This window comes from Hoplias malabaricus, chromosome 3, assembly GCF_029633855.1.
Source record: "Hoplias malabaricus isolate fHopMal1 chromosome 3, fHopMal1.hap1, whole genome shotgun sequence".
Lineage (NCBI taxonomy): Eukaryota > Metazoa > Chordata > Actinopteri > Characiformes > Erythrinidae > Hoplias > Hoplias malabaricus.
In genome coordinates, this window is record NC_089802.1 from 53,036,566 (window position 1) to 53,095,451 (window position 58,886).

A 58,886-nucleotide genomic window follows, 5' to 3' on the forward strand; every position below is an offset into this window, starting at 1 on the left:
AGAAATGTGCACCGGTGTCCACTTACCTCAGATGTAGTCAATTGGCCACAACAGGTCGGATGTTCCAATTTTTCCTTCCTGGAGCTTTGAGGCTAATGTGGGTAATGAACAAAGAAGGCAACAGGTACCCACAATCTCATCAGTAAACACACCCAAAAGCATCTCTGAACCCACGTCTTTGTTATGGATAGACAGGTTTGTCTATGTAGTTTATGCTACAGTGTAACATACTGTTGAACACAGCAGGCAGCCATACCAACTCCATTTTGAACTTACCTGCTGTTAACCCCAGCATTCAGCCTGACTGTGAAGTTTTATTTATTTGTATATTTTCCAGTGAGTCATATTGTGTCCTAAACCTCATCCACAGCTCTGAACACTTGAGCAGAAAATCTTAAGCAGGTTGAGTGGCTTTTCTACCAAACCATTCCTAAAACAAACGAAAAATAATAAATCTGCTTCAACATAGAATAGAGGATGGCACCAGATTTAATATAAAGAGTTTGATAAATCACATAATAAATCATCTCTCCAGTCTTTCTCTTTGCATTAGCATAGGATCATTTTGTCACAGCAATAAAATTCAAAATCGCAAATGTTTTCAGCCAAATATTACGTCTAAAATCTGAGGCTCGAACAGGTCTCTTAATGTCTGTCAGTAACGCTCATTAGAAAATAAATCAATAACAGGGAAGTGATATTGAAATTTTGTAGGTAAAAGATGTCAGAGAATAACAAGTGTAAATTTAGATAACTGACATTCGTTTGTTGTACTTCAGCCACACAGAATTAATAAAAATGAATCCTTGATTCTTTTTAAACCCAAAGCCCCAAAATATCCTAAAAATCCACCCCATATTGATTCAGAAACATTTCAATAATAAATATCTGGTGATTTGTAGAGAAACAAAATAGAGCATAACCTCAAGGTTGAAAATAAAAACCAGAAAACATCTCACAAATCTGGATATTCTGTCATATATTTACAACACAGAATTGAAGGAAAAGGAGCAATCAAAAATAATAACAAGGAACTACTGACATAACTGCAAAGCAGTCTGTTACTCTGACATGTTGACAGCACGCACCAAGTATTTCAAAGGGATATTATAAACATATTTGGGTCATTTGTGAGCGTGTTTAATAAATTACATCATTCTCTCATCATACAAGGTCATCGGTCCCTGAAGCAAGGTTAGTGGTCACTCAAATGACTCGTGGCAAAGTGTTCTCCAAAGCAAGATGGAATACAATCAGTGTAGTTCTCTACATACAAAGAATATCATGCTATTGGAAAAAGAAGGAAAACCCGCTGTGCAGTCATTATGCTTGGAGTACATGAGCTTATATTACAAATCAACTGCAGTAAATATATTACTGATATATGCATATGGCCAATAATAAAAACGCAATGCGATATGGGTCATGAATATCTTGGAGCAAAACCTGAGACAAGTTTTTTTCTTTTTTTTGTTTTTGTTGAGTACACACAGCGCCTCAAACCTCTTTTCCTTTATTGTACAATCCAGCTCAAAGGAATGAGTATAGAAAGAGGTTAGGTGGAGTTTTTGGTCAAACAAACATTGTCAATGGACCATACAACAGTTTACATAAGGCCTACATTAATGATATTAGACTCAAACATGATGTTAGAAATGTTTGAGCCATAATCTCTCACTTTAAAAAAAATACACATGCTAAATGCTATACAACTACTGACAGAAATTAACCAATTGAAACAAAAGTCTATGTACGATGCCTATAATGTTGCCCTCTAATGCATTTGTTGGCATTATGGAAGTCATTTGCAGGCCCTGATTTAAACATTCCACAATACTGGTAGTTAATGATGCTTTTATATGATTTGAACTGTGATGGGTGCACAAGCATTACTTACATATACTGAAGCACTGTGTAAAGTGATCTATATTAACCCAAGGCAGATGTCATAACATGACTATATACAAACAGTCCATTCAGACACATTAATATGTTCATATCGGTAAAAGTCTAAAGTGTCAACACAACTGCTGATGGAAAAATAGCCAATGATGAAACCTGTGAAACCACAACCGTAAATACAGATATTGCATTTTTACCATCTGGTTTTTATACAAATGTAATTCTTCATTTGTTCTGACGACTCTGTAATGGAGGCTTATTTGCAAGAATCATTTATAGATGAGACATTTAATCTGACTTGTTTGTAGCAAATTCACTGGAGCAGACTCCTCTCATTATTATAACAGGTTGGTAAAAGTTTAAAAAGGGTCTGATTGCATCATGCTGAAGTCCCACGGCTTCAAAGTGTCAACAGTTATGTACAAAGAGTCTTTATAAAATTCATTGTGTTTGTGTGCATCTGTGTGGGTGTGTGAGGAGATATGGATCTAAAGGTGTGTGATGAGAAAGCCCATTTGAGTGTACATCATCTTCCAATAGTCCCCTTCACAGAAAATCAAGGGTTTGCAAGTACAAAAAAAGCACACACTCACCACAATGGCGCACAAACACGTCCATTTTAAAAAGAGAAAAATAAGTCTTATTTTACCTCTAAAATGGAAAAGATAATTGCAAAGGGGAAAGCCACTCAGATTGGTGGCTTAATTCACATAGTAAAGCCAATAGATCAAATTGAAGAGGGAAAAAGCAGCAGGGAATATTATCCGTGACCATCGATCGATGGCATTGACGTCTGTAAGGTCAGGGATTTTGATTTTAAGCTGGGAGGAGCGCCGGCGCAGTCTGGCTTTCTTGGGCTGCGCATTCCTGTCCAGGCTGTGGCGAGCAGCTTCATGCCGAGGGGCACTCTGCTTCCGGTACTGGATACCTGAGTTATCAAACACCATGGAAGTGGAGTTGCGGGCATCACTAACACTGGTGGTCACCTCATTCCCGGCTACCTCGTTATGGATTTCCAGAGTTGTCAGGAGGATGTTCCCTTGGGAATCCACCTGCAACCAGAGAAAAGTCAGTATGGCTAGGAATTTTTTTTCCCAGTTTTGATTTTACAAGATTTGCCAATTCATCACACAATGCATAATTAAGTAAATACATTCTCTAGCATACAGTGCGAATGAGCATAATATGTGATATGATTAGCAAAAAGCCATTTTTGAATATGTGTGGATTATGAATTGAGATTTTCAGTCACAGTTGTATGGATGAGTTAGAATGGAGACAGTCAAGTGAAATAAAAAAAGATACAGTGGTCCCTCAACAGAAGCAAGGGTTTCATGTCCTATAAACTTGATATACTTTGACTAATGCTACAATTTAAGTTAGGGTTATAATTTTTCTATTAATCAGCTTTCCTTTATTCTGTGTCCTTTTCTGCTGTTAATTTGCCTTATCCTCTGTATTTGCTCTCTGCTTTCTCTTTTATGTTGTTCATATGCATTTCATTTCATGCTATTCTTTTTATTTATAAATATATATATTTATATTTTCTTTGGCCTCCCTCACCCCTCCCCTTTCCATATCAATATTTTTTTATATTCTTATAGTGTAAAGCACTTTGGGCACTGGCAGTTGATTTTAAATGTGCTCTAGAAATAAATATTACTTACTTACCTACTTACTTTATACTAAAGGGCATACAAATGTGATATTGATTTGACAGTTAAAAAATCCTCTAACTCGCAAAAATCTCATGTTATTGTTTGCAGTCAGAGCAGATTCACGTATTTGTGACAAATGCTGCAATAAAGCAACCACTATGCAGTTTTTATGTGAATACTGCGTGTCAGTTTTATGTTTCTTCAATATTTTACATCATAAGTACATGGCCACACTGGGATACAATTTCTTAATTTTATGTGCTCACTATAATCATATTTGATATAAATAAACTTTAACAAAACGTGTGTAAATTAAACACATTTAACTAGATTGATCTAACTGATTACATGGACAGTGTTATATGACAAGGCCATTTATTTATCAGCTGACAAAAGATCCCTTAACAAAATGCCTGCTTAAAGTACCATGTACCCAAGATTTCTTCGTATCATAATATGATTAGTGGTCAAAAATATAATGACTAAAGTAATCAGAATTTCTCTAAACAAAATCATCATGTTGTGGTTATTTCCCAAAGGAATCCATAGTGTGCCTCCAAGAAATCCATTGTTTATTTACTTTTACCCCTGAGTCTCTATAGTCATAAATAATTCAGGAAAACATTCTAGCAGAAACATAATTACAGCTACAGCGTCCCAGTAATGATGTGGGCCAGTGTTGGTGCAATATAAACAAAAAAGCACTGAAAAAATATTAAAGAGCACTACTGTGATGGTGCTTAAACATGTGGGTCTAGGTGACCACTCGATAGTGAACTGCATCTCAAGCTACACGTGCACAAATGAAGAAAAATATGACATGAGAAAGCAAAAAGAAGAGAGTGCACCAGAACTGTTACACAGATGCACAAAATGCATGGCTGAGAAGAAATCTCTGAACTTGTATGTGCTTTACAAAGAAAACTTTGCATGGCAAGTGGGCAAAGTTTCAGAGGGAGATTACAGATATTGATATAACAGCCAGCAATTGACACTCACCCCTTGTGAGTGACGGTGGCCTTGTACCTGATTGGACTGTTTAACAGACGAAGGCTTGCAATTTCCCCCCTCTTGAACAGACTGGCCAGAAAAAACACAGAGAAGAGTTCCTCTTCATGGGAGTTTCAGCTTCAACCTTTATATCAGGAGCTCAAAAACTAAACCTGGCATTCTGCTTTTCTCTTACTGGAATATTCTGATTGACACATGCTCAGACCTGGAGCTTACTGTGAAACTAACAAAGCAATGTTCATTGTACAGTCTTCACAAGTAAACAGCTCACCATTATTGAATGTCTAAAACTTATGTTGCTATATTTAACTTCAGATTAAAAACATGAACCAGCGTTATCTTTTAAACTACTTCATAAGCTTTTATAGCGAGAGAAAGTCTAGAGACTGTCATTTAAATGTTGTCTTTCTAAAATGAGAAGATGGGCTTTAAAATGTAACCTACAGTCTTTTATTTAATGTCTTTTTTATTGTGGACTGGGAAGACAAATATCAATGTCTGATAAAAAGTTGCAGCAACTGTTAAACGTATAATTGCGCAAACATCAAGTACTTTTGTAAACAGGGAAGTCAGATGATCCTAAGCTACTACTGAGAAATTTTGTTCAAAGATTACTAAGCACTAAATGCTTTGCTGTTTCTGTATAGTAATTTGTAAAAGTCTATCCCAGAAGTAATATGATCTACGGGAAATCAGTTTTGCCTTGAGTTTATTCTGTTCTTTCAGCAAATATAACCTTTCTGAAATTAGAGCCTTGCCAGAACTGTGCAGTAAACATATAACTGAAAATAAACACACAGTAAAAGAGAGACTAGAAACAGGTATTTGCTTCCAAAGGTGTCACAATGACAGTAACTAATCATAATGACCCTTACCTTGTTGCCGTCATATTTTGTTCGGTCATTGTTCGCTTTCTCTGCCTTTTCAGCCAACTTCTTCTGCATCTGTGGGCCTCGGCCAAAGAAGATATAGTTAACGAAGGCGTACTCAAGCAGGGCCAAAAAGACGAAGACAAAGCAGCCCATCAGGTACATGTCTATGGCTTTGACATATGGGATCTTGGGCAGCGTTTCTCTCAAATGGGTGTTGATAGTGGTCATGGTCAGCACAGTTGTGATACCTATGGAAGAATGGATAAATATTAAATATTTCATATCTACAGCAAAAATTTTTTTTCCAACTTTATTCTCATCTACTTAAATGTTTAATTGCTGCTGCCGTACGTAAACAACATGATCTAATAATAGGTGAATGTGTTTTCATACTTTGTGTCAAAAAGCACCATCTGAGCAATCACATGTATGACGTATTGCTATGTCCCTGATGGGGCACATCACCAAAGACTTGAAACAGATTTTATAAAGCACCTTTATGGTTAATCTCTTGTTCAAACTTTTAGCCCTCTAAACAGTGAGTGAGTGAGAGTAATGAGTAATAAGCCAGGTCCATGAAGTACTTTGCATCTGATAGGTCCTTAATTATCTCAATTCTGTGCTGAATATGTGCAAACACTGGCTCAGAAACAACCACAATGCATGCAGCAAAAAAAACTAGACAGTGTTTCTTTTACGTAATGACAGAAACTGGAAACTTCCACATGCTAATGCATTTTACTCTGCTCAACATGGTCATGCATTCATTGCAACTACTCTGGTAGCAAGAGGAAAAAAGCCTTTGAATTTCAAAGGTATAATAAATCATCACCAATGTATTAGTACAATGTTAATATCCAGAACTTCACCATCATCAGTGTTATTTTGCCCAATGCAAATTAGCTGTAGAAAAGGGGTTCCCAGAATATTTAATATAGACTATTGAACCTACTCTACGTTGCACAAAATGACATTTTATTAAGTGAAAACTTCTGAAATTGTATCAATACATCTGATATTTCTCATGAGATTGCTGCAAGAACATTAAAAGTTAGTTCATTCATTATTTATTGTTGCAGAGCAAACGTAACACATTCTTTAGCTATCTGCAATATTTAGTAAGCTTTAGTTAAAAACAAAACAGCCGTTGTTCTGGTGCAACCAAAATAGCTGATCAAATACCTATAGTGCAGTTTAGAAATAAGATGTATATGAAGCTGTATACATAGAAAAAAAAAACATTGTGACACTGAGATTATTCAGAGGCTCAGCCAAAAGAAGTGTGATGAAATCCTTCTCTTTTGACAGCTCTGCTCTGCCGCCCACCATGAATCTGGACTCTGTGGATGGGTGCTACAGATTGAGCTCTGTCAGAGTGCAAATGCCAAAAATGAGCTCTGCTTACTAAACCTAATTACACAATCATACTGTCAGATCTCACAGTGAATCATCCACTTGTGATGGCAGAGTATGCATTGTAAAAACGGTCTCGTTTTCATTATATATTCATGATTTAAGCTTGCTTTCTACATGTTTGCTCAAAGGTAACAAGTACCATCTTTTGCAACTGGCTACTACACTTCAGAAGTGCCCCTTAAAAGATGGAAAAGAAGGCCCTTCAGGATATGAAGCTTTAAAAAATGAAAGGTCCATCTGTGGCAACATCAGAGACAGAGGACTGGAACTAGAGATATGCATACATCAACAATGCATATAAAAAGCATAAATGATCAACATGCTTGGCAGCAATCTAAGAGGAAAATTTAGCACTCAGTTGTGATTTTTTTTGCTTCTTTTTCTTGATATTTTGCTTGTTATCCTCCACATTATGTATACATAATGATATTAATTTTCCATGGACATGAGTTTTTTGCTGAATTCTACTGATTTGTACACTGGAAGCAGATTTGCTTTCACATCAATTTCACATTCTCTGTATTATGTTATTCTTTTACAGGAAATAGGTGCATTTTGTTGGCCTCAGACAAGACTGATAACCAACAATTGAGGTTGTTTAGATGTGAATTTCACTTGATGGATTTACATTGTTCCTGTTGTCAGAGTCAAATCTGACCCAAAACATTCAAGATATTTTACTAATAAATATTTAAGCATGAGAAATGAAAACATATAAAAATCCTTATACCCTCTATGTGGGGTTTAGTTTAGTTACAGCAGAGTGCTGGAGCTGTTTGTCTTGATCTGGGTTTGGCTGCTTTATTGTATGTTATATCCAACAGCGGCAGCCTCTTAATGAAGCAAATGGGATCCCACAGCATGGTGTGATGAGCTTGTCTTAGGCACATTAACTTCAACACACATTGGCACTTTGGTTTTGTCAGTGGTGTGTCCCAAATCTGTGTCCCTAAACCCTGCTGGAATGTACTTCAGAGAAAGCCACGCTGAGCAAAGGCCTGTTTGGTGAGTTTAGACTAGAAGAAACTTTACAAAATGAGAGCCTCATATTTCTTTGGCATGGGGTTACTGTAGAAAGTTCAAAGTGAAATGTACTATTTTACGTCTTTAGAATACTGCAACAAAATATGATCTAGATTCATAGAAGCCTTATATCCATTGTATTAAAATGTATGTACATACTTACGTACATACATTAGCCACTTATATTTGCATTTAATTGGCATTCTGCCATGGGCACACAGTGGCACAGCTCCAGGGACCTGTCTGCGAGAAGTTTGGTGTGTTCTCCCTGTGTCCGCATGGGTTTCCTCCAGGTGCTCTGGTTTCCTCCCATGGTCCAAAAACACACATTAGTAGGTGGACTGGCAACTCAAAAGTGTCCATAGGTGTAAGTGGATATGTGTTTGTGTGTATCACCCTTTGAAGGACTGCCTTGCGCCCAATGATTCCGGGTAGGCTCCGGACCCACCACGACCCTGAATAAGTAGTTACAGACAATGAATGAATGAATGAGTGGCATTCTGGACAGGCTTTTAGTCTGCAATTCTGATATTTTCACTCCTTGTCCAAATGTCATATAAACATTCTATAAAATTCAAAACACAATATCTCCTTTCAAATCCTGCTTTTGTTATCTGTTGTAATAACAGTGATTCAGAAGGTTATCATTATTATAGTGATAAGTAAAAAGGAACTAGGTGTAAGGATAAGGTTGAGGTGAAAGCCTGAAAGATCAGCTGCCACTATGAGCTTTTATTTATTTATTTATTTTTTTTCAAATTACATAACATGCTTTTAACTCACACTAACAACACATCCCCCACATTTACATCAACTATTCTATATTATATTATCAAAAAATACTTGTGTTTTGTGTTATTAATATCACTTAACACAATGACGCATTGTCCTCCACGGCACTGTGTTCAATATTTCACGCCTGGTTTCTGGCCAGTATGCTACTTATTTAGTATCTCCACCCTTCAGTAAATCACGACCTGACATTAGGCAGCTTGTGTGTGAGGAGCAGGGTAATGAGGGAGGTTGGGGCTCTCAGTGCTCTCTCAGTCACGGGGCTAGCAGAAATCACTTAAATCTCCCTTTATGAGACAGAGCTCTAAGCTAGTGCTGACATTCAGAGAGCAGTGCAGTCTTCGAAATTCCTGCTTCTGAGAGAGGGAAACCATGCACGTTTCAAATTGACCATGACAATAAAACTGAGGACTTGACTCTTAATAAACATGAAAACACAACACATCTTGTCTTGTCAAGGTGGTGATACCACAATCTTTGTTCAAGATTTACAAAATCCACAGACACGAGACATTTTAGGTAAAACTATCATCACCATCATCTTTTCTGTTTAATATATTTCAGGGTTGCAGTGGCAACATTGCAAAAAAAGAAACCCATGCATGTCTGTTTTCCTGCTCCCCCGGGGGATCCCCAGGCCTTCCCAGGCCAGCCAGAAGATATAATCCCTTCAGTGGGTCCTGGGTCTACCCTCTTCCAAGTTGGCCATGCATGCTATACCTCCAGTAAGATGTGTCCAGGAGGTATCTTTATCAGATGCCATAACAACCTCAATTGGCTTCTTTCAACATGAAGAAGCAGCGGGATTTAGCTCCTCTTGAATCACTGAGTTCTTCATCTGATTATGCAGAATAAACCTTTCAGCCAATTGTATTTGTCATCTTGATCTTTTCATCATTACCCAAAACTTATGTCCATAGGTGAGAGTGGGGACCTAGGTAAACTAACAACAAACTCTCCTGAATCATAATTCAGGATAATTCATAATTCATAATTGTTTCTCCTGAATCATAATTCCAACTATAGGAAGTATTAAAAAAAGGTGGGGGAGGGAATCACCACCCAAGTTTGCCTATCCAAAGGCACAATGTTTATGTGATATCGTCTTCCTGTTAAATCTTTCCAGAATCCTTACCACAGCACAGCTTTCTTACTACATCAGTAACTTTGGCTAAAGAAATGGAATCTGACACTCCAGATACATATAACTGCATAGGAATTTTGCCTTATAGGTTCATGATTTCCGTAAAGTGCTCACTCCACTGTTTGGCTATACCCTCAGTCGAGTTCAGAATTTCACCATGCTTGCTGATCACAGCTTGTACCGTGTTGCCCAATTCCACTCTGAATTGTCGGAGTGTTTTCCAGAACCTCTTTGAAGCTGCCTAAGAGACATTCTCCATTGCCTCTCCAAACTCCTCCCATGCTCCAGATTCTCCTGCTGGTACCCAGCCACTGAATCAGGAGATCCCTGAGCCATCCAGCCTCTGACAACCTCTTTCTTCTGTTTGATGGCTTCCCTCATCACCGGGGTGTTGGGTTTCTGCTTTAACAGGAACCAACAAGCTTTTGAACAAAGCTATGTGCAGCTTTTGACCACAGCTATATGCATCTGCTTCTGGAATGGAGGTCTTGAACAAGGTCCGTTCAGACTCCATGTGACCTACCTTCTCCAGAACATCTGAAGAAATGTCTTTATGAGGTAAGAGTTGAAATCAAACTGTCCTCTGTCAGCTTTTCCCAGCAAACCCTCACTATACTATATGGGTCTATAAGGTCTGGCAGATTTCCCCTGATCCAACTCAGTATCAGATGGTGTTCAATTGACAGCTCAGCCCCTCTCTTTACTCAAGAGTCCACAACATGGAGCCTCAGTCAGTCAGAAGACATGACAACAAAGTCAATCATTGAACATTCGTCCATGGCGCTCTAGTAAAAAATACACTATTGAACAACCATGTATTTAAATAACATCCACTACTTGGGATCAGGCCAAGCAAGCTATTCCTTACAATCACTCCTCCCCAGGTTTCCTGGGCTTTGCCAACATGAGCATTGAAATCTCCCAGCAAAACAATAAGTTCAGTGACTGGAATCCTGTGCAGAACTCCACCACTGGAGTTCGTGTGGACACACAATCCTCCCATGTTGCCATTTTGGACTGAGCCCATCCAGGTTGTATGTGCTGCCATCAAGCACTCGCCATTAGACAATACCCCTAGACCTTCGTCCAGGGATATATCCTGGTAACCCTCTCCTGGTCAGGGTACGCAATATTAACTTTCTTGTGCTGATAAATGTGCTTCTTGGATCATGTTTGTCTGGATTTTCACTACACATTGGGAGGGATTGACAAAGCCTTGGAGCTCAAAGCTCCAGATGACATAGCCCTAAAATTTATTAGATCACACAAGCCCTTCTATGATAAGGCCCCCGATCCAGGAAAGGTTTTCAATTCCAATTTTAAATAGATTTGTTTTTCTAAAAGAATATAATAATTATTAAGACAGCTCTTTCACAACTGTATTTTTTTACAATCATATTCTAGTTTTCAGGTACAAACAACACTTCCAAAAAAGCTGGGTTGCCTTGCAAATAGTACATAAAACAAAATGCAATGATCTGCAAATCATTTAAATCATATTAAATTGTAAATGCTGAACCTGAGAAAGATAGTTTTCTAAAACAAGGCTATAGTTACTATTGTGTTGCATCACCTTTTCTTTTAACAACATTCTGCAAATATTTGGGAACCGAGGAGACCAACTGCTGTAGTTCTGAAAGTGAAATGTTTTCCCATTCATACTTGGTACAGGATTTCAGCTGAACTCAGAATCTCCGTAACTCAGAATCTCCGTTATACTTTTTAATGCACCAATTGTTTTTAATGGGTGACAGGTCTGGACTAGTTTAGCACCTGGATTCTTTTAATAAGGAACAATGTTGTTGTAATCCATGCAGAATGTGGACTGGCCTTGTCTTATTTTTCCCACCTACAAAGAATGGAGAGGTCTGTAATTTTTATCATAGGTACACTTCAACTGTGAGGGACAGAATAAAAAGCTAAAATCCAGAAAATCACACTTTATGATTTTTAAATAATTAATTTGCATTTTATTGCATAAAATAAGCATTAATTCACCTACCAACCAACAAGAATTCTGGCTCTCACAGACCTGTTAGTTTTGTCTTTAAGAAGCCCTCCTATTCTGCACTAATTACTTAAGTCTGGGGCTCCATGCAAGATCTCACTTCGTGGGGTAAGGGTGATTCTGAGAAAGGTCAGAAATCAGCACAGAACTACACGGGAGGACCTCATCAATGACCTGAAGAGAGCTGGGACCACAATCTCAAAGATAACTGTTAGTAGCACACTGGATTAAAATTCTACAGGGCACGCAAGATTCCCCTGCTCACGCCAGCAAATGTCCAGGCCCGTTTGAAGTTCGCCAGTGACCACCTGGATGATCCAGAGGAGGCATGGAAAAAGGTCATGTGGTCAGATGAGTCCAAAATAGAGCTTTTTGGTATCAACTCCACTCGCTATGTTTGGAGGAAGAAGAAGGATGAGTACAACCCCAAGAACACTTTGGGGGTGCTTTTCTGCAAAGGGGACAGGATGACTGCACAGTATTGAAGGGGGGAGGATGGATGGGGTCATGTATTGTTAGGTTTTACAACCATCAACCTCCTTCCCTCAGTAAAAGCATTAAAGATGGGTCGTGGCTGGGTCTTCCAGTACGGCACTGACCAGAAACACACAACCAGGGCAACTAAGGCGTGTTTCCATAAGAAGCATTTCAACTCCTTGACAGGCCTAGCCAGACTCCAGACCTAAACCCAACAGAAAATCTTTCGAGGGAGCTGAAACTCAATGATGCCCAGCGACAGCCCCGAAGCCTGAAAGATCTGGAGAAGATCTGTATGAAGGAGTGGGCTGAAATCCCTGCTGCAGTTTGTGAAAACTTGGTCAAGAACTACAGGAAACATCTGACAAAGGTTTTTTGTACCAAACATTAAGTTCTGTTTTTCTATTGTATAAAATATTTATTTCATGCAATAAAATACAAATTAAATATATAAAAATAATAGAATGTTTTTTAGATTCTGTCTCTCATACTTGAAGTGTACCTACAATAAAAATTACAGAACTCTCCATTCTTTGAAGGTGGGAAAACTTGCAAAATCGGCAGTTATCAAATACTTATTTCCCCCCACTTTATATATATATATATATGGTTTATTTTTTTTTTGCATTTGTGAGTTTAACTTGCATTTGTGGATGCAGCAATAAACCGTGTTCACAGATAATGATTTCTGTAAGTGTTTCTGAGGCCATGCAGTGATTTCAACTGCAGAATCATCTCTGTTTTTAATGCAGGCCTTAGGCCCTGAAGATCATAACCAGCCATTATTGGTTTTGGGCCTTGACCTATGCATATTGAGATTTCTCTGGATTTTCAGAATATTTTAATATTATTATGTACTTTATATGATGAAAGCCCCACCTTATCTTTAATATTTTACACTGAGAAAATTGATTCTTATTTTCAAATTGTTTCACTGTTTGCCTGTGCAGTCTTTCACAGAGTAGTGAACCCCTCCCCATCTTTACTTCTGAAAGACTCAGCATGGTCTATTTAAACTCATGACCTGTTGCCAATTAACTTAATTAATCTTTTTCTGGCATTACACAACTTTTACTGTCTTATGGTTTCTGCCCGATTTTTCTGGACCTGTGGCTGACATCAAATTAAAAATGGACATATTTTACAGAAAATAAGATAAAAAAAAAACAAAAAAAACCACACACACACATCTCAAACAGGTGAATTCAGACAGCCTGGGTTTCTTATTAACCTAAGGAACTAGTCCTGTCATAGGGTGGGGCTACAAGTTGCAAGTGAGTGGAGGGCAAACTGTAAACAGAGCAAGGGACTAATGACATATTCATAAATCTGTGCCTATTGAGTGAAGGGAAAGGTGAAGAGTAAAATCTAAGCCACTTTTAGGGCCACAGCAGATATTTTTTACATAATTTGGGGGAACAGATTTGAGTTTTTAGGGATTAAACTGATAACAAGCGAGGAAGTACAACAGAAGCAATGGTTCAAAAGCACATTCGTTGGTAAGTGTTTTAAAGCCTAAAGAGTAATTAGTGTGGGCCACAGTAGCTTACAGGGAAACTTGTCTCCGGCACATTCACTCTCCCCTGGGAGGGCTGATATCTCTTTGTTGGGAAAAGGCTCTGTCTACTGACTGCAAAGTGGGCCTGGCCTAGTTTTTACCCTGACCAACCACATTAACATTTTAAGATACATTCAGTGCAATTCCTGGAATTACAATCCAGACATGCTGTAAATGAGAGTGTGACCACCCCACATGGTACTGCTCTTGAACTCTAAGAGAATGAACATGTTTGTTAGAACATTCTGTCTCTGCTGTCCAAGCATATGGCTTTAATCATTTATTGAAAGACTCATTTGTCAGAGGGACCAGTGTTCTATGCTCATCAAATTAATTCTATAATAAAGAAACACTGAGTCCAGACTTAGGCTTTGGCCAACATATGCCATTCCATAGAATTTGAGTTAAGGCAAATAGCCGCTGAACATAAACTGAGGACACCATATGTTACACATATGTAATGACTTGTTTGGTGTCAGCAAGTTCACTTACAGAACTGGGTTTAGAATTATGTTTAACACAAGAGATCTGTCCTCAAACTGGAGGTCAATGACAGTTGTGCAATTCTGTTATATAAAATGTCTCAAATGAACATTATATGCAACTAATGCTGAAAGTACGTCTTCTGACATGTCAATGCTTGTTAAATGCTGTTTAACAGACCAGCAATATTTCAAAAGATTGTAATTATTTTAAAGAGCAATGCTGAATCTTTAAATTAAAAGTAGTACAAAAGATGTGTATTTAATGTTTTTCTGAAGCCACTGTATGTCTTATACTACACAGAGATCAAAAGGCAACTTTGTAGCATTGGTGCTAAAAAGTTACATCTTATATTCACATGTCTCCCTAATACTACATATATATTTATTTTATTCCTTTTATCCATATTCCCTGAACTGTTTGATATCTTGGTGAACACTGAACCAAGAGGGTGAAACCTGCTACGTAATCTACCCTAGTGTAATTAAAACTCGTTATGCCTGTTCTGCCAGACACTGTGGTGCATTTAACTCACATTTAAGCTCAACATTCCCCACCCCTCCTCATTCGGAAGAATTCCGCCATGTGCATCAAAGTAAACACACAAATAATGTTTGTTTATAAAGTATATATATATATATATATATATATATATATATATATATATATATATATATATATATATGTGTGTGTGTATGTGTGTAATATGCTTTTCAGACAAATGATTTATGCAGATCTGAAACCTCTATCATGAAAATAACACGAGTGGTATTTGTCACTGCACTCTCACACTTCTTTTTCAGGTTGGAGCCCCCAGAGTAAGAGGGGACTTGTGTGGGTGGATGGAGCATGTGCTGGCTTACATAACCCCAAAAGCAATGTTTCAGTGTGGAGGTGCAGCACAAGCACAAAGCGCACTACATCGATTTGTACCTGAACAGGCCACAGCATGGGAGGATCAAACTCCCCAGCCATCAGAGTGGAGAGCAGAGGAGTTACCTAACCAGACCAAAATACACCTTCACACGCACTGCGTACACACTGACTGCAGCATGAACTCGCTATTGCATTACATTCAGCAGGAGGTAGCAGAACACAAACACCAAGAAAACACTCTAAATACACATCACCAGATCCTTAGATAATGGCTGATTTATCTTCCTACTTCCGAAAAGGAAGCGTTTAGAGTTTTCCTCTAGAGCTGTGTTTTACATGTAGTTAAATCAATGCATTTTTTAAATACATCCTTCATGTCAAATATATTAAATCATTTTAGACATTTAGGTTCCTGAATTTTGTTTGTTTTAAGATCTAGATCAATCTAATTTAGCTAACACATACTGGATAAGTATTTACTTAGTGTGTAACAATTACGTAACTTTGACAGTCAGTACTGTGGTGATATGAGGATTCATGGAGAATAGATATTCTATTATTTATGCCATCTAATGTAAATACTGTTTGAACACCTAAGTATTAACTCACTACAGCTTTAAGTTTCTTCCTTTGAATTTTGTTCAAAATATTAGGATAGCAAAATGAATATTCAGCACAGTGAATCAAATTGAGGTCTGAGTGTATCATTACACCCCTATTAACCTTATTATTTACACCAATTAGCATTATGCCAACTGTAGGTAATTTGTCTAGAAAGGTCTGGTTGCAGTTTGGGCTCCACAGTGCATGTGTGATGCAAATTCATCCGCAAGCATTAAAATGCACCCTCAAACCATGGAAGCAGATGCTCTGCAAGGACAAATCACCACTGGAGAGGAGCAAGAGATTTTGTCCTTGTTAATACTATGAGTGACATGCTTATGTTTTTAGATAATAGCTAATTTCTTTGGCCACTGACAGTTTGTGACTTGAGAATGCATTTCAGGGGCTTGGTGGTGCATTTATGTTACACATGCCCTGTGGAGCCCCTAGTTCAACCAAAAAACACTTGATGTGTAGATGTGCATGCCACAGTTACATCAAACGGGTTGGCTGACTGAAAACATGTTGAGAATTAATTTTAGCTGCTTCAAGACCACAGAAGTCAGTACAAACTATTTCAGTCCAGTATGAGTCAGTATATGAGTCTAGTCATTTGATTCTGCTGTTTACAAACAGTAATACTGCATAGCACAACAATGATTTTAAGCTTACAGATTTAAATGTTTCATGCATCAAGACTTCACTGAACTCAAAAATTGTTTATATTTACAAAACACATCTGAGTTGGTCAGTGAATATATGACAATCTTTTCAATGTATTTTGTCTGTGAAGTAAAGGTTTAAAGGAATGTTTAAAAAAATCACAGATTCTTGTGTTTACTGCATTTTCAATATGTCCCAAATATTATTAGAAACATTCTGTTCGATCGAAACATATTCGATCATTAGCCAATACCTGAATAAATTCATCTTTTAAAAGCTTAGCATATACCAAGACCTCAAGAGCATCCTACAATGTCAGTTCAGCTATCAAATAGAAAACTCAAATTGGAAATGATAGCAGCGTAACTCTATCTGCATTATCCAATCCTCTTACACTTCCTTTCGGAAATGACTGGACTTCTAAAGTATGTGTGAGTGAGTGTGTGTGTGTGTGTGTGTGTGTATGTAATGCAGCCGGAGCTACTGACAGCATCAGTGCCAGATCCGGATGAGGATGCAGAGAATGGATTGCCTCTGCCCCACTCCCAGCTCAGACAGAGTCATTTAAAGCCCAGATTCATCGCTGCTGCAATGGGCTGCAGGACTGAAAGGGAGGTTAAATGTAATTGTTTTCTAGCTGCATTGATCTCTGTGTTTTTAGTGGGTTACCTTGCAGCACAGAAGAAAGAGAAAGTAAAAGTGAATGAGAGAGAAAGCACTGGAGCTCATAATGATGCACAGCAGCAGGTGAAGTGAGTAGTGTGTATGTGTGTGGGGACCCTGGAGACTTCTCTATCCCAGTGCAAAGTGCTCCCATTTCTCTGCTTAATGTGGTTAATGAGGATAGTCTCACAAAAGTAGACCGCCTCACCTTCCAGCGCACAACATATTCATCTCTCTCTCTCTCTCTCTCTCTCTCTCTCTCTCTCTCACACACACACACACACACACCTACCTGAGGGCACACTTGAACATTGCTATTTTTTGATCGTTAACACTCTTTCTCACACATATACATTTCCTGTACATATATCATTATAAAATATACCACAGGGCAGTAGATAAAGTGAAGCAAATAGTAAAAGTAGTTATAGAGGTTAAAGTGGGATATACCTTCTGGTGTAGTTGAAAGATTGGTTTTATAGATGTGTATTTATAGATAGTGTATTTTAATATTTGAAGCAAATAATGATTTATCAACAGATTCTATCTGAAAGCTTATGTTTAAATTTGAGTAATAATTTTGAATTGTAAGTATGAGGGTGAAATAAGTGCATCCACTAAAAAGATCAACTGAAAATAAAGTCAGACCATTTTCGAGGGGAAACTATTGCAAGTGGCAGAAAACTATCCAAAGAGATCACTCCAGACTGTGAAAAACAATAGCGAACAACATATTGTGAAATGTGATATGTTTGTGATATAATGGGCTAGCTCTGGTCATAATCATGAACATAGTATAAATTTCAGTCACTTTTTTAAACAAGGACTGGTTTTATACATAGTGTAAATTTAGCATGCGTTCAGGCCATTTATGGCATGCTCTACGTATTAATGCCTGGCCTTACTTAGCGTTATTTATTCCACAGTCCATACGAGGAATATATTTTCATATTACTGTGCATTAATACAGAATTCAATACTAAAAGTGTCTTTTCCAATCAGATTTACTCGGCTGAATCCTGTATTTTAGGCTTGCCTGAAATGACTAATGACTAAGAAATCTGGCATAATTTGAATGCTTAAACATTATGAAAGCTACAATGTGCACAGTTTTTATACTTTACGTACTGAGTGTAACACCTGAGTCCAAGCCAAGAGAAAACAGCATTTAGTGTTGTTTTACATGTTATAGTATAAAGATTTGTACAATCTAAGCTTGCACTCCCACCCTGTGCTCCAGACTAGAGTGCGAGCGTGTGAGTGAGTGAGGAGGTGGTGTAGGAGGTGGAGGCAGCAGCAAGGGTGAAATGAAACACAGAGCTGCCTGCTCTCTCAGAGTCCTCACATTCACTCCAGCTGGAGCAGTCCAGCAGCCTTTAGGGCAGAGTGAGTCACAGTCCAGCCCACAGGACCTACACTGCTTCAGGTCCACACACACACTCACCCACAGAAATACACAAATCAAGTTTACAGATTTACCCCATCTGAGAAAGCACTGGTATAGTTGTGCTTTCTAAATATACCCCATTATGAGTGTGTGTCAAGAAGTAAAAGTAAAAGGAAGACAAAATAAATTAAACAGGAGAGTTACGGTGTAAGGAAAAATTGCAAGTGAACTAGTCATTCACTGGAATGGAAAGGTCAATACCTGGAAATATGTGAAAATAAACAGAAACACTTTAAATAATACAAACATACTAAACTAGTATTGTATGTAACTACTATAGTATGCTATACTGTGCTATATGCTATGTACTATATGCTATATACGGTAAATTAAATCATTTTAACTTGGAATGACGTCTGTGTATACATTCCTTTCTACTTTAGTTGGTTTGCTGTTTTATGAAAACCCATCAATTGAGTTATCATGTTTTCTAATGTCCCTTGTACAAATCTTGAAATATTTCAATACAGCAAATGTTCACATTTTAACTGCTGCACTACAAACTTATCCATGCAGGAGAGCTAAGGGGCAAAATAGGGGTTTTATCATCAATGTTTTTCATTTTTTCATTACCATGAATACATTTTTAATCAAACTTTCTGGCAAATTTTCTCTTTCAATCAGAAGATAAAAGTGTTAATTTCCCATTTTAATGTCTATAAATGTGTATATTACATAACTAAATGGATTTGCCCACAGAGACCAATATATTAATTTATGTGTGTTGCAGAGAAATATGCACAGACTCTGACAACATTACAGTATATGTATGCATGGACGTGTATGGCAGAAAAAATATAATAAAACTAGTATTAGTTATGTATTCAAGATTAAACCATCACTACATATATGATCCAACGATTAATTAATAAACTGAGATATAAGTATATGCATATAGTTGGCAATGCTGAATAAGGCAGAGTGAATAATGTTGTGTTTTGAAAATGGAATACAGACACCCCCTTATAGAGTTTGTACATATTACTTTTCAACAGCATGGGATGTGTATTGTGAAAAGAGGATGATACCTAACGCTACTCTGGCTGCAGATGCATCATAGTTGATCCAGAAGGAGACCCAGGACAGGATGGTGATCAGGATGGAGGGCATGTACGTCTGCAGAATAAAATAGCCGATGTTTCTCTTCAGCTTGAAGCTTAGAGACAGCCGTGGATAGGCACCTGTGAGAGAAGAGAGAGAGGGGGGGTGGACAGGAGGGGAGACAGGCTATTTATTTCAAGGATTGAGGAGCCATACTTTATGTTTTGTTTCAGTTTCTATGGCAATGGCTGTGCAGATCGCCTTTGTCGCTACGGCAACAGGCTATCGCAGTAGAATAAATTGTTTGTGATTTGTTGTACCTCGGCCTTGAGCACTACTGCACTACTATTGTGGAGAAAAACAAACATTAACTTCTTGGAGAACATGTTTAATGCTAATCTCACATTATGTCATATCACACAGGTACCCATCATCAGTGTCATAGGAAAACTTTTAAACTAACATTTCGGAAGAAAAAAATGCACATTCCTAACTTCTTTGAGACATTGAAACGTTTACTTATTCAATTCATTATGAAACGCTTATGATATAATAGGCAGAGTTTTTAAAGGCTACAGGATTCATAAGGTAAAAATGTAGTCCCAAACATGAGGACTTCTTATGATTCTATGCATCCTGTGTAGCGTAGCCTATGTAGTACAAAAAGTACAAGGGGTATACATTTTATAAGCTGCTAATTCTCTCTTGGCAAGCACAGCTGTCTTAAATATGGCCAGGGGTTCATTTCCTTCCAGAGCAACTAAGTATTCAATGGGGCTTCGCACTCAGCTGGGTCTGCACTGGTGAAGGTCTTGTCCATCTCCATATTTCTTGTGATTTTAGTGGTAGATTGCTCTCCAGCCCATCATTCATTCCAGTATTTTCTGTGCGCTTTTTTTTTTCTTCCATTTTTATGTACAATTTTTCAGTAACAGATGTCATTTAAAATGTAGTGAAGTACAATACTTCAAGCAAAATATACATATGTAAAAGTTACAGATTTTAAAAAGCTATTTGAAAAATACACAAAAATTACAGTAAACGTACACAAAAAGTACACAAAAATTACAGTAACGTGAGTAAATGTAATTCATTACTTTCCACCTCTGGTTTTACTCAGTTTCTTCTTCAAACACTGCTCCTATATCATATAGCCCACATACAGACATACACATGTTCCACTTGGAATTTGGGCATATGGTATTTCAGGGTAATATTTGAATGAATATATAGGATTTTCATTATTTTCTCCATCAGGAGGCCAAGGTCAGCTTCCTGGCCTTACTATACTTATCCTCCTCAACAGTGTAAACAGAGTTCAAAGAACAAACCAGAGATTCTTACAAATTCCTTGCTATATGTGCAGAGTTTGGTGTAGCCCCGTTCTATGTGCCATTAATTCAGGAGTGGGAATAATCATTACTGCGCTGCTTCTGTGAGTGTTTCAGCTTTAGATGGGAATAATTTATGCAGTGGGTCCGATGCCTCATGAATATATGATGCCTTGTGACAAGTGCTTCTCTTCTCTTGCTCTCTTTTTTCTCTCTTCTTTTTTTTAACAGCTTAAAGAAACAGAGAAATAATTGCTCCTCCATTATCACTGGCTAAGGGAGTGTGTCTATGACAAGAGGTAAGATGTATGATGCAAAGCCAGTAATTAGTTCTGCCTTTGAAAACACATGTTTCATGAGTCCTCCTGGCTGTAAAGAGAGAAAGAGAAAAGGGGGGAGAGAGAGAGAGAGAGAGAGAGAGAGAGAGAGAGAGTGAGAGTGAGAGAGAGAGAGAGAGAGAGAGAGAGAGAAAGAGAGAGAGAGAGCATGCCCACAAACACCCTGCGACCATAGCACCTTTCTGTGACGTATGCCACTCTATACTCAGAGGGAATCACACACACCACTGAGGTAAACAGAGGCCAGGGAACTTGTGAGGTGAGGACACCAAAGAGGTGACAATTCAGGGAAGCCAACTGAGGATTTCAGAGCCAGCTGAGGACACTTGCAAGCAGATTTGTCAAGGTTTCTTTTGACAATTCAAGGCTCTAGAATAACGCATTCCTGTCGTTCTAATACAATTCATGGGACACCTGGGGACTGATTGCCTGGTTTCAACATGCAGCACTAATGTAAACGAATGAGAAAGACAGATACATTTTACTAATACACAGCTCCTCTCTCTGCACTGTAGAGAGTCTTAAGCCCGCTGCCTCGAGGGGCTTAAGAATTTTCTAATGGCTTTCTCTGCTCTTCTGACCAAATCTTGCTCATGATGGCCATTTATGATCCAATCAGCAACCAGCTATCCTTAACAACTATAGTTACACACTGAGCCCAGCACATGAGTACCCAAACCACCCACTGGTTCATTAGTTCTTCACAGGGGTCATCAGGTAGGCATCTCCTCTCATTGGTGTTTCACTGAATACTGTCTGAATACGGTCTGTTTCTAAATACTGACTGAATTATTAGTTTTATTTTCTTTGATGTGCACAATATAGGGAATATGGTGATACATTGGGGCGCAGCTCGAGCTCCACCTCTGACTGACACAGACGGACAGAGATCTGTCAGGGATCCATAGTTTTATTTCCTTCATTTAGACACATAAACGAGGACTACAAATGTTGACAGAAACAATAAAACAATTTAAATATCACAGTTTTTGTTTGAGTAATATGTTTGAGTAATGAGTAGGTCCCCAGTATGGCGGGGACCCATGAATACAAAAATGCCATGAGCAAAAAGAAAGACTAGCATACCGGATCGAGCCAGTTTGTCTTTTACTCATTTACAGTCACCGGGGATTTGTAAACAAAACAGACTGGTTTCCAGTGCACAAACAGACTGAAGAGCTTCTAAATGGTGAGGAAACATCTACTGAATTTTCTAAAAAAATTTGTTGTTTTGATTACAATCATGAACTATGCCTTTTAACTGTAGTTACTGCTGCACAAAGACGGGTCACACCAGATACTGAAAGCGAAGGTTTACTAATGTTAAGCACTACTTTGAATATCAGATAATGTTTAATTTTTTTAGCAGAAATATAAATTTTTTTTTTAAAGGGTTCAACAAACATTCAAGCACCACTGTAGAGATGTTGTGCACAGTATCTGTATTATGTAATGACTCACCTGTTGAGAAGACAACGTTTCGGGAGACTAGTTTGTAGTCTACTATGGAGAACTGAGGAAGTTCGATTCGTGATACACCAGTCACTGCGTTGTTTCCTCCTTTCCAATAGAACTCAATATCATCTGTTGTGTAGCCATCTGTCCAGCATACACATACACAAACAACAAGCATCCGTCACCTCTACAGCACAGTGCTTTACAATGCATTGACATAGCAACAGACCTTATAGTTACGGCTTTTTAAATATATAAATTCTAAACTATTCATTAGATCTCACAGATTTTATTTGAATTGTTAACTTTAAGAGGGCCTCTTTATAGGTGTCGAATTACAAGCCAAGCTGGTGTCACATAATTCCAGAAGCTGCTGGCTTCTGAACTCACAGGATGACCAAACCTTTTTGGTGAGGTGGACCATCCTCAAAAGTAATGGTGACGTAATGGTAGTGTGCGCAACCATGGTTATTGGTCATCTCAGCACTGTTGGAATTTTTACACACTTTAATATAACTAAACATAGCCATCAACAAAAACAACCAAAAAGACACTCGCTGGTCACTAAAACAAGCATTTAAAGGTGAATTATCTCAAACTGCATATCAGTAGGAGGAAAAGAGAAATTAGGTATAGTTTACCATAAATTTGATATTTAAAAAAATTTTAAATTTAGATTTTAAATGTGCGTATGTGTCAGTCGGTATAGAGGGTACAGAGTGTATTTTGTTTCCTAAATAAATATACTTACGATGTACCACCGAGGCTACTACATAATTGACAGCGTCTGTCCCTTGATAGGTACATTTCTATTCCTGAGAGTGCAATGCAGGAAAGGTTCAGAGTGACAACTTAATGAAGAAATTATTTTACATTACTGCTGAACGGAAATGTTCCTGTAAGTGACACATCCAAAAGTGGCCATGAAGCTTGCTTTGAATAAGCCTAATAATGGAAGCAAGAATGACTGAGACACATCATTCTTCATGTCTCAGCCCCCTACAGCTACAACTCTACCAGAATTAACTGCTTTTAACTGAGGAGTGCAGGAAAGTTACATGTGTATGTGTGTCTGAGAGAGAGAGAGAGAGAGAGAGAGAGAGAGAGAGAGAGAAGGGAGGGTGTCACTCACAGCTCTCTATTTCCAGAGTGCAGTTTTGTTCATCCAGAGGGTACCTCCTCAGATCCATCATGCAAGCAGCTGTTGTGGTGATTCTATACAAATGGACACAAAGGCATCAAAATGGAACACAAACAGCAGCAAAATCCAGAACACACACACACACACGCACGCAGACACACATACAGAAAACAGAAATCAACACAAAAATATGAAGTTTGTTCAGTAAAATTCGGCACCCTCATTATATCCTTCTGTCAATATACCAGTGAACCCAAACATTACAACCACTCAGAAATGAAGCGATTAACCCATGTTATTTTGTAACATCAGTGCATGTATAGGTCTGGAAAGTATTATATAGTAAGAGAACTGTCAGTCCTCTTAGCCAGTATAGTGGGAGGAATTCACAGGCACAGAACTGGCATGAAGACCTGAGCGACTTAGACAAGAATCAAAAACTTATAGCCAGACGTATTGGCCCAGAACATCAAGGCTTGCTGGCTTTGGGTCAGTAGGAATGAGTAACTACTGACAGTGGTCAGCCAAGAACTGCCATCAGGGTGTTGTCACTGAAGGCTCATTGGTGGATGAGGGCAGTGAAGACGGAGCCCAGTGGTCTGAAATGACAGAAGGGCTATTGTGACACAAGTCACAGAATTTTTTAATGATGGTCATCGGAAGAATGTGTCATATAAGAATGTGTCAGCTTACAAATAAGCTAGTAGTGTTCTCAGTGCTGCTGTTCTGAACAGTGAACTGGAGCCCAGACCTTGACACCATTGAATGTGTTTGGAATTGTGCTTCAGGCTTTATTAATTATTATATGACTGAATGACATTACAAAAACACCATTATGAAGAGAGAGAGAGAGAGAGAGAGAGAGAGAGAGAGAGAGAGAGAGAGAGAGAATGTTTCTAGTTGGAGGAATCAAGTCTTCATTCTGAGCAACAGAACATGAGTGAACTGTGGGAGCATTATCTTTATGTAACACACACTGCTATGGTTGACAGCTAGCACACATACTCTGTGACCCCTTTCAACAAGTTGAGAGCAATTAGTTTACTTCATACACAAAAGCATTATAGGAAGGATGCAAAATCAACAGGTTACATTCAATACAACATAAAAATCAGTTTTGTATAAGAAGTAAAATATAATACGCAAAAACCAAATGACTAAATGACAGCAGGAGACTCACAAACAGCTCTTCTTTATCTATCATTACTGTGCAGTACTGAGGCTGTAGTCATTGTGATAGACATTAGCATCATCAACAGGCCAAAACAAAAGGCACTTTAACACTTCTATTTGGTTCAGAATTAGGGCTCCACAATATATTCTTAGTAACTTTTGCAGAAGTCTTCAATATATAAGCAGGACTATATCAAATCAATATTTCATGTATTGTTTTACTGAATACTGTTAATGTTCTGACAACAAATGTGAGAAAACCCACACACATTTCTACAGGTGTTTTGATAAATCCACATATTTAAATGATCAAGTAAATAAAAATAAATTTGGTAAACAATGCAAATTGCTCATGGTCTCAAGTCTATATTAGCCCTGTCTAACCGAATGTAGTATAAAATTAATAATGTGACACACACACACACACACACACACACACACACACACATACAATACCAGTCAAATGTTTGGACATTCCCACTCGGGAAGTTTTCCTTTGTTTTGAGTTAGGGTTACTGTAAATGTACAGTACCAAAAAAAAAGCTTGGACATCTTCTCATTTAATGTTTTCTCTTTGTTTTTTTTTATTTTCTATATTGTAAACGAATACGGAAGACATTAAAACTATGAAGGAACATATTTGGAATTATGTAGTAAACAAAAAAGTGTCAAACAAACACAGAATATATTTTATACTTTAGATTCTTCAAAGTAGTCACCTTTTGCTTTGATTACAGCTTTGCACACTGTCTGCATTCTCTCAATCAGCTTCATGAGGTCATCACCTGGAATGGCCTCGTCAATTTGTAAAACTGCTTATCATCTTAATGTGTTTGAGACCACAATGTGTGTTATACAGAGGTAGGGGCTGGTACTCAGTTCTATACAGTGAATAGCCCTTTTCCATCAATGACTAATGAGGAGATGTGTCCAAACTTCTGACTGGCACACACACACACACACACACACACACACACACACACACACACAATCTTGAACTACTGGTCTCAAATATGTGAGGACTCATAGGGGACTGAACCAGTGTGGTCCTAATAACAACCAACAATTTGAATGCTGCTCCTACTGAGTACCCTAATACCACAAATTGATTTAACACTATTAATGCATTATGCATTTTCCAAGTATGTCAGTAACATGAGCAACATGAATCTCCTCAGACTACTATGGATAATGCTCAGAACTATGGATAAATCATCAAAAAAACTAACAATAAAACAGAAAGCTCAATAAATACAATGTTCACATTGTTAGTATTTAGTCCTTCTCTCTTTTTTTTTTAGCTATACCTATGCTGCTGTAACACTGAAGATTTCTCTCTGTGGTCTCTTACACCAGTGGAAACAATGTTCACCTTAATGTCATGTTCAACTGGGATTCAAAATTTGATTATATTTTCAGGTTCAAGTTGAATTACTGAATGTTCTAAATATAAATGGATAGAAACTACATTGTCCTATGCTACTTAAGTTACCAAATGTATTTATTTATTCATTTATTTTAACTAAAAATAATGTCCTTAGGGTCCAGTTAGGGCGCCCAAGACAAATATGATTAATCACAGTAAATAATTTTAGGTAAAATGTTAGTCATTATACAGCCCTAGGTTTAAGGCATTGCAAAGCAGTCCAATCACAATATGGGACTCCATCTATATTGTGTAGGCATGCTGTAAATTATAACAAGTGTAAGAAAAAGGAAAAAATAAATAAATACAGGAAATCAATGCACATATTATACTTCGATACTAGGTTATGTTATGTATACCCAGCTGTCTAATTACAGCTTTTCTCCATTGCTCGCAAAAAAAAAATGAAACTATGCACACAATTCTGAAAACTTGAAGTTTGAATTTGTCCTATCAGTGTTTATTTGATGCTGTGTAAGAAATAAGCATTTAATAGCTGTGTAGAGTTTAAGTGAAAGGAATCAGTTTTGAGGAGAGAGAGCGTGGTTTTGAGTGCTGTGTTTCATTTTGCCAGAGATTTGTGGCTTTTTCATTCATTCATTCATTATCTGTAACCGCTTATCCAGTTCAGAGTCGCGGTGGGTCCAGAGCCTACCTGGAATCATTGGGCACAAGGCGGGAATACACCCTGGAGGGGGCGCCAGTCCTTTGTGGCTTTTTGACAAAGTAAATATACTCTCTATTTTCTTTACAGTTTGTGTTTAGAGTCAAATTTCTGGAAATATATTTAAATGTTTGGGAAAAGCTGTAATATTCTGCTCTGTTCTACACCCTGTTGCATTATTGTCACTTTCCTTAATGCAGAGTAGTCCATTTGAATGTACACTGGAAATTGTAAGCTTCAATTGATTGATAACACCTGGAAATATGAATTCGGATGTACCTGGACTCATTCTTGTTACATTCCAAATAAACTCCCAACATTTTGAAGCCATCATACAGTATACCCCTGCCCTCCAAAATCGTTTTAACTAAATTCAGAAGGGACTATACATATATTCACCATTTTGCCTGAGTGCAAAGAAGTGTCAAATATGAAAAATTATTTTTGCTGATACAGATTGGTGTCACATCTGTTTTTTTAGTAATGAACACTTTTATGAAAGCTGTGTTTAAGGCAGTCTCTCTCTGTGTGTGTGTGTGTGTGTGTGTTTGTGTGAGTGAGTGATAAAGAGTCAGAGAAAGAGAGGAAAGAACAGAGTGTATGAGTGAGAGACGGTGAGAGAAACAGAGAGAGAGGGAGAGAGAGTCTGGATGTGTGTGTGTGTGTGAGTGTGTGTGTGTGTGTGTGAGAGTGTGTGTGTGTGTGTGTGTGTGTGTGTGTGTGTGTGTGTGTGTGTGTGTGAAATCAGAGAAAAAAGAAAGAGTGAGTGAATGAGTGAGAGACAGCAAGAGAGAGAGAGAGAGAGAGAGAGAGAGAGAGAGAGAAAGCAAAAGAGAGACAGAATATAAGAGCGAATATGAGAGAGAATATGAGAGAAAGAGAGAGACATGCAGTCAACTCAAGGGAAATTAAGCGCATCTCATTTCACAATTGCTGTGGTCACATGGAACCCTTCCAATCTATCATCTCATCTAACACCAAATGAGAGCTTGGACTTTAATAACAAGCTGATTTGTTCTCTCGATGAGATTTGAGATTTGAGGGTTGCATTTATGAGAAAGAACTAATCCTAGATCGCTCATATTAGCAAGATAGAACATATAAATCTACAGGGGTAATGAACCTGAGATTAAAACATCAAGCTGGAGGTTTAAACTGGTGCCCAGCTGATGTTTTTTTTTTTTTTTTGCCAATGAGAAATCATGGTGAGCACAGTGAGAAAAATGTATGGAGTGTACTTCATCCAACAGTGTGCATCTTTTTCACAAAGCAAAGGCATCCTGTCTTTTGGCTTAACTGTGCGAATGCATTTTTTCCCTCTAAAAATAATGTATATATTTGAATCAAGTCCTGAGCATTATTTTTTATTGTATGCTGGGAAAACAGCTGCTGCTCCACTTACAGGTTCACAGCTACAATGTTCAATCATAGCACAAGACCACTTAAAAACAATAACATTTCAGATGCACATGACACTGCTTCATCAGGGAAAGAGCAACCCTCATGCTTTCATTTCAGGGCTATACTAATGAGAGAGCACTCACATGCATTACCATACATGCGTAAGCACACTTTAATGGCTGTGCCTCTGAAAAACAAACAGCCCCTCCCATCCGTCTGGCGCTATCAGTTCCTTTGATCTTTTGCATTAGTTGATCAGGGTCAGTTCTCCGCTAAGCAGTGCAAAAAATGTCCTGGAGGTGGCAAATGCTACATTCACACAATTAACTGTTATGAGATATAAAAAGCCCTGGCTAAATCCGGATGGCGGGCGCAGTGCATTACTGTGAGGCCACGTTTGTGTCCGAAATCTCATCTATGAGATGAAAAGCTAAATCAAGTCTTGCACACTTGCTCATCCTCCTCCACTCTGCTTTGAAATAGGGGATGCAGACACACCCAGGCTCTTATATGTCAGAGTGAGCAGAGGAGCTCGTTTAGAATCAGAACCCTGATAACGCTAAAGGGCTCTAATGAGATAAGGGCACACATTAGCGCTTATGTAATTTAGCAGCCAAGTGCGCTGACCAGAATAGGACATTCTCTGGCAATACATCAGTATTTTCACTGACTCGGGTGCATCGCAGGTCTCTTCCCTGAAGAGTCGCAGAGAAATACTCAAATATTTTTTTGTTATTGATTTAGAATAATAGGATTTTACACGGACTGATAATTAATTGGTAAATATTTGACAATTAATCAAGGTCTCAATTTGCGTCTTTTTGCCTTTTATCTAATTTAAGTCCCCAAAAGTATTAAAAAAATCTCCTGTGAATTCTAGTCATGTTTTAGAATTAGAAGCTTAGTGATGACTGTTATAAAGAAAATGTTTATTATAAAATTAGGGACAATCGCATATTGGTTTTATTTTAAACAAGTCCCACCTTTTAAATTTGAAAATAAAACAGTTGTATAAAAATAAACACAGGGTTTTTACGTACAGCTAGGAGGAATATGTACATTGAAGTTGTAATAGGACTCACAATGTATTCAAAAATAGATTCAGAACAAGGGACATTCAGCCCATGTCCCTTGCATACAGAAAATAGAATATACTTTTAATTATATTATGTAATGTGTGAAGAAATCCCCAGGTTCTTTACTATTTTATGTTGAGAAACCTGCCCACACAGTCTTTCACAGAGTGTTGAACCTCTCCTCATCTTGAGTTCAAGTCCCATCTGGGTGGAGTTTCCATGCTCTCCCTGTGTCTTTGTGGGTTTTCTCCCATGGTCTAAAAAAACTCTTCTGTTGTGTATGTGAATGAATGTCTTTATGTGTGAGTGAATGTGTGTGCCCAGATATGTGTGAAACCCTAGTACCCGATGCAGTCCTCCAGGTGAACGGTCATTCCTGGTTGAGAGTACGCTGTGCGCGTTTGGCTGCCGCTTCTCACCAGTGTGTGTGTCGATTGAATGTTGAGTGTTGATTGTAAAGTGTCCTTGGATTTCTATAAAGGTACTATATAAGTGTAAGTGTGATGGTAAGCCTAATTTGGCTTTGTTTGCAGCATTATACAAATTTACCACTTTTTTGTTCCCTATCCCAAAGTTTTTGAAATGTGTTCCTATTTCAAATAGTTCATATTTTAAACAGCATATATTTTTAAAAAATCCTCTTTTAACATTTGAAATGTACTTCTTTCCCTATCATACAGAGTTTGTTACAAATTGTGTGCACACCTTTGCATTCTTTTTATTTACATTTTGCACAGCGTCCCTACTTTCCCTGAAATTGGGTTTATATTAATTTTAAACGAATCATTACTTTTTTAGAATCAGATTTGATTCATGATTTTGTTATTGTAAATAAAATTCAGATGACTGACAAAAACACCCATGCATGTAAAGTTAAGCTGACATTAACAGCTAAGTTTAACAGAAGCTTCTTACCTCAGTCCGTAGAGGACTGTGCCATCGGGGTGCAGGCGGATCATGCGGTTTTTCACAGTCACGCCATGGACGAAAGACTTCTTATCATTAAGGAAGTATGTATCAGGAACCCAGAGCTGGTCAGCCACCCTGTTGTCCAGGGTGAGGTTAAGAGGAATCCCAGCATATGCTAGTCGCTTATCCCGCCAATACTGCTGGAAGTACATAGTCAACGTGTAGTCCTGGAAAGTGAGAGAAAGTTTCCAAAATTAGTAAAGATCTAAGGCAAAACAAGGGAAGGAGGCAAATATTTAACTATACCCATCAGTCATAAGTTTTTTTGACATTCATGGTCCATTTTATTAGCTTAAGCTACATTTTATTAGCTTTAGCTACAGTTATAGACTGTAGTCAACCTCTTCCTCCAAATATTGGATTAACCCCTATTCACCCTTGTATTCACAGTAACTTTGGCCCACCTTGTTAATGTAAAGTGAAGAAACAAGAAGGTCATATTCATGTTTAAGCTAATTGGGCTATATAAGACTTTAGCAAACACTGAGCTAAAATGCTTTACAGTCATATTACCATGACCTAACCAGTTTATTAATCTCACAGATTAACTGGATTAGTTCACCCAAAACGGTCTCACATTGGTGGTCATCAGAATTTTTATCTATTAAATCAGTATTGTTTCAGTCACAAAAGATTAACATCGGTTGGGGTCTACATGAAACTTATATATATACAGGTATATAACAAGCAAACAAAAAACAGTCTGACACCAGTAAGTCAACATGACACAGCTTGACTGAGTTTGATAAGAGATATTTAATCTTTTAGCAGTAAATCCCTGTGATAAGCTTCGGAAAGCTGAAGAATAATGGTCGACTACTTCAGAGTTTTAGAATGAACAGTGATTGCATGATTATAATTGGCTGAACTTTGCCTAAAAGTCAGCTTAGCTGTTCATCTGTATGAGCAAGGCCATAGATTGTGTCCCAGCACAGTGGACCTGGCTATTCAGACATATCTCACAAATGAATACTATGAATAACATGGCCTAAGGCTTCAAACAGGAGTCTGAAACGTTGTTTCAGTTAGAGTGTGAACCACTGGTTTAATAGCAGTTCTGTCCAATGACAGCTGAGTTAGTGAATTCCAAAGCAATGTCCATTTATTTTAAATGCTTTAACTCAATTTGATTTCAATTTGATCCAGTAACTTCGTGAAGAAAAACTTCCAGCCACTGAACATGAAAACCAAATGGTATTTCACTATCATTGGCCGTTAAAAGAGCATCAGTGGAATGAGTTAAAAAAGGCACAGGGTGCAGTTGCAGATGCTGCTTTAATGACAAAGACACATAGAACTTGAAAGCAAAACAAATGAAGGCTCCCCACAGCGTGGTATACAGATACAATCATCTACACAAAACAGACAAGGACCTAGGACAAACACTGTAGTTCTTAGAGACAATAACCAACACATGGACAAGGCCACATGACAAGAAACGGCGAGGCTTATACCAATCCACAAGACACATAAAGCAAAGCACATAGGTAAAAAAAATATATATTAACTTAAAAAAACTGCCAAAGAATCCTAAAAAAGAGATGGTGACATGGTGAAATTAGAAAGGTTTTATCTTAACAAATTGGATATTTTCAAAACTGCACTTTTCAAATGAACGTTTGCATTCAAAAGTGTGTGTATGGGAGTGAGAGACATCATGTCCCAGGCTGTGCCATGGTTTTTTCTCAGATGGCACACTTGAATACAGATATACCTTCTGGAATAAGAAAACATTCTACTATAGAGGCCTACAGACCTGGCAACTGAAATGCACATCAGATGTAACAGGCTGGCAGGATGATTGTCTTTATGTGTGTGTGTGTGTTCTGAAAAACCTGCTTCAATATACAACTGCCACTGTAAAATGACTATAGTTGATCAGGATATGAAAGCATGCACTGATTGAAAGACTAAATTGTTTAGCAATGTTGTAACAAGTCTCTCCCAACAACTGGGTGTCCCCAGCATTTTAGCTCTTTCAAAAGACCCAGGTGTCCCCAACACACACACACACACACACACACACACACACACACACACACACACACACACACACACTTTGTTTCCCAAAATTCTGGGCCACATTTAGATTTAGAAGTCTGCAGGCAGAGAGACCTAGAATTAGATTTTCTGTTGTCAGGGTGATATTTATAGAAATGTCAAACAACTTGATTTGGAAACAAGATGGCCTCTATTTTTCAAGCCTGCCTGCCAGGGGAACACTTCATGTGCCAATGTGGACCCCTATAGATTTCCTTTACCTTCATCTCAACTGTCGTGTCTATGTATTCTACATCAGCCTGAAGAATTATACTGTATGACTGCAGCTCTGCACTGTTAGGAAATCCAATCAGACTAAACCATTGGCACGATGGGCATTATATTTGAGCTGTGTCTGAAACTCAATGAATTTTAAAAGGGTGGAAATGGTGTTGCTTATACAGTTTGAACTTGCTTAGTATGCAGCAGGAGGCACTGCACAGGTTGAATGTAATGTAGATAAATGTCTGCCTTGTCTGCCTATATAGTTCTGTATGTGTGTGTGTGTGTGTTAGTGCGTATGTGCGTGAGTGAACGCTATGGTACACTACGATATAGTGTACTCAAGGGTAATATAAAGGGCTGACTTGCTGTCCCCTACATCCTGCACAATCTGTTCACGTAATAAGGTCTAGTTAGACATCATTTAGAAACATGTTTTTGAGCAGACTCTGGCAGGCTCTCCTCTTTTAGGGGTGTGTTCACTCTCTCCCTGCAGATAAGAAGCCAACTGAGTTCATTAACTTAAGAGCAGTGACCATTTGAGCAGTATTGTGCATGATCTTTTCACAATAGGCACAAGCTCTTTCTAGGCCTTGTCTGGAAGACAATAAGCTTCTATAAATCACTGAAATTGCCTTTAATAACTGGGCTGAACTGATTGAACCCAACATCACTTTTCAAACATTTGCTGTAGTTTAACATGCACATCTGCCAAATATTTTTGAACTATACTGATACTGTTTCCTTATAATTGCAAGTATCTATTGAACTATGATTAGGACTATGTTTATTAAAGGAACAGTGCTGTGTTAGCTCTTAATTACACACTTTATTACTTATCCCAAATATAACTGACCATTTTGTAAAACTAGAAACATTTGTAAACACACGCATAAACCTTCTCTTGACCTACAAACTGAATCCAGCTCTTCAATAAGGTTACAGAAACTGGTTACAATTATTGAGTATGACTTATTTCAAACTACAGAAATACAACAGTACTTTTACAGTGCAGCTAAGCTATTGTACTGAAAATGCTTCCCCTGTAAATTCAGAATAACTTTTAACTGCTCACAGACCATTCAGGCAAATACATTCAAGATTATCTTAAAGATTGCAGTATGTTTATAAACTTAAATATAATATCTGGAATGATGCATATAAATAAATTAATGGGTACACAATATGTTTTAACTGCATTTTCAAATGACTACAAGTGCATCTCAATATATTAGAATATCATTAAAAGTTTTTTCAATTCAGAAATTCAAAGTCATTATATAGATGCATTACAAATAGAACAATCTATTTCAAGCATTTATTTCTTTTAGCGTTGATTAAAGAATTAAAAGAAGTTTACTGTTACTGATGATTACAGCTTATAGCCAATGAAAACCAAAAAGTCATTATCTCTGAAAATTAGAATATTATACAAGACCAATTTAAAAAATGACTTTTAATACAGAAATGTTGGCCTACCAAAAAGTATGTACAGTATATGCACTCAAAACTTTACAAGGTCGTGGCTCCTTTTTCATGAATTACTGCATCAGTGTGGCGTGGCATGGAGGCGATCAGCCTGTGGCACTGCTGAGGTGTTGAGAAGCCCAGGTTGCTTTGATAGTGGCCTTCAGTTTGTCTGCATTGTTGGGTCTGGTGTCTCTCATCTTCCTCTTGACAATAGTCAATTGACCATAGAGAATCTATGGGGTTTAGCTCAGGCGAGTTTGCTGACCAATCAAGCACAGTAATGCAGTGGTTATTATACCAGGTACTGGTACTTTTGGCAGTGTGCACAGGTGCCATGTCCTGCTGGAAAATGAAATCTGCCTCTTCATAAAGCTTGTCAGCAGAGGGAAGCATGAAGTGCTCCAAAATGTCCTGGTAGATGGTGCTGACTTTGGGCTTGATATAACACAGTGGACCAACACCAGCAGACGAGCAGACAACACAGTTCCCCAAACCATCACTGATTGTGGAAACTTCACACTAGACTCAAACAGCTTGGATTGTGTGCCTCTCCACTCTTCCTCCAGACTCTGGGACCTTGATTTCCAAATTAAATGCAACATTTTCTTTCATCTGAAAGCAAGACTTTGGACCAATGAGCACCTGTCCAATTGTTTTTCTCCTTGGCCCAGGTAAGATGCTTCTGCTGTTGTCTCTGGGTCATGAGTGGTATGACACAAGGAATCCTGGGTACGTCTGGGTGTGGTGGCTCTTGAAGCACTGACTCCAGCAGCAGTCCACTCCTTGTGAATCTCCCAAAAATGTTGAATGGCTTTTTCTTGACAATCCTTTCAAGGCTGTGGTTATCCCTGTTGCTTGTGCTTTTTGGACATCTGTCAAGTCAGCAGTCTTCTGTGTAGCCTACTGAACCAGACTAAGGGACCATTTTAAAGGCTTAGTGAACCTTTGTGCATGTTTTTTGTTGAAATTTTCTGAGATAATGACATTTGGGTTTTCATCGGCTGTGAGCCATTATCATCAACAGAAAAAGAAATAAACTCTTGAAATAAATCACTCTGTTTGTAATGAATGTATATAATATACAAGTTTCACTTTTTGAATTGATTTACTGAAATAAATGAACTGTTTGATGATATTCTAAATGATTGAGATACACCTGTATAATAAAACAGAATTTTTTAACAAATTTTAAGTGCATAGTCACAGAGACCCTGATGCATGTGTACTTGCCTGTCCTTGCAGACCACTGAAACTGGGGTATGTTCCTAAGCTTCTATACCTCTCTCTTGTTCTCTCTTTCCTCTGTATGTGAGCCTTTTGCCTTAATTATTCCTCTAAATGATTCTGAGAGATACAAATCTTCCTCATTACATTATGCCCTACACCACCAGATGTGTAAGTGTTAATTAGCAGATTTGAGAGGGATCAAAACAACTCGACTTCTGTTCATTTGACACTAAATCTTCTTTCTCATTGCGATCAGACCACTTCTGCCATAGTCAACTTTTTCCTGTGTTTTTGAGCCATTTTACCATATTGTGACTTGTCCTAGGTCTGACATTTTAAGTAGAAATCAAAATGCATGCAGCCGTCAAAAATATACAGTACCCGTCAAATGTTTGGTCACACCCACTTAGGGAATATTCCCTTTGTATTGGGCTATTTTCCACATATTATGAATGTACAGTACCAGTCAAAAGTTTGGACATCTTCTCATTCAATGTTTTTGCTTTTTTGTGGTAAATAAAAAAGTGTTAAATAAACCAGAATATGTTTTATATTTTAGACTCTTCAAAGCAACAACCTTTTGTTTTGATTACAGCTTTGCACACTTTTTGTGTCTCTCAATCAGCTTCATGAGGTCATCGCCTGGAATGATTTTCAGTGAACAGCTGTGGCCTTGTCAAGAGTTAAATGTGTTTGAGACCATAACATGTGTTATACAGAGGTAGGGGCTGGTACACAGTTCTATACAGTGAATAGCCCTATTCCACCAATGACTAATGAGGAGATGTGTCCCCAAGTAACCCACATACATTTACAATGTACAGCACTACTGCTCCACTTAATTTCTGCCAAATGTACATGTTTCTGTGTGTCACTGAGTCACTATAGCCACTTGATAAAAGCTAAGGTTATGAATACACATTAGCTGCTAAATCCAACTAAGGCTAATTTGCTGACCTTTGTTGTATGCATATCTGCTCTTTAAATGCTGTTTTTACAGTATTGCAAAATAGGCCTCATTTGAATAGGGAAGTCTTATCCACAACCTCCCTGCAGCCCTTTGAAATAGGTGTTTCCTCTGAAACTGGTGCTAACATTTACCAATTAGAAAAACCGATGTGGGAACTGTGTTTTTCATGACACTTTCAATTCTTAAAAATAAACATGCATTTCTTATCACTGCAGAGCAGTACAGTGAAATTACACACTAGTGCACTAGTGGCCGTGAGAAAACACACACAGAGCAGGGAGCAGTTGGGGTTTAGGTGCCTTGTTCAAGAAAGCGCTCAGAGTTGCACACCAAACCTTCCTCAATGGAGGGGACTGAAATGGTGACCCTTTGGTCCCAAGCCAACTACTCTGACTTTCAGGCCACGGCTGCCCCTATGACTGGCCAAAACACTGAAAAAACTTCCTGTGAAAAAAGCTGTGAAAGAAACTCCTGAGAATTCCTATCACCGGTCTTCCGTCTTAATCTCCCCCGGTTTCTTTCATGCTGTCAGGGTGGTGTGATGAGTAGATTCAGGGAGGCGGACACACTCGCTATAACACAGAATTTTAATAAAGAAATAACAAAACAAACGAACTAGACGAGAAACACGAAATAACATTAACGAGCAGGAAACAGGGCAAGCTAGAGATCACACATTACAAAACACAAACGAACTAAAGGGTCACGAAAGGAGTAAGGGAATGAACGAGGAACCACAAACGAGAAACACTACGAAGAAACGTGAGCGTGAAACAAACACAATGAAACCATGAAACAAACAAAGAGAAGAACAAAATGACCGATGCCAGGAAGTGAGGGAAGAGGGCTTAAATACATGAACTAACTAGACACACCTGACACAGATAACGAGGACAATTACAGAGAGGCGGAACAAGAGGTGGAGCGAGTGAACATAAACAAGTAAACAACGAACAGAGCACATGGAAGAGGAAAACAAAGCAGAAAGTGTCAAGGTGTGACACATGCCTTTCATTCTCTTTTCAAAGCCTCCTCTTTCTGTGCCTCTCTTTAATTCTTCCTATTTCTTTCTCGCTGCTTTGTTTTGGGCTTCAGGCAGTGCAAACTTGGGGATCCAGCCCAGTATGAGAAACCATTACACAAGGAGGTCCAGACCACCCGCCTGTCTGCCGCCCACTATCTGGATTTGGCAGATCCGTTGAACAGACTGTAAGCGGTCATTTTCATGATTCAAATACCATGCATGTGAATATATCCCTGAACTTTTTGTTCATCATTCCCTATCCAACTAAACTACAGCACTGACAAGACGGTTCTCTGTCAAAATCACTTCTAAGACCTCTGTGCTTATGACACTCTGCATGGCCCATAGAGGGTATCCTGCTTAAGGGGATCATTGTTGTGTTTTATTTTATAGATTATACTTTATATAAGAATTCTTACAGATAATATGCCATGACTAAAAATGACAGCAGGGACTTGGAGCTTTTCAGCTTATTATTAAGGCACTTCAGGCTCAGCAGGAGATGCAGTCTTTTGGTGCTCATGTTTGGCTGTTAATTTTTCTGTTAATTATTGGGTCACTGAGGTCTTTTATGTCTTTATACACCTCACTGTGAAATGTTCAGTCTGGTGTTATTCTTATTTTAAAACTTGTTTGTTTTACATACACATACCAAAACCTTAAAATCTTATTACATTTTGTAGACATTTCTTCCAACTGAACTCAAGTTCAAGTTTTAGTTGGTGTATAATCTATTAAAACCAGCAATGAGATGTATTAGATAAATACTAGCAATGTGCAGAATTTTGGTTGCACCACAAACACTTAAGGTGCATTATAACTAATCTCTGTCTACAATCAACTAGCAACTCTTTCTGAAATAAATCCTAGTCACACACGTATGTCATATCCCTAATGCCCAACTGTCAGGATTGTTCAAGTATTGATATATATTTGAAGTATTTTTATATCAGAACACGCATTAGTTAAACAGAAGTAAACAATTACTCAAACATTATGAGCAGTCTGTGTTAATGTATTGCTTTATTTACAGTACTGTTACAGCTCATTCACAGAGAACTTTATTCTTATGAAGCTTCTGTTAAAAAATAAGGGACCATTAATTAAACGATCCAAAATATTAAAAAATAATCTCAACATTTTCCAAATTAAATGTGAGCAGCCAGCTGTTTTCTATATTACACAATGTGGTGGCAATAAATCATTTGAAGATATATAGGTGTTAAATTAAAAAAAAAAACAAATTTTCAAACAATTCAATTTTATTTGAACCTGCTGGTACATGCTATTTGTGAGTCTGTTTTGTATCACTCCTGTATCACACAACGTCTGGTAAGTATTCACATTACACATCCTAAATGCTCCTTCTTGTACAAATAAGTGGTACACCATTTGAACCAGTAACTCTATGTCTGTCAATAAGCCATTACATTTACTAACGTGTGTGATCTTAACCCCTCTGTGCAGTCGTCTTGCATGGCCTTCCTGACCCAGCTGCTAAATACCAATATAAGAATGTTTTTCAAACATTTTCAGACATCCTACGGATCACAAAACACTTTCACACACTCTAACCCTGCTGACCTCACTCACTACATGACAAATAAAAATCAATTATTCAAAACCAGACTGGTAGCAGTCCTCCCATCTAAACACACACACTGCAAACAACACTATGTGGTTAAATTATTCATCCATCTGTGAACTCTGGAGGAGCAGTCTGAGTTGGAGCGAGAGAGCAAGGCACTCTGGAATTTGGCCTACTATGTGTGTCTGAGCCCTGTGATGGACTGGCATCCCATCCAGGGTGTGTTCCTACCTTGCACCCAATGATTCTGTGTGGGAACCATTAACTTAAGGTTGAAGTGGTTATAGAGAAGGAATGAATGAATAAATGAATGCATGAAGGGATGTTTGTTCTCTAAATAAATCTTGATTTGACATGTTTCACGTTTCCAAACTCCTCTGCTGGAAAAAGACAAAAGGGTTGTGCAAAGCAAATGATGGTATTTACCATTTTAGTTATAAATGAACTATCATTGCATTAGTTTTTCCAATCAATTATGGCATGGGGATTAGTTTCCCACTATGTTTATTCTTATTTGCTGTGTCTATTCCTTGTGTTCAGTAACTCCATATTAGAGGTTAGCAGGTCAGGTCACCAGATGGCTGTCAATTGATTAACTGCTCAGACACATGGTCAGATGACAACTGCTTTAATATGCTTATGTAAGGCTATGCATGACTGTTCTCACACAAATGCTGACAGTGCATGCTTGCTTACTATCTAAAAGAGGGTGTGTAAATTCACAGGGTGTATAAAAGACCACTTCACTGTTGCGGTTGAGCACAGAAACAGCACACTCTTAATAAAACAGCCTTCAAATCTCCAGTTCACTTGACTCATCTATGCACAGAAGAAAATTCACAACAATGAATATAATCAGTACTTAATGAAGAGTGACAAACTGCATGTTTCATCATAAAGAGAGCATAAGAAGTCCTGTTTTATTTAATTTTATATATATACACTATTAATATATGCATCAGAGATATCAGAAAGTGTATTAATATTCAATCCTTACACTATATGGATGATCTTTAGAGTTGCGTCACATTACACGAGCCATTATATTGTTTCTTTAAAAACAACAAAGAAACCCAAAGCGATAATAATATTGGATTGCTCCAAAACATCCTTTTGGGATTATTATTTATAAAAGAAAAATGAACCATCAATATAAACCAGCCTGTGTAAATATATATACAGTTTCACTTTGACTATTTGTTGAAGATGATTTAGATTTTAAACATGATTTAGCTAAGAATAGTCTTGTGATGTTTCAAATAATTTAAGACAATCTGTCAGCTGCTGTCTGTGTTTTGGAAACTGTCTGAGAAGCAAATCAACTCAGGAAAACATATGTTGGTGTCTTGGTCCTATGGAAATAAAAATACCAAGAGTCAAAGCTAGAAAAATACAGGAGACACAGACACAAAAACCCAGGACATTAAATGAGGTCCTTTGGGAAAGTGAGGCAATGGTGTCATCTGTGAGATGAGGAGTGCACACCCTCATACACACAAACACACACAGTTACGATGCGCTAGTCAAACAACATTTACGTCAAGTTAACACCACAATGTCTACTGGGGATACCAGAATAGCAGCAAGACAAGAGATGGGGGAGATTCCTCCACAGTATGCAGCAGTGTGTGTGATCCTGAGTCATGCTCCTGTTCCAGAAGGCCATGTCAATTTACCCAAGATACAGCTGTGGTGGTTCAGCGCACATGTAAAAGTATGCAAGTAAAGGTGAGCGTGGGACAGATTTAATTACCTTTGGAGAGATCTAAGCCCCTGTGATCTAAGCCTGGGAGAATTTATTATACAGTAGATTAATGACATACAATAAATATTATGTCATATATAGCCCATCTCATAAACATCTGCTGAAATGTTCTAACTATATAAAGGGTTAAAGCACATGTTTATGTGTATAGTGTAGATACAATTCAGTTGTTCCTAATCTCCTGATAAGGATGGCTACATTTACTATTGTTTTAGAGATGCAATGTATTTTATTTGCTGATGCAATTTGCTTCACATAATTGTACATTACTCTTCAGTTTGTTCATGTGCCTCATAGCCTCACTGGTAAATTACAGAAGCAAATTTCTCATCTCACTGATGCATTGACTAATCAACTATAATAGAGTAAAATACATTTTTAACACTGCTGGCTTGCTGTGATCTTGATGCTTCTCTTCCCTGCTCCCCACTGGTACTTGACTGGGACATACCCACAGAGACCTCACATCTTAATGCCTGTGTGAAGAATATGTGTGTGTGTGTGTGTGTGTGTGTGTGAGCTCACTACAGAACAATCTTTCAAGCACAACCCTTCATGGGGACTTGAATGAGCACGGCCCACTGAGTATCCCTGCCCACGGGAGCTGTAAACGTGTTAAAATGTCGGCATGTTTTTAACAGTGGCGTGCTTTGCCCTCCCCTGTTTAATCGCTACAAATTACACATATTATTACAACACCAGATGTGCAGACAGCTACATGCCTCCTCAAAATCTACACAGAGTTTCCAGACCCACCAGAGACTGTAGCACTACAGCTTGCTGGCCTCCAGTTCAATATGACACACACCTGTTGCACGGCATAAACGGCCTCAGCAGCGTACGCGCTTATCCTCGAGCTGGAGATAATGAGTAGCTATTGTAAAGCAGCCTTAAAGCTGCTATACACCAGCATTACACCTGATTGGACAATTACAGGCCTCAAAGCCAACTATCAGACTAAAAATAAAGGGGAGGAGAGCAAACAAAACAGCAAAATATATTAATAAACCTTGTCTCCCTGACAACACGCTCTCCGCAACACGCCCACACACACTCGGGCGCGCGCACACACACACACACACAGTGGGATTTCGACTGATACCTTGTGTGACTCTCAGGTTTTCACAGCACAACACACATATAGTATTACTTTTTACACTGTAAAATTGTGCATTTGACCAAAGCTGTTTCTAACAATATTATTGTTCAGAATAATGACTGTGGGTAGTTTTGCTGATGTAATTGTATTTTATTTCTGTATGCAAGTAACTAATATTTCTGTTTTCTATCTTTATCATGTTGTTTATATTGGGGTTTCTATGTTTTATCTGTTGTTTTATCCATGTCTTATGTTTTGATTTTACTATATTTTGCAGGACAAGACTTTGGTCTACATTTGTTGTTTCTAAATGTGATTTATGAATAATGATTTTTGCAGAAATTATGAATCAGGTAAATGTGCATTTGATTAAAGTAAGACAGACCACTTTTACTTGAGCCTGACTGTGATTACGACTAGCAGACACTTTACTCATTAACATTTTTCTTTTGTTTTTGCTTGTTTTGTTTTTTTGAGGCTGATGAATCAGAGGTATAAGGGATACCTTGCCTGCTTATCTTTTGTTAAGGGTAAATGAGAGGCATTCATCTCTTGTGCTGTGTCTTTCTCTTGTGTGCCACACACACACACACACACACACACACACACACACAGCAACAGCTGCTAGCTCCCTGTGGTACTACATTTCATTTGACAAAGGAGCAGGAGATTTATGTGGCTCTTTTTTGAGGAGATGATGGTGTTTTCATTGCTTCATGCTGCGAAAACTGTAATTTCATAACCCCCCTCCCTCCCCACCATCCCCTACACCTTCCCTCTTCACCTAAGTGGCACAAACATCTTCAGATAGTGACTGAAGATGATATTGGTTTCTAAGGCAACCGCTTCCACTCAGCATGCACTCCATGCTGAAGCGCTCATGAGTTGTGTGTCTGTGCTGTGTTCTCACGCCTCACGACTTGGTCTGAGGACCACATGTTTACAAGCACAGACACACACACACACACACACACACACACAGAAAAAACACATTCAGGACAAGCACAAAAAACCTTTCATTAAATTCCCATTACTTTTCATTATCTTTTAGATTTTACCACACCAAATATGACTTTTAATAATTTATATTAATAATCTGGTACACCACTGAAGACTTTCAAATGCAGCATTATTTGTTTGAACTTTACACCACTATACAACTGAAATATTTTGTAATGGGAACATTTTATGAATTTTTTTGTGACAGAGAAAAGTTTAAGTGTGGCCCCTTACACTTTAGCGCTAACAATAAAGAGTGTTTTACCACGGTTAACATCATGGCTTTGATTTGGTCACAATCTTGATGTGAAGGAGAGTACTATAGGTCACTGTATGTTCTCCAAAATATTTAAGAAACCAAGCCCTGAATATTGTTTAAAAAAAAAGCCTTTTCTTGTACTGCTAGAGCCTTAAAATCACATCATCAGCTCTGCTTTTGTCAGTGTTTGCCTTAAGAATCTGCATTTCGTTCTGTTCTCTCCACCCTGTAAGGCACTTCACACAGCACCTAGTTCGCCAAATAATATTCAGCTTGTTCTCCACTGTCACAGCTGCTGAGTAAAAAGCTTTCTTAAGGGCTATTACCTGCATTTATGAAAATAGTTCTGAACTTCAGAGAGGTGATCCTCAACAGAGAAGTGTGTCTATGTGCAGACTATGGCCTTTGATTTTGTGCTATAAGCTGCTCTCAACCTCCAGAAAGAGGGACTTAAAATTAATACTGGCTACAGAGACAGAGTGGGAGGACCGATCATATTCATATTTAATAAAGACACCTTTCCCTCGTTGTCTCAATTTATTATCAGAGTAAATGACAACACAAGTTTTCCTGCTCAAACAACTTTTAAAGTGCTTGTAAAGGCGTCTGGCTTTCTGCTGCCACACAGACAGGAAAGACCCACTGATTGTGTCTGAATGCTGCTGATTTCAAGGATATATTCTGCTTACTAACAGCACATTTTGACAGTGTAATTTAATAGTGTCTGTGCAGGGGGGGGGGCTGCTTATAAAGAGACTAAAGAATCTGCCTCTTCCATCATACCTAGTTTAGACTGAGTTAATTTTTATAGAATTTTTTACAGTTTCACTCAGCACTTTTTTCCATCTAAGACACAAACACCAGTGACATGCAACTTGTTTATTCTGCACTGGTCATTGTTGTGGAAAATAATGAACATCTATGTATATGGTGTGCTGTTTTGCTCATGTGTTTGGGAGGCAGTGTATTTTTTTGTGTTCTTTCACAGTAAACCCAGCTGTTGGGTTATCTTTGACCTACATGTGCATTTTCAGTCAATGTACAACCCTGTGCCAACTCAAGCCTGATACCAGAGTGTTTTGGTGCTGACCATTAGTATTTAAGTGAGTCATTTAGTGCTCTAGAGCTATTAAAGGACACTGAGATCTGACTGCAGCCACAGAGTCATTAACATATCGAAGGTGGGCATTTCCCAGGAGATTTTATTTCACAATCAGCTGATGTCATATCCATAAAAACACCTTAGTCAAAGTTCAAAGTGAGGCCAATTCATTTAGCTTACCTGAAAGTCCAGCCCAGTCTCCCAATGAGAAATAAATCATATAGTATTTTGTATGCTACAAACAATAACACACCTAGACTAAAGACTTATGCCTCACATTGTGTCACCTTACCTTTATTCAAAGATATACTGATGATTAGAGACTTAAATTAGAGATTAGATTTATTTCACAAGTAACTTAATATATTAGATTTTCAGTAGATCAAACGTTTACATATAGCCAATTGACTGTATCATTAAAAATTGATGTAATAACTTCTAGAACCTTCTTTCACTGCCCGATTAGTAGTTCCTTATTGTGCCTATGACTATATTGAAGGGCCTGCATTTATAGGCAGTTGCTTACACATAATAATTCAATGGTACAGTCCAATCAAAAGATATCAGGTATGTAAATATATACACCATCCCAGACCCAAAGGCTGCTATGCAAGAAAGACACACTTATTCCAAGACTAGCATTTTTAATAAAGCATTACTAGTACACACATCTAACATTTTGGAGGATTGGGGTCTGGTCAGATTCAACAAAAAATGTAGTGTCTTGCCATAATGATCAGCCATGTATGGAAGTAAATTTGTGAAGCTACTATGAAGTATGGGGATGGTACCTTGATGCGAAAGGGCTTTTTTTTATCTCCTTTACACACACACACACTCACTCACACACACACACACAGATGGACTTTTGACCAGACATACAACATTAGTTCTTCATTTTTCACTTCCACCCCAACACATACGCGCGCACACACACACACACACACACACACACACACACACACACACACGCAGCTCCTGCTCTCAAAGCAAGCCTCATTGCCATGGCAGCAAGCTATTTATACACTATATCACACAATCAGACCTCAATGGAGTGACTAAAGGTGCACAAAAAAATGAAACGCCAGTGTGTCAATCAATACAGGCATCGCTTTAGTTAACGAGTCAGACTAATCAGCAGTGAACATGGCAAATAGGTCTGACACCATGTCACTGTATCACCTCCATCAATCAGTAACTCCAGACACCTCCAATTCCAGCAGGACCACAAGCAGGCTAAACGTCAGGCTCTGTGGAATCAGCTCCAAACTCCGGCTTGTCTCCAATGCCTTCCTCACTATGTTACGTTACTCTGAAATACAGCTGTAGACAGTAGTGGACATCTTTGTTCAGCACATGTAAGCAGTTCTGTCCATCGCCCTTGAATACATTTTAGCATCTTGTGATGTAATCGCAGATAATAATTTGTAATAATACAAATAAAATAACCTAGATCACTGTGCCAAAAACAAAAGATCATCGATCATAAAATTATAAATAAACACAATCAGCAAACCTAGCAGGATAAAAAAGCAGCTGTTTCTCATCCAAATATTTGGCCTGTTTCAAAAGCTCAGCTTTAATACATCCTTCAAATCTTGGCATTAAAGAACAAACATCTTTTAAGTGTAGCTTGGGACCTGAACTAGGGTAAAATAGTTGAAATTTAAAAAAGCCTTTTGTGTGGTCATGCTCAGTTATTACAATCCTCCTTCGACACAGCAGGAGCCATTTACAGAAATTAACTAAACACAATGGAAAAAGTGTGGCGCAACATATGTGCAGTTTTAAGTGAACATGTGTGTGTTAATGTGTTTGTTTTCATACATTTTCTGAACACAAGTGTTTTAATTTTGTAGGAAAGTCAGAGGTAAGATCAGACAAAAACATTTCTTTTTTTACATTTAAGGTTATGGTTAGGATTAGGTTGATTTTAAGGCTTTGAAATCTCCCTGTGGTGTGTGTAATTGATATATGTTTGACCCTAATTTGTGACAAGGCTTATAAACAAACATGTGTGGGTGCACATGTGTGTGTGCATACGTGCTTTTGTGGCCATGTGACAGACTTGAAAGGTTGGCATGACACTATTAAACTTTAGAGCCTAGTAAAATTACAATAACATGCTCTCTTGCTCACACAGGAAATGGTGGACCATGCAGTGGGCAGGTACCGCTCACAGCTAAGAGTAACCTTCGGTGGCACTGTGAAGGTTAAAAGCTGCTCAGTGCACGGTTATGCAGAATACTGGCCATTTGTTTTTGCACAAAATAACATTTGGGATATGCCAGATTATTTACAGTGAATATTTCACTTTATGTTTATCATTCTAAGCTAATACACGTACTAACGAACCACAGCATTGTTTTAAATCACCAAAACTGAGGGAAATAACAAAACTAGTGTTGCTTTTCTGCCTTAGAATTCTTTAACGCTTTATTGACTACCCAAAATCCCAAACCGTCCCAAACCGGACGCGTAGGGAATTATTTGTAAACCTGGAATTAAGCCTTGTGCTGGGACACACAGCATTCTGATGAAAGGAAAACATGGCCTAGGACTAGGAAAAAATTCAAATGAGCAGTCTGTAAACTCTGAGTGGAGTATTTTAGATTCTGCCAGTGTGCCAATGTGAATGGGACTATAAATCAACTAGTCTTTTGTACAATTCATTAGAGGCTTCCTGCTCAACAAATACTGTTTTAAATAGTTGGATTTGGACGGTTCTTTATGCACAACACCAAGCCATTGTCAGGTTTGGGTTCGTTTTCTAAAGAGTGATCTTTGGCAGGTTCAAATCACATCTTACTGCTGTGAGCAAAAGAAGGGTCCAGACATGAATCTCATCCCCGTACACATCTCTGCAGCTCATGGAAACTTCACTTTTTTACTGTATCTTAGACTTAAAAACACTGCCAGAAGATCGTGTAGTGTCCAATTTTGAACAATGGTTTAAAAAAATGTAAAGATTCACCAACAAAAAAGAGTGAAAGACAGTCTGTGTTTATGTTTTCATAGCAATATTTAATACTGTCTTCTTTTCTTGTCACTCTCAAATGTTAAACTGTCTCACAGAATAATCATCATACGGGCTGGTGTAATCCCTTCTTCACAAGCTTTGCCTGATATGATTGCTGTTCTGTGCTGCGCTGAGCCAAATGCTCTCTCTCTCTCTCTCTCTCTCTCTTTCACACACACACACACACACACACACACACACACATGCACACACACACACACACATGCACACACACACACAGTGTCACTGACACTAAGTGTAATGTAATCCTAATTTGTGTCTCTAAAGGCAGCTAATCCTTTGTACTGAAATAACTAATCTGAAAAGAGCAAGTGCCATTCTTAGGCTGGCAAATCCTGTTAGCGCCGACTTGATTACCTTCCTCGGCTAAAGACCTCCCTCAGGACTTCCTGCGTGAGTCCTGTAAGTTATGTCGCAGGGCTGACCTCATAACAAGGTCAAACACTGCCTGTGCAATTCATTTCCTTTAGCACAGGGTTTGTTATGTTATGCTGAGAGGGTCAAAAAAAATAATGTGATTGTGCTGAATAATTCATTTTCCAAATAACATTCCACATGTGCAAGTTTTCATGCTGTTGTAACCAATAAATCAATATGATCATCGAGAGAGTAAGACTAGGAATTATGAAATGGTACATAAAAAAATACTGTTCTTGTGTTTTGAGTGTATAACTGATACATTACCATTTTCTTGTTTTTCCAACATGTTTATAGCATTAGGAAAGCACTCCTTTAGAAAAAACTGATACCAAGTAATGGCAAGTTTCCCAGCTAAAAAAAGATATAATATATAGTACACATGCATTTAAAGTCAATGTCGGCGCTTCTGGGGAAATGCAATTCTCTCTGGCCTGTTTACGTTCAGAAGCTCCACGTCTTTTAAGGTGTTTGCGTGAAAAAATGACTGTTGTTTGTGCATGGCTTAAGTTTAACTTGACTTTAAGTTTTTATTTACTCTTTGAGTTATCACAGAAATTAATTTGTAACTCTTTATTCTTAATTTTGACCCCCACAGGCTTCCACAATGTGATCACTAGTCTTCCTGTGGTCCACACGAGGGCAATATCAAAAACATATTGCAAGCAATCAATTACAAAATCCTATGTTGGAAAACAAAACAACCAAATCTCAAAAGTAAAATCAAATGCTCAAACACATAAACAAGCAACTAGATTTGTATAGTTTTGTAGCAAATTTTGTCTGTGTTTACTTTTATGCAGAGCTCTGTGAATTGGAGACAGTTCCAGCTTAAGTAATCTGAAACAGCAAAAATAAGTCAATATGACCCACCTATGGTGGACGAATAAAGTAGTATCCTTATTTCTTTTCATGATTTCCAACGTTTAGAATCCCTCCAATAACTAAGCACATCTAGGAAGCCTAGCATATTGGACCTTGTTTTTTTTTTACCCATTAAAAATTGCACTACGGCATCATACATCATACAGACTTGTGTCCAGAACACAAACAGACAGAAGAGTTAGAAAAAGTTGAGGAATGTGATCTTTAAAGCATTCAATCATTCGTTGTCTCTACCCGCAATATTTAGAGACAATTTATGCATATATGTATATCATCGTCTTCAAATCGTCATGGCTTTTGTTGCACAAAGTACTCTGTAGTTCACTTAGACCATATTAATGACACAGTGATATGTGAAGCATACTTAACTGGGCTTTAGTAAAGCGGCAGTGGTGCAGCAGTTAATGGCACCACACTGCTAATCAGAATCCCTGGGAGAGCAACAAGAAACATCAAGGACAGTCTAATCAGGACCTTTCAATCGGCATTGACACTTTGTGGTGTGCCTTGCATCTCTGTTTGGGTCATGTCATAATGTAAAGCACTGTACAGAGTTCTACCAGAGGGAGTTGTATGGATAATATTGCTGGAAGAGTGATTCTCTTTCAAGTTTTACGCTTTAGAGGTCTTGACCTGACCAAAGCTAGTCTTTATCTTTGTCCTTCATTCCTCTACTTCATCATCTGTGTGAAACAAGAGCCATAATACAGCGAGTTTATGACACATAACAAACAGCATTCCTAAGAGAAATGTTATGGATGTTACTTACACAACATGGCACTGACAAAGTACACTGTAATAACAGTTTCAATGCTATGTGAGGGCATCATTGTCAGGACGCCTACTTTTTATTAAGATAATATAATAATTAAAATAATATAATAATCTCACTACACTTTTCTGAAAGTGTTATGAGGACTGTCATTCTTCCAAGGCACTATACAAAAGCGTGGATCATAAAAAACACAGACTTAGCTCGTAAAAATTAACTGGCAGAGTACAGTAACTGGACTAACAATTGCAAGCGAATGGACCACATCTTATTTATTAAGTCATTCGAATGTAATGCCATATGATGATATGCCTCCCAGCCTTGTATGTGACATTTTTGTCATATTTGTAACATGTTTGATACACCATACATGATATTCAATCACTTATGTCCATTTACCTAGAACCCAACAATATTGTGTCTGTCAATTAAATGCATGCAGTTGTCTCTATGGTCATGGCGCCACTGTGTATGGACAAGGGAATCCTTTTTTTCTAAAGAACAGCCGGAACCAGGTTTGAGAGCTAGCTCATGTGTTCTTCTTCATGTTTACTGCAGTAAATTGGACAGGGTTACCATTAAGACAGACTGTTCTCATGTGGTAATATGCTCACTGGCCATTAAGGGAGGTTGGGACCAGGTGTGGTCCTGTGTCTACACCAGGTGTGGTCCAGTCTGCTTGCAATGTGTAGCACAAAGCTAATCAACAGACTGAATATAATAAACACAAATTAAAAAAATATATACATATGAGAATTTATACAATCACATAACCCACACTGATACTGATATTGGTCATAAGGGCTGTATAAAATAAGGCTACTATATGCCATATGAGCACTGGATTTAGAAAGCTCTACAAGATCTGCATTTCCTCTTACAACCTAATGGACAGTATAACTGTATTCCTCATACACAGATGAGTTGTAAGCTCTCTGATAGCTTGCCAATCAATACTGCTGGCCCTCAACATCTGCTGACTCAAAATGCACCAAAAGCAGCTTCCAGTCATAGGTTAATGTCAGGAAGGCATCTACTATTATTCCCTCCAGTAAACTGAAGACTGAAGAGTCAGGCTCAGTCCGTAACAGCTTTACACCAGGTTAGAGACAACAATGCCAGTACAGTAAGCTAGAGGCTTAGGATAAATAATGTTTTAGTCTGAATTTCAGACATCTTTATTGTGCTGCTGCTTTAATAAAAGCCACACCACTAACAGTATGAACTCAGGATTACACCCATGACTATGACTATGTAGCCCATGGACATCTGATGTTTAAAGCAAACCCAACAACATTTAGCATGTAAAAGTCTATAATATTTTAATACATGAATGGGTATATATTAGGGATGCACTGATTTGGGGTATTTTTATATGTCTCTGCTGACTCCAATGTGTATACATAGATCATTATAACATGTAAAAAAAGGGAATCGTCAGTGCAGGCTGAATGAGTTAACAGCAGTGGGATATCTCTCTGAGCAGGGTGAACAAGTTTTAGCGTCACCCATGTACCTCACGGAGGGGGCATAGCAAGGTGTAATTGCACGAGTATTGCTTGCGGAGAGAGATCAACAAGGTTTATTTCCACAGGGTCCTGGCATTGTGAGGTTTTATGGTCCTGGCATTGTGAGATTTTATCAAACCAGTGTTGCTTTAGCTTTAAATGCCCTGTGGTAGCCAATAGAGGGGACATAGGGAGGTTAAATAGCAAGTGGAGCGAATTAAACAAGTCATATCACCCAACCCTTCCCTTCACTACACATTTTGTTTACTCTACTCCCAACAAATGTGATCACAGTGTTCAGCTCGTTTAGCTTATACTGGGTCAAAGTTAATATGTTGGTACAAGCAAAATGGGAGAATACCTATTTTCCCAGAGTCCTAGGTTCCCAGGTTCCTGGTGATTAGCTTTATTTTTATCATTTTTTTCTCAATTATAAAATAAATAAATAAAATGTTACCCTAGTGATCAATCCAGGTTAAATCTGACCCAGCAGAGAAAATCTGGGCAAACTATGTGGATAGATTTTTATCCAAACATTACTTAAATACTTAATTAATTTCTAATTTAATTTGTTCTGTTGTCCTGCTCTGTGTTGCTCCACAATTGTCACAAAATGTTTTTTAAAAGGCCACTTAAAAATGCATATACTTCATATTTGTATTTGGTACTAATTTACATATATAACTACTCTGCCAGGCATACAGAAAAAGCCTTGTGACTTTCCTTAGGAAGGTTCATATGAAAAACAATGTTTATTTTGGTCCCATGTAAAAGACTGATTCCTTACGACTGTGATATTGTTGAGGACTGTGTGACAAAAACTTTGCAACCGATCTATGAACTTTTTTCACCTATGAACATGAGGTTTTGCATAAGTGAACCACATTTTATTGTGGGGGACAACTCAGATATAAAGGGCCCTCATTACCTCTGCAGTGTAAAGAAGACAAGGGGCTGATTTCAGCACCACGGACAGAGCCACTCTCACGAAGCAACAAATGACAGACCTACACACTTCCATGTAACCCACCACTATGTTTATCACAGCAAGACTCGTGCAGCACCCCACAAACAAAACCTGACAAAGTTGTTCACCATATACAATGTGATGCACATCACAGAGGAAATACATTAGTGATAAACAGAATGAAGAAAAGTGCACTTACCATGTTGACCTCAGACACCATGTCTATGCTCGCAACGTCAATACTCATCCCAACCGCAACCGGTGCACCTTGAAGCAGGAAAGAGAACTATTACTGGGGGTGGGTAATATGGCAATATTTTAGAGTTAATGTGATAAATACAGATTGATTGTAACTGGACCAAAATAGGTCCATTTTGGCCAGTGTATTAAGCAAATGACTTATTTTTACCACACTGCCCAGCCCTACATAACAGCACCACCCTGAGCAACATGTACTGTTCCAGTATGACAGGAGCAGCTCACAAGTTCCCCCATACCCAAAAAGTAATCACAGATCTAAGGCTGAGCCCTAAACATACCTCCGAAGTCAGGTCGAAGACGAATGTCGTACCCTTTCAACAGCTTGTCCACTGTCTCTTTGACAAAAGACATATTGCCAGGTTCGTTGGCGCTGGAACGGAACACACACACATACACACAAAACAAAAACAAGTACAAAAACGTTTGTCTCATTTCTCAAAAAACAAAACAAAACGGCACTTCTAAGCTGAACCAGTCTCCAACTGCTCTTACCTCTGAGCACAGCACACCACAGCCACAAGCACCGGCACTGAGAGAACACCAAACAGCCTTCGCCTCGGTGCCCCAACCATTCCTTACTCTTTCTGACGAGGAATCAGTGAGTGAACGGACGTAGTGAGGCTTCCTCCGTGTGTGCTCCGCCCGGCTACAGGTCTCCTCCGCTCAGCGCTACTCCATCACCGCCTCTCTACTGATGAATTCATGTTGGACTCCGCTAGCGCCGGGATGGGGGGAGAGAAGTGCTCGCACTCCGCGGCTTTTCGCTCTTCTCAGGAAACGTTGCGTTGCTGTTCGTGAGCTGCCTCGCATCGTGCCCACAGACCCTACACACACCCGCCGTGAAGGAGCCGGGGTTTAGGGCTCAGCCAAAGCTCCATCCTTCGCTTCTCACACCTGGCAGCGGTGGCGTTCTCCAAACACCAGCAAAACCCTGCAACACCGCTATTTGAGTCCTGAGAGTAGCTCTACTCTGTTGTTTTCTTTCAGGCTGGCACTGAAATCGTACAGGTCGTTCAGTTAGGGGGAGCGTGCGCGCACCAGAGACACCCTAAAATGCGCGGGAAACAGAAAAACAACGACGAAGAAAAAGACGCAAAACAGGAATATAACCATGTACTGTGAATGAAATCCTCCAACTCCAAAGGCTTCTTACTGACCGATAACGACACTAAGGGGAGGTGTGGGCTCCACACTGCCCACACTTTGAGGAAACTCACGCCATTAAGACATCGCCTCAAACCGAGGCGCGTTCACGTGACTCGACGGTTGACTAGCAACGGCGGCGCGCGCTCCGCTTTTCAACGTTTTTTTTCTCTCGATGATAAATGAACCTATGGCGTATCTTTAAATGACACCAGAGTCTATAATGTTACGATAGAGTCCACTACATGCAGGCTACATGTTATTTAAAACTCTGCCACTCTGTTGCGTCATTTCTTTCAAAAGGAGCAGTGGGAAAGAGAGTAAGTGGGCAGTGTTAGCAAAGCCCACGCTTACAGTGTTTGAATTGACTTAATTTAAATATGCCTGGTGGTGCCATACCGCAACGTGGCCTACAGGAATAAACAACACTTCAACACTTACGAAAAGAAATTAGTTGATATAATTTTAAATGATTTACATAAGTATGCGTTGTTCAGAATATGTAATCATTAGCAGTAACTATATTTAGACAAATATACATTCTAAAATATTCTGTAATTTTACAGAAAATTACTGTACATATTTACAGTAAAAACCTTTCATGAACTACAGTGTGTTATTGTATTTTACTGTGAATTCTGGAAGCTTACATCTATAACAAAGAAAAATTAGAAAAGCTATCATCATTATCTCAGATTACACCACACTAACACCACCTAAACTGTAAACCCATTAGAAAGAATTAGAAATTAAATAGAAAGTAAGATTGTAACCATGCAGTAGATGATATGCCTCTGACATATATAAAGTTATAAAATTCACTTATTTGTTTCTTACTCAAAGTTCAACCTTTCAGGATGCAGAGATTCTGAATAAACACAAACACTGGGGAGTTTGTGTTGATGTGACAACCGTAGCTCCCTAGAATGGTCTATGTTGCCTTTAAGGCTTATAAATCAAAATGATGTATGATGGGGTACCCTCGATAATGCCTTTCAAAAGGCACTCAGGACTGAAACAATCATTATAACTGCAGTGTCAATATGAGGGTAGAGGTGGATATTGGTAAATGCATTGAATTTTTGTGACATCAGTAATACCAATGCACTCCTAAAAGGGCTGATTAAGCAGCTTAATTTCCAAATTGGCATGGTATGGACTGAGGAGAGAATGGCATATTTCTGAATCTAGCGTTCACACACTACATCAAACTCTACAATGTAGGCCTTTTAAAGGCCTTCTTAGTAGGGTCAGTAGTAACACGCCTTGATGGATCAGCTTGTGTGAGACTAACAGTAAACTTAACTTGAGAGACAATATGTTTTTGCACTGGAGCCCATATGATTTTTTTGGCCTGAGCTTTCTGTTGTGTGCTTAACTGTTTCTGTTCATCGGAGTGGAGTACATTCCAAACTACTAGATCTCTCGACTTGGCTTGCAGACATACATATCAGTCAAATCTCATGTGAAAAGGCAGCAGTGGAGGACTGGCTCAGAGATTACACACACACTGAGCAGAGACTTGACGTCTTATCTCTTAACTTCATCTTTTACAATTCACTGATTATGGAAGGTAGACAGTTTAAGAGCTGATCCCTCAAACTCCAGAGCATTGAATCTGTGGCAGCTTTCATCGGAACTGTCATGACTGCTAAGTACTAGCACTTCCCCCTCCATTTGAATGTTATGGATACAGGTACTCTCTGTCTCTCTCCTTCTCTCTCTCTCTCTCTCTCTCTCTCTCTCTCTCTCTCTCTCTCTGAAGAGAGATGGAAACCACAGAGCCTGTGGGATGGTTTCAAATGCTGGTGCTTTAGGTAGTCATTAAAGCGCCTGTAATGGTACGTACACACACACACATACTCACACACACACAAATGATAAATAGATCATCATGCTGCACACAAGGGAGAGAAATAAGGATCCTTTAATGACACTTTGTGTGATGAAACCAATATGATCTATCACTTGTCTTCACTTGCTCTCTCCATCAATGGATATTAAGCTTTTTCCAGGGGCCTCCAGACAGATCTTATAATCCATAATCAGATTTTTGGTGAGGCCTGACAGTCTGCAGGAGATTAAGCCTTACTGAAATGGCTGCTACAGGGCTTTACAAAACTTATCACCAACCTGATAAAACAATCTCATTAAGTTGATCTGTTTTCATTAGTGTGGCACATCCTGGTCAGAGTGTATGGGGAGGCTGCGGACAAGAGCCCTTTGTGGACTGGACACAAACTCAGACAGCACTGTCAGTCTGTCTGGGGCCGTCTCATATCCCCTCTGCTCCATTAGATCAGGAGCGAGGCGTGGGCGCGGTATTATTGCACCCTAATGGTTTCAGAGGCACACTCCGGAAGTATGGGCCAAGGGGTTCTGCTTCTCGGCACAGCTCCACAGCCGAGAGACAGTCTTCAAGGAGGCTCGTGCGAGACAGTGAAGTCTGGGAAAGAATATTCCAAGACTTCCGACTGAGATTGAGGACTATTTTAGGAAGATGATAGGGTTAAAGAATTGAGTGTCTTCAATGGATGTAAACTACTGACTCAGGAGACACTACAGTCTTACAAAATAAAGGTCTCGCAAAGGGCTAAAAATAACCACCTGTGCATAGTTCGATAGCTTAGGAGGTGTTGCGGGCATTTGTTTTGAAATGTTGCCTTTGCATTATTTTTAATTAAATATAGGGTATACATAGGGTGCAATAATCACGATATATCTTGTTATATCTTAGCGAAAGGTTGGCTTCTTTTATTATCAGTCATTTGACATAATAATCCGAGTAATCCGCCTTCATACTTAGTTCATACTTGGTTTTAAGCATGATAGTGGGGCAAATATGGTGCTAAATAAAGGCAAACAAATTCGTAAACTGCCACTTGCATTTTTCCACACACATATGGAAGCAGTTCTTCTGCTCCTTAAAGTATTGATGTATAAAAAAGCAGTCCTTTCAAAGAGGGAAAAGCAGGTGTTGGGTGCTCTCTCTGCAGCACATACCCACACACGCCCACGACTCATCATCCAAACAAAGCAGCCCACTCGCGCACCATGATCCGTCTGAAAAAGCAAAGGTTCCTGGGAGTGTGGGCTGAGCAAATGGCACCAAGTCACAGTCATACAGCGAGCCAAATGCTGTTAAAGCATTTAAAGCGATGGTAGTCAACCAAATAGGCTGTGGGTGGACTCAAGGCCTTTAGTACCATCTCTGTCTCCAAGGCCAACGTCTCCAGGTCCAACGAGGGCTTTGATCTGAATGGCCTCCATTGGGCCTCCAGATCCGGCGGCAGAACACATCAGACATGCTTATACAGCATTTTGCGTCACTATATTTGATTCCTCCCACGAGGTGTATGCAGCGTTACTATCTATGCTGCCTCTAATCCACCGAAGGGGAAAAGTAGTACAACATCACTGGGGGAGAATGAAAACATGATTGTGCTGGCTTCCCCTGAAAAGGTTTTGCTTTCCATTTATGTCAAGTTGCAGATGCTGCAGATACTTTCCCAGATTGAATGGACACAGATAAATAGATCCTGTGGATGAAGCGAATATTGTGTGCTGCTGAATGAATAATGCATGTATGCTGCTGACACTGGAGTCCTGATTTGTTTTAGATTGAGACGGGCTTGCTCCAAGTCTGCTGCAATAGCTATTGAAACTTTAAGGGATTCAGGCGGCTGTGAAAAGCTAAGCACATGGCTGTGCACCAGCAGTACAGGAGACTGGTTCAGCGAATACAGTAACTCACATGTTTCATTTACTTTATTCACACCACACATTTCTACATATGATGATTAAGATTGTTTGCTTACCTTGTGTCATAGATTGCAAAAAGTTTTTTATTTCCATCAACAGCGTTCCTGAAAAACACAAAGAAATGGGGAATTACTTTTTACCTTTTATGACAGTGTGCAACACATCTTGCCATTCTTTCATGCTCGTGTGTACCTACCTTTCACCTAATTAGCTCATTTGATGAACATGTGGGCTTATAATTTAATGACTGCTGGTGTCTGTGAAGGATTTCCTGCCACTGTGAGGTTGAAGGAGCAACAGTCATTTCTAATATAAATGAAAACATTTACAGTTTTCGGGATTGATTTGTGGTTGTGGAGAACCAAACTGTTATATTGGCCCCATAATATTGAGTTGTATTACTTGCATAAAAGCATGATTGTGGCTCAGTGGCAGCCTATTAACTCTATCACCTTTTATCCAAGCTCTGATTAGCACACATACGCTTACGCATACTCATACCCACATGCGCAGACGGACGCACAGCATCAGGCTGATCCGGAGCTCATGTGGCACAGGTGGACAGTCACAGCTGCTCTTGTGTGAGTCTCTGGGGTTTTACATCAATAGAGTCACATCCAGACACATACAGTCCACAAATGAACCACAGCTCACAAGTCGTGGCTAACCCATCAGCTCAGCGGAGAAACCCCTCAGATTCCCTGTCAAATAACAACAGAGCAGTGCTCCTCACACTTTACATGCGCCTGACTCATTTCTATCATTTGTGTCTTGACTGAAATACTTTTCCTTTGTAAAGGAATATGGCAAGAATCACACATTCGCTCTTGGAACAAAGCTGTACATGACACACTCCTTCTGGCTGCTTTCAGTTTTCACACATCGCACACAGAACCAGTTTGAAAATTTCACTATACAGTTTAGAATCACTCAGAGTAAGTAAATATGAAATAGACTTGCTGTTTGGTCCTTTTTCACATGTGCCTTGTATATTCTTTTGTTAATGCCAGTGGTTTGTATTGTAACTGGTTTGTGAAGCCAAAAATCCTTTGGCCTGAATGTAAACTCTTGGCTAAAGAAAAGATTTATTCCAAAGTATAATCTCTCGTGTTTGCTGGGATGGAGAAGCCAGGGTTTCTTAAGGAGATGAAATGTGGGCCTCATTTTCTTGAAGGAATATTCTCTGCTTTTTGTGTTGAGTCTTTTAAGCTGAAATCCTGACGTTAAGATTTCAACTAAATATTCAGAGCTGTGATAGGTTTGGTGTAACATTAAGATAAATTATAGATTACTGCTCTTTAAAATGAAGGTACAAGGAAGCAGAAGTTTAGATGTCTACGTAAATGTTGTCATTTTATTTACTATCCAAAACGACCAGTGAAATTGTGTACAGTTCCTCTGGGATTTGTATGTGATGTGGATAGAAACACAGTTGGCCTGCATGTATCTTTCACCACAACCAGAGCTTCAGAAACATTTTAGGAAAAACAATGTCTTAGTGATTAGGCAGTGCATCTGTATTCATTTCATGTAATTACTTTCTACGAGGAGCTTTTAGGGCTTTTCTTCTTTTCACTAGCACTGAACACACTGTAAGATCCTCTGAACTGGATTGTCACATATAACCTCTCTGAATTAATTGCTTGCATTATCTAACCATATAATAATGTAGATTATGGGGAAAAGTAGTACATTTTTACTGAAGCCCTTCAGCCTCCTCCATTGACCTAATAGGTCTCACCATTAGATGGGTTT

The 58,886-nt window shown here is 38.6% G+C and overlaps 1 protein-coding gene across 3 annotated transcripts; it reads right to left on the reverse strand.

Annotated features, from left to right (window-relative positions):
- Positions 1-507: 507 nt before the first annotated feature.
- Positions 508-57,198, reverse strand: gabrb3 (gamma-aminobutyric acid type A receptor subunit beta3). 3 transcript variants are annotated; one of them, XM_066666316.1, is made up of 10 exons: positions 57,188-57,198; positions 52,505-52,596; positions 52,165-52,232; positions 30,558-30,778; positions 23,894-23,976; positions 22,768-22,905; positions 19,625-19,777; positions 5,447-5,691; positions 4,560-4,640; positions 508-2,954 (listed from the first exon to the last, which is right to left on the reverse strand). In XM_066666316.1, exons 2-10 carry the CDS (start codon positions 52,575-52,577, stop codon positions 2,604-2,606), a joined length of 1,413 nt encoding a protein of 470 aa, XP_066522413.1. In that variant the 5' UTR covers positions 52,578-52,596; positions 57,188-57,198; the 3' UTR covers positions 508-2,603. The 3 variants fall into 3 exon arrangements, with proteins under 3 accessions (XP_066522413.1, XP_066522411.1, XP_066522412.1); XM_066666314.1 differs by lacking the exon at positions 57,188-57,198 and adding an exon at positions 52,719-53,510; XM_066666315.1 differs by lacking the exons at positions 4,560-4,640; positions 57,188-57,198 and adding an exon at positions 52,719-53,510.
- Positions 57,199-58,886: the final 1,688 nt, after the last annotated feature.

What these genes read in the sequence shown, in the direction of transcription:
- gabrb3 (XM_066666314.1), bottom strand. Translation starts at nt 52,798, where the DNA reads ATGGTTGGGGCACCGAGGCGAAGGCTGTTTGGTGTTCTCTCAGTGCCG. An exon ending in ACAGTCCTCTACGGACTGAG is followed by an intron (nt 23,977 to 30,557) that starts GTAAGAAGCTTC and finishes CCATTTGTATAG; the next exon opens with AATCACCACAACAGCTGCTT. An exon ending in CACTCTGGAAATAGAGAGCT is followed by an intron (nt 22,906 to 23,893) that starts GTGAGTGACACC and finishes TATGCTGGACAG; the next exon opens with ATGGCTACACAACAGATGAT.